The 68,733-nt window shown below is 45.5% G+C and overlaps 1 protein-coding gene across 1 annotated transcript; it reads left to right on the top strand.

Annotated features, from left to right (window-relative positions):
- The first annotated feature begins 34,438 nt into the window (after nt 1-34,438).
- On the top strand, nt 34,439-39,741 carry MEX3B (mex-3 RNA binding family member B). Its single transcript, XM_002825753.5, has 2 exons — nt 34,439-36,076; nt 36,910-39,741. Exons 1-2 carry the CDS (start codon nt 35,812-35,814, stop codon nt 38,358-38,360), a joined length of 1,716 nt encoding a protein of 571 aa, XP_002825799.1. The 5' UTR covers nt 34,439-35,811; the 3' UTR covers nt 38,361-39,741.
- Nucleotides 39,742-68,733: the final 28,992 nt, after the last annotated feature.

The following is a 68,733-nucleotide window of genomic DNA, read 5'->3' as shown; positions in this document are numbered from 1 at the left end:
TTCCAAAATTTATTTTAAAAGACAAAGAGGGAAGAAACATTTACAATGAAATTATTAAAAATTTAATATTTAAAATACATTTACAAACATTCAAAACAAATAAATATAAATCAGTGGAACAGAATAAAATACCCAGACATAAACCCAGCTAAATATAATAATATAATATTTAATATTTTAGAATAAGAAGGCAATGAAGGATTATTTGATAACTACTGCTGGGACACCTAGAAAGGTATGGGGGATCATTCCATGTATACAACACACTAAGCGCTTCCTGGTGCTGCTCGTACAGCATTTTTTAAAGTGCAGATGCGCGCCCCTTCAGCAATTGGCCGTTTTGAAGGAGAGACAGGCACTGAACAGGCAGCCACAGTGGAGGATGACAGGTGCCCCAGTTGAATTACGCATGGTGTGCTCTGGGAACACACAGGAGAACTCATCCCAGATTTGGGGGATTCCAGACTTCTCAGAGGAAGGGAAAGCTAGGCTGGACCTGAAGGGTGCTACGAAGTATCTAGTGGAAGGAGCTGGAAGGAGCTGTTTCAGTGAAGTGGGGCCTGAGGCCAGAATGGCTCTGTGCATTCAGGAGTGAAGAGAGGAGAGGAGGCCGACAGCTCTTTCAAGAATCTTTCTGTGAATGGACAGAGAGGTAGGGCAGGAACAGCGGTAGATGCAGAGTGAAGGGGGGATAATTCTTCACGAAGCAGGAGAGACTGGAGCATGCTGACACTGTAGTGGGGAAAAGAGTGGGAATTTGAAGATACAGGGGAGGGGGAGAGCTTGAGTTTGAGAGAGCTTAAATGATCAAGCAAGATTCCTGCGGAGGAAGAGAGGAAGACAGGCCACAGGCAGAAGGAAGAGACAAGGGAGGGGCTCTACCATCATGACCAGAGGAGGGTGGTCCTGGGAAATGAAGCAATGTGCATGGTTCTCATTGAGGTGAAATTCACATACATAAAATTAACCCTTTAAAATGAACCAGTCAGTGGCATTTAGTACATTCACAATGCCATACAGCCATCACCTGAATCCAGTTTCAAAACATTTTCATCATCCCCCCCAAAAGAAACCCTGTACTAATGAAGCAGTTGCTTCCCATTCTTCCCTCCTCCTCTGTTCCTGCAACACCTCATCTGCATTCTATCTCTATGGGTTTGCCTGTTCTGGGCATTTCATATCAACGGAATCATGCAATCTGTGACCTTTTGTGTCTGGCTTTTCTTTCACTTAGCACAATGTGTTCAAGGTCATTCATGTTATAGCAGGTTTCACTCCTTCACTCCTTCTTCTGGTTGTTATGGACTGAACTGTGTCTTCTCAAAACTCATATTTGAGTCCTAACTCCCAATATCTCAGAATATGACTGAATTTGGAGATAGGGCCTCTAAAGAGGTAATTAAGGTTAAATGAGGTCATGTGGGTGGGCCCTAATTCAACATGACTGGTGTCCTTATAAGAAGAGGAGACTAGGACACAGACACACACACAGGGAAGACCATGTGAAGACACAGGGAGAAGACGGCAACCTACAAGCCAAGGAAAGAGGTCTCAGAACAAACCAAACCTGAAAACACCTTGATCTTCGACTTCCAGCCTCCAGAATCATGAGCAAATAAATTTCTGTGGATTAAGCCACTTAGTATGGGGTATTTTATTTTGGCAGCCCTACAAAAATAACATAATGGTTGAATAATATTCTATTGTATGGATATATTACAATTTGTTTATCCACATATCCACTGTTGGATATTTGGGCTGTTTCTATCTTTTGTGTTGTTTTTTTGAGAAGTGGTCAGTTCTTTCTGACAATTTCTAAATCTCTATAAAGTCCTAGTCAAGGTTATCTTCTCTGAGTGGGGGTGAAGGAGACAGACAAGAAAGCTATGATCCAGAAACCAAAGTAGGCTGAATTTGATGTCAATGGAGCAAGTGTAGACGTCAGAGTGGAGAAATGGTTCTGAAGCCATCTTCAGAGGTTAAAGAAGACATCCTCAAGTTGAATGATGAAGAATCACTAAAAAAGGAAGACATCCACTGACTCCTTACCCTCAGGCACTCAGGGAGAGAGAGAGAGAGAGCGCGCTCCTGAGAGAGTTTCAGGCCAGGTCCTGTGAGAGAGAGAGAGAGAGAGAAAGCTCCTGAGAGAGTTTCAGGCCAGGTTCTGTGAGAGAGAGAGAGAGAGAGAGAAAGCTCCTGAGAGAGTTTCAGACCAGGTCCTGTGAATGAGAGAGAGAGAGAGAGAGAGAGAAGGCTCCTGAGAGAGTTTCAGGCCAGGTCCTGTGAGAGAAAGAGAGAGAGAGAGAGAGAGAGAAGGCTCCTGAGAGAGTTTCAGGCCACGTCCTGTCCTCCAGGGAGGACCAGGTGGCAGTAGGGCTGTAGGCAGAGGGGTAGAGGGTGTGTTTAATGAAGGGGAGGTAGTACATAGGAATCTGACTGCAGAACAAATCGTGTGTTCTAGAGCAGGGGTCCCTGATCCCCAGGCCACGGACCGGTACCAGTCCATGGCCTGTCAGGAACTGGGCTGCACAGCAGGAGGTGAGTGGCAGGTAAGTATTATTGCCTGAGCTCCGCCTCCTGTCAGATCAATGGTGGCATTAGATTCTCATAGGAGCGCAAACCCTATTGTGAGCTGCACATGCGAGGGATCTAGGTGTCGCACTCCTTATGAGAATCGAACTAATGTCTGTTGATCTGAGGTGGAAGAGTTTCATCCCGAAACCATCCCCACTCTGCCCCCAACCCCGTTCATGGAAAAATTGCCTTCCACAAAACCAGTCCCTGGTGCCAAAAAGTTGGGGACCGCTGTTCTAGAGGACACAGAGGGAAGGTTTGAAAAGGAGGAGAGTAAAGGCAGTAAGGTCAGAAAACAGGATGCATTTAACAGCGGATTTGAGGGAGTATATATGACCAGAGAGACTTATTGTTTGGGTACTTATCAAATAAAATATAAAGAACTTATTCAAATTTTTAAGAGTAACATGAAATTCTTAATGTTAAAGGGTAAAGACTATAGTCTATTCACAAAAATCCAAATAAAATCTGTAGTTTAGATAATAATAATATACCACCCCCTTTTTTTTTTTGAGACAGGGTCTCACTTTGTTGCCCAGGCTAGAGTGCAGTGGCACAATTTTGGCAGCCTCAACTACCCAGGTTCAAGCGATCCTCCCACCTCAGCCCCCAAGCAGCTGGGACTACAGGTGCACACCCCCATGCCTGACTAATTTTTTTGGGGAGAAAGAGGGTAGAGACAAGGTTTGCTGTGTTTCCCAGGCTGGTCTCGAAGCCTTGACTCAAGTGATGCACCCACCTTGGCCTCCCAAAGTGCTGAGATTACAGCCATGTGCCACCACACCCAGGCATATTATATCAATAGTAATTTCTTAGTTTTGATAAATGTACCATGATTGTGTAAGATGTTAATAGTAGGCAATGCTGGATAAAGGGTGTATAAGAATTGTATATGCCATCTTTGTAACTCTTCTGTAAATCTAAAATTATTCCAAAACTAAAAGTTTTAAATAATTTTTAAAAAGTCAATCACCAAAAAGTAAGTACATTTAGGACATAGATACATGCAAGACATGTGTAACATAACTGAAAATCACAGATTTTGGAGTCGGAAGTACCTGGTTTCTCATCCTGGCTGCCCCAATTGCTAACTGCAATGTTGGGCAAATTTCTTTATTCCTTCAAGCTCTGTGTTCCAATCTCTAAAATAGGAATCCTAATTATATATACTTCAAGGGGTTCCTGGGAAGAGTAAATGAGAAAATACTGGCAAAGTGCCTTATCATAGTGCCTGATTGCCTGATACATAGTAAGAGCTCAATAAAAGTAGCTTTTATTATTCTTGCAGGTGATCAAAGAAATGCAGAGTCAAACAATGTTGGCAAATGATTTCACACCTACCGAATTGGCAACAACTGTGATCCCCAGTGCCTGAGAGAGTGTGCTGAAACCGGTACATTCATAAACTGTAAACCAGTACAGCTATTTGGAAAAGCAACGTAGCAATATAGACACAGCAAGAGACTGCAGAAACCTTTCACCCAGACCTCTTAATGATTTGCAGGGTTCCAGGCAAGGGTATAAATGGAGCCTCACATACCATATGTATAAGTAGTTTAAAGTTAGAAATCAGGTTACAAACTGTTAAATGAAAATATGTTCTAGCCTCCTGCCTTGGCAAATATACTGTCACCACCACCTGGAAGGGCTCAAGTTAAAAATTCTCAGATGCCTCTGCATCCTGTGTTGGAACATGACAGCATGGGAAGAGCTAGTTGCCAGCCCCCAGACCCACTGTCTTTCCAATTCCTAAGTCTGTCCAGCATTGAGGGGGCCTCATGTGAATGTGTGTGGACAGCCTAGCCCATGCGTCCAAACTCTCTCCACTACCCCCTGCCTGTGGACACTCCTCAGATCCGGGTGTGTCTACTGGTGGTGTGATTGGATCTCGGGAGGAGAGACTCAGGGACCAGGGCTGGGCAGGCCCTGGAGATGAGCATGGGGCCAGTGGGCAGGGACTTCTCAGAGTCCTAGGCACCTAAGGAATGGTCTAAAAGGGAGGATGTGGATTTGCAGTGGGCATGTTCCCTTGGCCTGCAGACTCCTCACCAGGTGGGAGGGACGCAGCCCAAGGAGGGCCAGAGAGACACCCCCTGCCTGATCTCACTGCAGTACTCCTTAGAGTCCATCCAAAGGAAAGAAATAGTTCAGAAGAATAAAAAGGCTACGGGCACAAAGATACTATCACTGTGTTGCATTTGACACTAAAAAAACCCAACCTAATGTTCAACAGTAGGGAAATGTTAAGACAACAATGGTAAAGCTATTCAGAGAAGTAGTGTGCTACCACCAACACCGGCACATGTGACAACCATGTCATAACATGGGATAATGTTTATATGTAGATATAATAGTAAATGTACTCTGGCAACTGTGCAAACATCTGTGCGCCCCAGGTGAGATGCGGAAGTCAACCTGCAGACATGAGAACAGCTGCCTCAAAGAGGGTTGAACTCTTTCAGGCAGCTGAAAGATTTTCCTCCCAAAATTGTCTCTTTCCTGTGGCTGGGGAGAAGCAGGGACTTTTCAGGAACTAATGGGTAAGAGCTGGCTGGGTAGACTGGAGTTTTTTGTGCAACTCTACTCAGGAGTTGGAGATAAGAACCTGCTACCTGCTGCATGGAAGCCAGAAAAGCACTTTAATCACACTCCCTCTCTGCGTGGGCTGAAGATATCCTTGAGTCCTCCCAGCCCTGAGCCCTTCTCCGGGGGCCAGAACACCCAGAAACCACACGTGCAGTGTTTGCTCTGGATGCTCAGGATGGTCTCTGCTGCGCGTGTGAAGCTCTGCCATGGGCTGGGTATGGCATGGGCCATGTCTCACTGAGTCCTTGCAACAACCTGGTGAGATGGCAGCCTCAGCATGGCAAACTTGGACACTGAGGAGCTGGCCCAGCACCACACAGTTGGCAAGCAGAGAAGCCAAACTTTGAAACTCCATGCTCTCATTTGGGCACGTACACTGGGAAATCAAAAGGCAGTGCTCCCCTTCTCCCCACAAACTGCTTCTAGTGTCCCATGGGGCCAGAGGAACTCAATCAGAATGACATTGCATAGATGTGGGATAGTGGTAGCACAAATAAATTAACAATTGCATTTCTGGGCACTTGACTGTCCCCGTGATTCTAAAAATGAAAAGACTCTGGTATTTAATTTATATTTTATAAGAGTGAAAAAGGCCAGGCACAGTAGCTCATGCCTTTAATCCCAGCATTTTGGAAAGCCAAGATGGGAGAATTGCTTGAACTCAGGAGTTCAAGACCAGCCTGGGCAACATGGCAAAACTCTACAAAAAAATTAGCCGGGTGTGGTGGTGCATGCCTATAGTTCCAGCTACTCAGAGACTGAGGTGGCAGGATCACTTGAGCCCAGGAGGTCGAGACTGCAGTGCGCCAAGATAGCGCCACTGCACTCCAGCCTGGGAAACAGAGTGACATTCTGTCTCCAAAAAAAAAAAAAAAAAAAAAAAAAAAAAAAAAAAAAAAAATTGATAATTGCCTTTGGTAAGGAAGAGCTGATTTTAGCATGGAACAGAGGGTGGCAAACAACAGCCCTCAAGCCAAATCTATTCCACTGCTTGTTTTTATATGTCCCATGATCTAAATAACGGGTTTTACATTTTTAAATGGTTGGTGGGGGGAAATGTGAAACTTACATGAAATTCAAGTCTCTATATCTATAAATAAAGTTTTATTGGAACACAGCCACATTCAGTTGTGCATATGTATTGTCTACGGCAGCTTCTGCACTATACCAGCAGAGTTGAGGAGTTGTAACAGGGAGATCATATGGCCTGCAAAGCTGAAAAATTTTACTATCTGGTCTTTTACAGAAAGACTTTGCTGGCCCCTGAAATGGAAGAAGACTACCGGCCTAGTTATTTAGTGATAATTGAACCCAGCTTTCATTGTTTGAGTAGCTTCTGTATGTCCATTGTTAAGCTTTACTTACCTAGATTACTTCAAATCCTACAAAGTACATACCATCAATCCCCTGAGCAAAGCTAGGATATTAGCTGAAGCCTTAAATTCAAGCTCTTACTTTTTAAATTTAATTTAATTTAATTTAAATTTTTTTTTTTTAGAGACAGGGTCTCGAGCTCTGTTGCCCAGGCTGGAGTCAGTGGCATGACACATAACTCACTGCAGCCTCAAATTCCTGGGCTCATGTGATCCTCCTGCCTTGGCCTCCCAGAGCACTGGGATTACAGTGCCTGGTCTCAAATTCTTACTTCTATACCACGGCAGAGGAACAGAGCAAGGCCTCTTCAGAAACATGAGTTCTAACCAAGGCAGGAAAAATATATTTAGAGGTCTCAAATACTGAAAACATTATAGTGTACCTTCCCCAGCCATCCCTCTGTATAATCCAAAATATTAAACATTGTTGAACTCAAAACTGAGTGAAAGCAAGTCCAACAGAGTTCTGATTCCCTCCATGATAACTACATGTTTTTCTAAAATAGTATCCGACTATTTTATGAGAATTTTTTGGTGTCCCTAGGTATATACTTGTTTCATTTGTTGGGTGATTAAACCCCAAAACTGACCAAAATCTGTTGGCCTTGCTAAGTCTGAGCTCAAGGCACAGATGTAGAGTCTCACAGTGTGACAGCCACCTGGCGTGGTGACAGAGTCCTGTTCTTTCCACCAAGAGGGAAGCCGTCCCTAGAGAAGTCTCTCATTTAGGAAAGCAGAACATATTTACTCAAAAAGCCATGGGGCCACCTGAATCAAATGTCTGTCAGACCTTCTCCCTCGCCTCAGGTCTGTGTCTCCCTGAGCCCATGTCATGATCAGAGACGTTCCTTAAAGCAGGGCTCCCCAACCTGTGCGCCATGCACCAGTACAAGTCTGTGGCCTGTTACGAACAGGAGGTGAGTGGCAGGTAAGCAAGCATTACTGATGGTAATGGCAGGTCATCTGGAGTATCTGCTGCCATCATACTGGCTGCAGCAGGAACATGCAAGTGGGGCTGTGTGCTCCATGAAGCCGGTGGGAACCAGGGACAAATGGGAGCTCCACCCCTTCTGAGTTGGGGCTGGAGCTCTCTGGGTGCCACTTCAGCTGCCCGAATGGCAGCTGCAGACCCAGGCTTCTTGCAGATGGGAGCCCCGCCCTTCCAGGCACAGCAGGCAGACAAGTTCCTGGGCAGAAGGAGGTGGGTCCTGGTGAGGCCCCACCTTCAGGCCAGGGAGGGTCTGAAGTCTGTGGGCCCAGCTGCCAATCTGGTGAACCAGAGTGGGGACTTGTGCTGCCTTTTTTGGGCTCATCCATGGCCGCCCATTGGACCAATCAGTACACACTTCCTCCTCTCTGAGGCCCATAAAAGCCGTGGGCTCAGCCAGAGCAGAGGAAAGGATGGAGAGACACTGGGATAGCCAGCTGCAGAGAGAAGATACCCTCTCAGCAGGGAACTGCAGAGGACAGGACAACCAGCCTGCAGAGAGGAGCTACCCTCTCTGCTAGGAGCTAAACACTTGTCAGGACACCCTAGCTACAGAAGAGCTGCCCACTGCAAGTCTTCTTTGAGCTGTTCTATTGCTCAGTAAAGCTCCTCTTCGTCTTGCTCACCCTCCACTTGTCCGCATACCTTATTCTTCCATGTTGCAGGACAAGAACTTGGGACCCACTGAATGGTGAGGCTAAAAGAGCTGCTGTAACACAAACAGGGCTGAAACACGCCCCTTGCTTGCCACATTGTGGGTGAAGAGAAGGAGAGAAGAGCTGCAGCCCTTCAGGGATCCCAGACCTGGGAGCTCCCTGAGCCAGAGCCATGACTCCCTCTTTGGGGTTCTGTGGTTCCTGGTGTCTGCAAGCTTCTGGGTGCCACTGCATTCCCTGCCAGCCAGGGAAGTGGCTTGCAGTGCACCTGGTCCAGCCACAACCTTGCAGAGAGCACTGCTGGCACCTGTCGCTGCCTGCCCCACAGCAGCAGCCAGTATGTCTGACTGAGCAGTGGCTGGACCCCATGCTTGCTCACACACACCTCACTGTTCCACACCTGACTCACCCATGGCAGGCGTGGGACCCAGGCCAGTAGTGTGAACTGAGTACAGCCCGCCAGGCCCAGCAGGCCTGAGCAAAACTTGGGGAAAAACATCACTGGCCACTGAGTTTTCTGGCTAGGAAAATAACACCCCCAAGGATCCTGTAACATTACCACCTGAGCTCCACCTCCCGTTAGATCAGTGGTGGCATTAGATTGTCATACGAGCACAAGCCCTATTGTGAACTGTGCATCTAAGGGATCTAGGTTGCGTGTTCCTTATAAGAATCTAAGATCGCTTAGATTGATGAGATCACTTGAGCCCAGGAGTTTGAGAACAGCCTTGCTAACATGGTGAAACCCCATCTTTACCACAAAAACAAAAATTAGCTGGGTGTGGTGGCGTGTGCCTGCAGTCCCAGCTACAGGGACTGAGGTGGGAGGATCAGTTGAACCCAGGGAGGTTGAGGCTGCAGTGAGCTGAGATTGCACCACTGCACTCCAGCCTGGGTGGCAGAGTAAGACCTTATCTCAAAAAACAAAACAAAACCAAAATGGTTTATTGTAAAAAAAAAAAAAAAAATGAGTATGGTCAATATTTTTTTCTCCTCAGTTCTACTTTAATTTCAAGCACTCAAGCGAGGATCAAGCATCTGATGAGAATGAGAGAGAAAGGCAGAGAGAGCTGGGTCTGTTCAGGAAACCACATCCTTTCACAATTAGGGAAACAACAATTTTTTTTTTGAGGCAGGGTCTTGCTCTGTTGTCCAGGGTGAAGGGCAGTGGCACAAATCATAGCTCACTGCAGCCTTGACCTCCCGGGTTCAAGCAATCCCCTCACCTCAGCCTCTCAAGTGCTGGGACTACACACATGCACCATCACGTCTGGCTAATTTATTTTCATTTTTAATTTTTTAGTAGAAACAGGGTCTCTCTGGAAAAATTACAGATGGATCAGACAATTAAATACTGAACCCTGTGGAACAAATAGAAGAGAAAGTGAAGGCCTGTCTATCCCTAGACACACTCTTTCTGGAACATCCGTCTTCCTCACACTGTCCCCTCTCGACTTCCATGATATCCTAGGCTGCTGGTTTTTCTCCTACGTCTCTGGCCAGTCTTTCTCAGTCTTCTTGGCCAGCTCCCCCTGTCTCTGAGCCCCAATCCCTATATGTTGGGAGTCCTTTTGGGTCTCAATTTTTTTTTTACTCCTTCTCTTTTAGTGTTTTCTTCCTATGAGATCTTTCAGTCTCTAGCCTTTAATGCCACTGAGTGTTGCCGTTTCTACTCCCATGTTCATAATTCCAGCCCTGACGTCTGGCCTGACACTTAGAGACTGTCCACGGAGGGATACAGGAACAAAGGAAGTGACACGAGTGACAAAGGAAAAGATGCGTTTGTGTGTTTCTGCACGTTTCTGTGTCTGTTTGTCTGTGTCTCTGCAGGTTCTGCATGTCCAAAAAAGAATACAGATGAAGAGGCCAACCACAAGGGTGGATATATTGCAGCAAATATGAAAAACAAAGAATTGCTATCTTATATATAAAATGTTCATAATATTAGAAAACAAACACATTAAGACTCCAAGAATAAAACAGGCAAGAAGCAGGGTCAGAAAGTTCTCAGAAGAGAAGATACATTTAGTATACAAGCACAGAAAAACGTCCAGTCTTAGGACTTATATCAATGCAAAAGAAAGCAAGTAGATACATAGTTATATAAGAGGAACAAAGGTTGAGAGGTTGTGAATGCTGCTGTTGTTGAAGCGAGTGAAACAGGTGCTCTCCCACAGCCAGCAAACTTGATAGTCCTGTTGGAAAGCATTTTGCTGCATTTGACCCAGTAGTTATACTTGTGGCATAAATCCTAAAGAAATTATTCCATAAGCTAAAAAGCAAACTTTTAAGAAACCATCTATACAGAAGTAGATTAAGTAAGCCTTGATAAATCACTAGATTTTGGAACATCTCAGATTTTCCTGACAATAGGAATCACCCAAAGTACTTACCATGTATGCAAGTCCCTCTCCCTGGGAAATTCTGATTCTGTACCTCCGGGATGGTGCCCAGGAATCTATATTTTAAAAAGGCACTTTAGGCTATTCTTATCTTCAGACAAATTTGGAAAATGCTGATAGAGGAAATACAATGAAATGCCATCAGGAGGTCATTAAAGCTAATGTTTGCAAAGATCATATAATTCTTTTTTTGTTTGTTTGTTTTTCAGACTAAGTCTCGCTCTTGTCCCCCAGGCTGGAGTGCAATGGCACGATCTCGGCTCACTGCAACCTCCACCTTCCGGGTTCAAGCAATTTTCCTGCCTCAGCCTTCCCAGTAGCTGGGATTACAGGTGCCCGCCACCACACCAGGTTAATTTTTGTATTTTAAGTAGAGACAGGGTTTCACCATGTTGGCCAGGCTGGTCTCGAACTCCTGACCTCAGGTGATCTGCCCGCCTTGGCCTCCCAAAGTGCTGGGATTACAGGTGTGAGCAACCGTGCCTGGCTGCAAAGATCATATAATTCTATGGAAAAATACTTAATGATATTTTGAGTTCCTAGAATGTCAAATGAAATAGCAGGATATAAAAGTCTGTGAAGTATTGGTCTATTCAACAAATAAATATTTACTGAGCACCTACTAAGAGCCAGCCAGGTGGTGGGGAGACAGAAGAGATTCAAAACAGCTGCCATTTATCCTCATGGAGCTTCAAGTCTAATGGGGAGATAAAGAGTAAAGTTAAGAAAAAAAAAACCACACACAAAAAATTCCATACTTACCTAACTGCATGGCGATGATCTCTTTACAAACACATTGTCTCCTTCCATGGGCAGAGAGCTGCTGCAGAACCCAACTGCTTTTGGTGGGATTCTAGCTCCATTACTTAGCAAGTGCTTGCAACTCTGTAGCAGCTTAGGAAAGAAATGGGGTTGGAAGGAAAGAGTGTGGTGCATGGATTTGGTAAAAGAGTAAGAAGAGTGGCCAGGCGCAGTGGCTCACGCCTGTAATCCCAGCACTTTGGGAGGCCGAGGCGGGCAGATCACGAGGTCAGGAGTTCGAGACCAGCCTAACCAACATGGTGAAACCCCGTCTCTACTAAAAATACAAAAATTAGCCAGGCATGGTGGCACACACCTGTAGTCCCAGCTACTCAGGAGGCTGAGGCGGGAGAATTGCTTGAACCTGGGAGGTGAAGGTTGCAGTCAGCGGAGATTGCACCACTGCATTCAAGCCTGGGCGACAGAGTGAGACTCCATCTAGAAAAAAGAAAAGAAAAAAGTAAGAAGAGTAGGAGCAGAAAGAAAGTGAGTTAATAAATGACCAGGGCTGTTTCTGAATTCTGTATGGTGGGGCAGAAAAGATTTTCTTTAAGTGGACTTCTGGGTACCTGTAGACAGAGGTGCTGAAAACCCACTGGCGGAACAGCAGCCCTGGTCTGGAGGGACCATGTGGGTCTCCAGAAGCTAATACCACAGGTCAGAGTTCAGATCACCCACCGCAAATCTGGGATCTGGGATCAGTATGAGTCTAGGACTGGGGCAAAAGCCCGGGGTGGGGATAGAGGGCTGTGTGAATTGACCTGCCATTCAGAAACAGCCTCAAGTTTAGGCTTGGAGTTATCTCCAAATGAGATTATGAATACTGTCACAGAGAGCCACCCATAAGATCAAAAAAAAAAAAAAGTTAACTAGGACTTTTACACTTGTGTGTTATGACTGAGCTGTATCGACTCTGATGCAGTCTGAATATTTTAAAAATAAATCATACGCTTATCTGGGAACCAAAAAAATTATGTTGCATTATAGTTGGTTGAAGTAAATATTTAATATCCTGGATATGATAGTTTTTATAATTCTGGGTTGGCATTTCTTCCTTGTATCAAAAACTATACTAAGGCCAGTTGCAGTGGCTTGTGCCTGTAATCCCAGCACTTTGGGAGCCTGAGGTGGGCGGATCACCTAAGGTCAGGAGTTCAAGACCAGCCTGGCCAACATGGTGAAACCCCATCTCTACTAAAAGTACAAAATTAGCCAGGCATGGTCACGTACACCTGTAATCCCAGCTACACGGGAGGCTGAAGCAGGAGAATCGCTTGAACCTGGGAGGTGGAGGTTGCAGTGAGCTGAGATTATGTCATTGCACTCCAGCCTGAGCAAAAAGAGCAAAACTCCGTCTCAAAAAACAAACAAACAAACAAATAACTATATTAGAATTCTCAAACACTGGAAGTGGTTTAAGCCTGCCCTGACTCTGAGAGGCTATTCCAGGGTAAGAATGCTGCCCAGTACTCTCAAACCCTGCAGAAAAGGGGCTGGTGCTTATTTCCTTAGAGGTATTTCTGTGTAGTTTATCTTTGGTGTTAATGTGGTCCTTTTCAACTTACCGTGTTAAACAGGACATTAGGGTTCTGTTAAGAAGAGATGCACTTTGGGAGGCCGAGGTGGGCGGATCACGAGGTCAGGAGATCAAGACCATGGTGAAACCCCGTCTCTACTAAAAAAAAAATACAAAAAAATTGGTCGGGCATGGTGGCAGGTGCATGTAGTCCCAGCTACTCCGGAGGCTGAGACAGGAGAATGGTGTGAACCCAGGAGGCGGAGCTTGCAGTGAGCCGAGATCGTGCCACTGCACTCTAGCCTGGGCGACAGAGCGAGACTCCGTCTCAAAAAAAAAAAAAAAAAAAAAAAAGAAGAGATGTCGCGGAGTGAGGGAGAACCTCTCCTGGGATATGCCCTACCAGGAAGCATATCTGCAGGATCAGATAACAGGAGGTAACAGAGCTGGGGACTTAGAAACAGCAGCTGTCTAGTTTCCTATTTATTTACTCATTCTGAGCACTGTCCATTGGAATTTTTTTAGGAAGGCAGGCTTATTGGTGTGGGCTAGGTAGTTGAGAACCTGAGACCTGCTGGTCTTGATCTGTAGGGAGCTGACTGGATGCCCTTGGCCCCAGGCCTGCCATAGATGTAACAGGGAAGATGCACTTGGCTATCTCCAAGGGCCATTGCAGCCCAGAACATTCTACATTAATAAGACTTAGAGTGTTTGCCCAATGGCAAAAACAAAAGTCACACCTTCCAACTCAGACCATCCAAACTGTTTATGAACTTCCAAGTTTTATTTGTTGAATCCCACAGGTCTATCATCATTCTAAACTCTTATTCCCCCCAGTAATATATCTGTAATAATCCTGAAGCATGAATATCTTGAAAATAGCTGCAGATGCCTATACTTTCCCAGCAGAGCCAATAAAAGAGACTTTTGTTTACATATTCATCATTCAGAGTGCTTTGAGAAATTAGGAAGTAAATTGAGTTGCAATTCTACAAGCTACTTGGCTCTTAGGACTGTCTTCCGGTGTGTGGTGTGTACCTTGTGCTTATTCAGGATCATTGCTATCAAAATGAATTTGTAATACAAACATGTCTTCAGCCAATGGGACCACAGAATCTCACCTTGTCATAAGAGATGCAATCAGAAGTATTATGCAAACACCTTTCCCTGACAGAATAAGTTCCTGGCAACCCAGTAGCCCCCTGCATAATCAAACAGTAAGCCAGATCCTAAATGTTCTATATAAATGTAGAATATGGAAACTGTAGTCAAACAAAAATAGCAATAATGGGGTAGAAACCAGCACATGGCTTGGAGCCTGCAAACTAAGTTCTCACCACTTGTATGTGACCTGATAAAACTTCAGCCAAATTACATTTAAAGGAGTTTAATTGAGCAGTGAACGATTTGTGAATCGGGCAGCCCCCAGAATCACAGCAGATTCACGGAGACTCCAGTGCAACCACATGGTGGAAGAAGATTTATAGACGAAAAAAGGGAAATGATGTACAGAAATTGGAAGTGAGGTACAAAATGGTCGGATTGGTTACAGCTTGGCTTATGCCTTATTTGGACACAGTTTGAACACTCAGCAGTGTATGAATGGTTGAAGTATGGCTGCTGGGATGGGTCAAGACTTAGCTATTGTTACAGGTGCATACTACTAAGTTAGGTTTTCAATTTTGTCTGCCTATTAAGTTAGGTTACAGTTCATCCACAAGGACTGAAATACAGAAGTACAGAGTCCTTCTCAGGCCACGTTTAGTTTGCTTTAACAGACCTCAGCCTAGAACTGCCCTTAAACCTGGCAACAGGGGCCCTTCTCTGGCCCCATACTTTCAAGGATCTGCTCTCCTGCAGGTGTGGCTCCTTTCTTAGCGGGAAATGCAGGGCTAAGGAATGTATCCCTCAAGGCCTGGGCCTCCCTATTTTAGAACATTCTCTGGATACCCAGGATTCCCTGCTCAGATGTTCTGGGCCTATTTCCAGGACCTGCGGAGGTTCTTTGCTTGGTCCATCCTCCTGAGGGCAGACTATACTGAAGCCTTAGGCTAAAGAAGGGGCAGATCTTTTGTGGGGAGAGGCCAGCAGAACTTGGGCTTGTGGGCTGAGATGTGCACCCAGGTGCATGTGAGGCCTTTCTCAGTGCAAGATGGAGCTGGAGGGAGTGGGATGGGAAAGGAGGTGGTATCATGTGCTGGCAGCTGGCTCTCCCCATGCCAACGTGTTCCGGGAAAAAATTCCAAGGAGCCTGAGAACTCTAAACTTGGATCTGGTCTTCTAGGTCATAAATGAAGGTGTGCATATATATCAAGGTAGAAGGATATGTTATCTTAAAAAGTTTGTTAGTTTCAGCAAGGCATGGTGGCTCACGCCTGTAATTCCAGCACTTTGGGAGGCCAAGGTGGGCAGATTACCTGAGGTCAGGAGTTCGAGACCAGCCTGGCCAAAATGGTAAAACCCCATCTCTACTAAAAAAAAAATACAAAATAATTAGCTAGGTGTGGTGACAGGCACCTGTAATTCCAGCTACTTGGAAGGCTGAGGCAGGAGAATCGCTTGAACCTGGGAGGCGGAGGTTGCAGTAAGCTGAGATCACGTCACTGCACTCCAGCCTGGGTGACAGAGCAAGACTCCATTTCAAAAAAAAAAAAAAGGTTTGTTAGTTTGATTGGTGATGTTTAAATATTTAGACATGGAGTAGGTGGGTCTCCCACTTGTGATCTTGTTCTGAGTGAAAATGCTAGGGGCTGGGCTGTCTTAGGCAAATCTCTTTACCTCTGAGGCTTGGAGCTCCTATGTACCAGGAAGCCTTGAGCTCCTTGAGGGCTACTGGCTGGTCCAGCTCTTTCATTCTTTGAATTTGGCTGATGACGCTGAAACTGATGAAGAAAAATGTAGGCAACTTCTTTCCACGGCTGCTTTAGGTGGGATTCTTTTCAGTGCAAGGGACAACAATCTAACTCAAATCACTTTAAGCAAAAGAGAGATTCTTTCCGTTCACTTGCTTCAGACATGTTCACATTTAGTTACTCAAACACCATGTTGTCCATAATTTATTCCTATCTCTTTTTCTGTTTTTGTTTTTTGAGATGGAGTCTTGCTCTGTCACCCAGGCTGGAGTGCAGTGGCACAATCTCGGCTCACTGCAACCTCTGCCTCTAGGATTCAAGCAATTCTCCTGCCTCAGCCTCCTCCTGAGTAACTGGGACTACAGGCATGCGCCACCAAGCCCAACTAATTTTTGTATTTTCAGTAGAGATAGGGTTTCACCATGTTGGCCAGGCTGGTCTTGAACTCCTAACTAACCTCAAGGGCTCCATCCGCCTCAGCCACCCAAAGTGCTGGGATTACAGGCGTGAGCCACCATGCCCGGCCCCTATTTCTTGACTCAGCTTTTCTTCTCTGTTGGCTTCATTTTGGGGCAAGCCAAGATGGCCACAAGCACCTCTAGGTTTGAATTTGGCAACTTCAGCGAAAGAGAACATTCGTTTCCTAATAGGTTCAGCAAAAATCCTAACTAAGCCTCTCATTGGCCCTGGCTGGGTTACATGCTCATCCTCTAAACAAATCACTGTGACTCAACTGCCAGGAAGATGGGGGAGTGGAAGATGGCGGACTCGCCTGAACCAGAGGACGGTGTGGGGCAAAGGGTATTTCCCACAGGAAAAGAGGGGTTCTGATGCTGGAAGAAGGATGCTACGTAGGCAAAATCAACAGATGTTTCACCAGCAATGCTTACCACATGAACTATGAGGACAAAGGAAACAGAAACATACAAATATTTAAGAAAGAGAGAGATGAAATGGTGCAGTGGAAAATTGTGCTAGAGAAGCCAATCCCGCCCCCTCAATGCAGCCACACTGAGCGAGCTGTGGGTCAGGGGTACCCACCCTACCCTCTCCTTGTCTCCAAAGCAGATGTTCACTACAGTCAACTTAGACATTGTGACTCAGAGACTGAAAGTTCTGTCAGACACTCGGACTGAGGATCTACATGGAGATAAGCAGAGAAAGGTGGTCTGTGAGAGAATAAAGCGGAAATGCAAAGAACACCAGAGACCAGGCAGCCCTAGATAGACCAAGAGCTATGTCTCCTTTTCTCCAGCCAGTGACTCCAGCGCCTTGCAAGGCTCCGCTGTATTTCCTGCCCTTGGTAGAGACTCCTGGGTCCTTCCAACATGTTTTCCTGTGTGTGTGTGTGTGTGAGAAAGCTGGATTTAACAGTTTGCTGTTCCACAAACCACAAATAAAACAAAATACAATAAAAACATAAAGGCGCGGAAATGCTGTTTTTTCTTCTAACATGTAAGAATTGAGTCAGGTGTTTCTCAAGACTGTTCTGATTTTTATCTTAGTTTTTCACAAACATCCAGAGAAAGGATAGGGAAGCGTGCACGCGGAACGACAAGGTGGCTGAGTTCAAGGTCTGGAGCAAGAAGCTCTGCATCCCTGCAGCTCTGATGGGGACGGAGACCCTCTGGGCAGAGCTATGCAGGCAAATGCTCATTACTCTGTACCCCCTACCACAACTCCCCTTTTGCCAAGAGGTGGATTGAACTGGGCTAGCACCAATGTGGAGAGTTTTGGACATCCACGCCATATCTGTAGCAGCTGCGGCTATCTCGATGCATAAGCTACATTCTCAAAGAATTTCACGTCAAATCAGTGGTTATAAACGGAGCCCGATTTTCAGTGCTTGGAGAGAACCTACATGCTTCTGTTAAAATCTCTCTTCTAGAAAAGTGAAACACAACCTGTTAATCAGCATTTATATAAGGCAATATTTTAAAAATCAGAAAAACAAAAGCTTTTTTTTTTAAAGGCAAAGTTGACAAGACAAATAAGCTGGATGAATCAAATTTCTGCTTTGTTCTGCTTTCACTAATTGCTGACAGAGCCAAGTTGAGGCCTGATTATAGAGCTGTGCTTCAGCCCCCTTAGCAAATCTGTTGCTGGAAGAGAAGGAGCGAGCGCTTACTTTTTGAAAGTAAACTGTATTTTATTTTACTTTATTTTTTTATTATACTTTAAGTTTTAGGGTACATGTGCACAACGTGCAGGTTAGTTACATATGTATACATGTGCCATTTTAAAAGCACCGGGGGCTGGTCTATTTAAAAGAACAATGGGGTGAGTGGCGCTCTAATGACGGACTCCAGCTTGGGGGCTTTGACTATCCTAGCTCCTTCTTGGGCCCCTTTTGGCTGAGCGTGAAGCAAATAAACAAACATCCCCTGATGGAGAGGTCCTTAACCAGGGTGTGCGGCAGCATCACCTGGGGAGCTGTAGCCCAGTACACACGCCCAGCCCCACCCACCAGCCTTACTGAGAGGGGAAGGGATCCTGCCTGTGTGAGCTGGAAGGGATCCTGCCTGTGTGAGCTGGAAAAGCTCCCCAGGTGATTCCGCTTCAAGCTTCCGGTTAAGCACCAAGGCTAATGAGCCTTATTTAAAAGCTCAGGTTTTTATTCAGCAAAATCTGTTGCTTTTAAAATGGACCGCCTTTAGAAAAACCAGCAATGTTGCATGCCAGGATGGGACTCTCTCCCCGGAAATGAAATAAGCAACCCCTGAGAAACGGCGCTGGGACAATAGGGCAGCGGTTTCTCCTCACGTTCTGGGAGGGAAAGTCAAAGGGGGAGGCTGCAGGGAGTGAAATGACTTAATATGCAGCTAACTAGCCTTTTAATTAACTTGACACGCCAGATAACAAAGCTGTTGCTAAGTGAGAGTTTCTTAATTGAAAGGGGGAAGAGAGATTTGTTTTATATTTTCAAAATAATCTATAATGAGCGTTACTAATTTGACAATCAGAATTTGTGTGTGTGTGAAAAATGGCTATTTTGAGCTATTAAAAGGGAGGATGAGCAGACCTGCACACGGCAGCTTAGCTTGCTGTGGTTTTGCCTTACCTGGTAGCCGGTGCCTGGTAGTGCATGACTGAAAGATGGTGTGGTTGATTCTATTAGTGTGCAATTGTTCGCAGGCATTTTACCTAGAAATCACTTGTGCCATCGTGGCCATAGTATTTTTCCAGCCTCATCTCTTACTGAACTGTACCTCTAGCTCTGAGTCCAGTCACAATGAACTAATTTGTAGTCTCTCAGTCATCCATGCTTTGCACGTGCAATTTCCTCTCTATGGAATATGAAATACCTCCTCTTCCCTCCTCTTCCTTCCCTTCAGCTTCCAGACTCCTGCCAGCAAGCTTATAAGTCACCTTTCAAATCTCAGTTCAAAAGCCTCCTCTGAGACCATCTCTTACTCCACTTGCAAGACTCGGGGGCTCCATCTATCTCCTGGGATCCCTCGACCAGGCACTCTAGACTGTCATTATAGCAACTCATTCAGTGTATTACGATGGTGTGCTTTTGTGCCTGTCTCCCCACCATTCATATAGTCAACACGCACTTGGTAGATGTCGTCATTTGATCACTGCAGCAATCCTACAGGGTACCTTTTACTGCGACTCCCATTTCCCAGTGGAAGAAACTGAGGCTCAAACATAGTAGCCTGCCCAGCTGTCACTACAAATAGATGGTTTACCTGTGATACAATCCAGGTTCATCTTGCTTCTGAGTTTGTGCTCTTAACTGCCATGTGAGCAAACTTCAATCAGAAAGTGTTTTTTCTTTTCTCTTTTTTTTGTGACAGAGTTGCTCTGTTGCCCAGGCTGGAGTGCAATGGCGCAATCTCTGCTCACTGCACCTCCACCTCCCAGGTTCAAACCATTCTCCTGCCTCAGCCTCCCGAGTAGCTGGGACTACAGGCGCCCACCACCACACCCAGCTAATTTTTGTATTTTTAGTAGAGGTGGGGTTTCACCATGTTGGCCAGGCTGGTCTCGAACTCTTGACCTCAAATGATCCACCCCGGCCTCCCAAAGTGCTGGAATTACAGGCGTGAGCCACTGCACCGTGCCTGAGAGAGACTGTCTTTTCAAATTTGTACCTTCACTGCTCAGCCTACAGGAGGTGCTCGATGGATAATGATGGATGATTATTTGGCAGTTATCCATTGCCAAAAGAATGGATAACATCACTGCTACCGGTTTTGGCAGACCTCACTCCAGGTAAATCATTCCCTGGGGGCATTAATTACCTGCTGGTGTTCCCTGGTTAAAACACCTGTGACACCAGCCTACACATACGCACAGGGCTCTGAGGTGATTTTTTTTTTATGACAATAAAGACATAAAAAGATATAAGGTAAACCTACGTGGGCTGCTTATAGCACTGTCAGTTATGTGTGTGTGTTTTCATTTACTTCAAAAACTGAGGATATTAAAATAAATATGACTCTATTCCATCTAGTTGAGATTGTCATTTTTGTTAATTTGGAAGAGAATTTAAGAAATGATGACCTTATTAACAACATTGGCATAGGACAGTAGCAGACTGGGTTAAAATACTGTATCAATGTTGAATTTACTAAAGTTGATCACCGTAGTACAGTTTTGGAAGAGAATATCTCCATTCTTAGAAAATGCACACTGAAATATTTAGGGGTAACGGGCTATAATGCACACAACTGACTCTCAGATGTCTCAGAAAATAAGTGTGTGTGCATGCGTGTGGTTTGTATGTACGTCTGTGTATGAGGAAGTGAAAGGGACTAATGTTAACAATAGATGAATCTGTGTAAAAAATAAATGCATATTCTGGCTGGGCACGGTGGCTCACACCTGTAATCCCAGCACTTTTGGGAGGTTGAGGCAGGTGGATCACTTGAGGTCAGGAGTTTGAGACCAGCCTGGCCAACACAGTGAAACCCTGTCTCTACTAAAGAAAAAAAAAAAAAAAAAAAAAAAGCTGGGCATGGTGACATGCGCCTGTAGTCCCAGCTACTTGGGAAGCTGAGGCAGAAGAATCACTTGAACCCAGGAAGTGGAGGTTGCAGTGAGCCGAGGTCGCTCCACTGCACTCCAGCCTGGGCAACAAAGACTCCACCTCAAAAACAAAACAAACAAAGAATGGATGCATATTCTTCATATTATTCTTATTTTTGCAAATTTTCTGCAAGTTTGAAATTGTGTCCAAACGACCTTAGAAGAAATGAACATCCCTGAGAGGAAGGTGTAATGAGAGTGTTTCTTTGAAATATAGTGAGCAAGAGCTGGCAGGGCTGGTCAGTGTCTGACAGTGGAATGAGGTTTCTTTCAGGCTGACTTGCAATGGCTGGTTTTCTTTACCTATTGATGTGTCTTGAATATGTTTACAGTTCAGCTGGCCCAATTATCTGAGAGGCAATTGGGTTTCCTTGCAGATGTGCCGCGGGGAGGACAGTGGTGCCTGTGCCTGGAGAAGCCCCTGGCCACGTGCTAGGACAGAGGGACATATGGTGGCACGACTCCAGCCACAGATGCAACTCCCTCAGGAACAGTGGGGCCTGCAGTTGGAAGGGGCCCCTTTTGGCTCACAGCACTGTGTGGACAGTAGCATCTGTGTGACTGCAAACTCGCCCACTGTGAGTGGGAACAGTCAAGGCTATCTGTGGCCTTACATCTGCTGGTCCCATTCACCAGGGCAACACTGTGCATGGCCAATTCTAGACCTCCCGGACGCAGTGCATGCAACTCAGCATTAGAATGTCAGTTTCGAAGTACTAGAATGTCATTTTGCTGCTACAGTCACCCCACAAGCATTTTCTGAGCATCTTCTACTTGGGATTGCATCCTTTTTGCTAGGGACTGTGTCATGTGCGTACACACAGCATTTTATTTTTAGCTCTCAGGCTGACTTTATTGAACATGGTGCAGTTAATGTGCCCCCCATTTTCCAAAAGTAGAAAACTGTGACACAGAGGTTAAGTGGTTTCTGAGGTAACACAGAAATATGTAGCAGAGATTTCCTAAACAAACTTGCAGCCTGGTAGGAGGGGTAAGAAGATCCACAAGGAACACTGGATCAGGCTGGAGGAAAGAGGTGCCAAGAGAGACCCAAGTTCTTGGCTGGTAGGTGAAAAGGAGTGTGGCCACTTTTGATTCTGGGGTAGGAGGCTTTATTGGGGAGGTGGCATTTGTGTGGAGACTATCAGGATGATAAGAATTTTGAAAGGAAAATCATAAAAAAGAGCTTTCCAATGGAGTCAAGAGAACATGGTAAAAAAAACAAAATAGGACTTGAGATCATAACAGCTCTCATTTATTGAGTTTTTCTATATGCTAGGAACGGTGAGAGGCGCTTTAGATAAATCAACTCATTGAAACAGGAGTTTTCTTAAGTGAGCCCTATTAGCATTCTCATTTTAGGGTAAATGGAGGCATCCATGGAAGGTTACATGCATCTAGTGTGGTAACAAAGCCCACGAGCTTAGAAAGTGCTTCATGATAATAGTGAAATGATGATAATAATAGGAAAAAGGAGGGGGAGGAGGAGGGAGAGGGGAAGAGGAAGAGGAGTAGGGCAGGAGAAGAGGAAAAGAAGGAGAAGGGGGAGAGGAGGGGAGGGGGAGGAGGAAGAAGCAGCAGGAGGAAGAGTGGAAGGAGAAGGGGAAGAAGAAAGAGGGGAAAAGGGGGGAGGAGGATGAGAAGAAGGGAGAGGAGAAGGAGGGGGAGGAGAAGGGGGAAGGGGGAGAAAAGAAGAGGGAGGAGGGGGAGGAGGAGAAGGAGGGAGGTAGGAGGAGGAGTGGGGGACAAGGAGGGAAAGGAGAAGGGGAAGACGGAGAGGATGAGAGGGGGAGGTGGAGGAATGAGGAGGAAGAGGAAGGGAGAGGAGAGGAAGGAGAAGGGGGGAAGGGAGAGTAGAGAAAGGAAGAGGAGGGAGGAGAGGGAAGAGGAGGAAAGGAGAAGAGGGGAGAAAAGGAGGGAGGAGTTGGGGAGGAGGAGGGTGAGAAGGGAGAGGAGAGGGAGGAGGAGGAAGGAAAATAGGCAGGGGGAGGAGGAGAAGAGGGAGGATGGGAGAAGAGGTAGGAGGGGGAGGAGAGGGTGGAGTGGGATTAGGGGTTAGTCCTGGAGGCATCAGAGGCTTCTCTAGGGAGCGTGGTTTCTATCCTACTCTGCCTTAGCCTTGACCAAGCAGGCAGATAGCATTAGTATTCACTCCTTGCTTGGGGTCACTTGAAAAGTTTATAAAAAGGTGTAGGCTGTTAGGATAAAAGATGCTCTGGAGACAAGACAGTGCATCTTCCTCAGTCACTTCCTCATTCTTTTCTCGGCTCTGATTCTGGTGTTTGATGTTTTCCCAAACTCGGCAAAGAAAGAAAAAAATCCCTCTACTCACTGTGCGGTTTGTAGGTAACTTAAAGGAAATGCATTCAGGTGGTTCCTTGCCTGGCAGGATGCAGGGATGGAGTGGGATACAACCAACCCCTCAGAGGGCAAGCACAGCTCATTCACAGTGGCCAGGATCCCTAGGGCAGCCTCGGGCATCTGTCCCGCAGCAGAGGACACTCTGGTGAGGCGCTGGAAACTCAGCCCAGGGCGTGCCAGGTCCCAGGGGCGCCTTCCAGCCTGGGACACCTGTGCCAAACCTGAACAGGGAAGGTGCAGAAAAGCATGTGTGTGCGCATGCACGTGTGTGTGCTAAAATATAAATGAACGATTAAGGGTTTCCTCTGCTGGATATTCTCTGCAGTGGGGAGAAGAGGTGGGAGAAAGTAGCTGTTTTTGCCGCTTGGGGAATGTTTGCCCAATTGGTAAAGGTAGAATCGTTCTTTTCCAAAGGAAAGTTGTGTGGGAGTTGCTTCCTTACTGAAAACAAGGAAAAGCGTTAGTGAAAAGATGTAAGATCGACAGGCAATCAGAAATGCATGTTGCCAGTGTTAAGGGCACAAGTGAATTTTCCTTCTAGGATTCTCAATACAAAGCTATTTTGAAATAAAATGCCTCTAGGTCTTCCCTGCCTAAACCCACGTGGGGAACACTAATAGCCGAGTACAAACTTCATTAAACTGGTCACAGCTGAAAGGAGCTGGTGCCAACCCACTGCTTTTTGCTGACCGAAGTATCTGGCTGGGTTTTTGCCCTCATTCTGAAGTGACTGCTGCCCATCCCCCACACCTTGAGCATTGTTTTACTAGACATCTTCTAGTGTAGGGTAATTGGAAGAAAAGTAATGAAATACCAGGTGCCATTCGTCATATCCCTGCCTCTTCTATTTCGTGGTGCAGGGATGCTGAGGGGGAAAATGAGTCTCCTGTAAGTGCTTGGAGATCCTCCCCCACTCCACCTTCTGCATTTCCATAAGCATTTGGCATCAGAGTCTTCTGGTAAACCCCCTAGCTTCTATAATTGGACAATTGGCTTTGTATCACGGCAGGAACTCGTGCCTCTGAAGTTTCTAGGGAAGCTCTACAGAAGCAATAAAGTAGTAGAGTTGTTTGAATAAAATTAGCTTCTATGCTTGTAGGAAGCATACCCAATTCCAGTTAGCTGTATGAAATGCAACCATTTTGGAGGTTTGTGAAAATATGCAAGGCTCCTGGCTTCAGGAGAAAAACAGATTTACATTCCTCCCTGTCTCAGCAGGGAGCTTTCAATCAAAGGCAACCAACAAATCAACACATGATTATCTGTCAGCACATTGGCCCTGGTTTGTAATTATACATTTATTTGTGTGTGATCAATGCTAGTCTCCTCACTGGATTCTAAACTCCCTGAGAGCTTTTCTGTCTTAATTACCCTGAACTCCAGTGCCCACGCAGTACCTGGCACATAGGTCATGCTGTAAATATCTGTGGAAAGAAGGAAGAAATGGAGAAAAGGAAGGGAGGAAGGAACAGAAGGGAGAAAGGAAAAGGGAAAAAAAGAAATGTTCCATGTGGAAGGATTTTTTTTTTTTTTTTTTTTTTACAATCATCCTGCCCAACAGTATATAGGTTTGCCTGTGATCTTTTCTCATACATAAGATGGAGATAATAGTCCTTGTCTCAAAAGTTATTTTACGTTATTTTCTAACTCAAATACTTAAAAGTCATTTGTAGGAGGCCCCTGCTCTGGGCCCATGCTTTGCAGGATCTCACTATCGCTATCCTCAGGCTGTGCCCCTTCCTAGAGTATGAAGTCCTGGTGGGACTTTAAACCTATGCTCCCCTTCCCCTTCCTCAGCATCTGTGGGGACTTCTCCCTGACAGTTCACCCAGGTCTCCACCACAAGTGTGCATGCCCTAGGCCCAAGGGGTGTCCAAGGAGTGACTATTTGTAGGGGATGAGGCATGGATGGAACTGTGGTGCTGCACACGTGTGCCTGAGACCCTCTCCCATTGTGGGATGGAGCCTGCAGTTCAGTAGGGGGAAAGAAGGGAGGTGTGAGTCATGGCTCTTGACCCAGGCCCGCCTCTCTGTGTGTGGCCAGGATTCAGGGCAGAACCTCAGGAGGCTGGAAGTTGTAGCTTCTAACCCGGCCTTTCAGGTCATGATGAAGGTCTATTTGTCAGGGTAAGAGGTTCAAACCTCCTGCAATAGTCCTATTCAGCGGCTGATAGCTTGGTTTATAACTTTTGAATATTTAGATGTATTCCATGTGAGCAAATAGGAACACACACACGTATATATGTATATTTGTGCATTTATATGTGTGGGCGTGTGTGTGTGCATGTGTGTACATATTTAATTCTATAGGTCACCCGTTAGTGTACCTTGATGATGAAAAGTGAGGGAAGACCCTGACTTTGGACAGCATGGATCTGCCTGCCACTTACCAGCTAAACTGTTTCCTTAGGGCAAAAATAGAGACAACAATAGTACCTATTTAGTTGGATTATTGAGATTACTAAAAGAGAGCAACTAACATACTCCTAGAATATAAGTGCTCCATGCATATTATAAACTAACAATTGTTTCCTGCTCCTTTCACTTCATGCATGAAGACATATTCACTCACTCATAAATACTTGCATTATATCTATTATCTATCTATCTATCTATCTATCTATCTATCTATCTATCTATCGACAAAGTCTTGCTCTGTTGCCCAGGCTAGAGTGCAGTGATGTGATCCTAGCTCACTGTAGCCTTGAGCTCCTGTGCTCAAGCAATTCTTCCACTTCAGCCTCCTGAGTAGCTGGGACTACAGATGTGCACCACCATGCCTGGCTAATTTTTGTATTTATTTGTAGAGACGACCTCTCACTATGTTGCCCAGGCTGGTCTCGAACTCCTGGGCTCAAGTGATCCTTCTCCTCGGCCTCCCAAAGTGCTGGGATTAGGAGTGTGAGCCACCATACTTGGCCATTATGTATATTTCTTATTCAATCTGAGAACTAACTATAATATTATTCATTTACTATTTTAGTTCAAGTTGATTTCCTTTTAAAACATACACAACAAGTTTATGTGTATTGATACCAGTGGTTTCCCAGGTGTTTTTTTGTTGTTGTTTTGTTTGTTTGTTTTTCAGATTCTCATTCTGTTGCCAGGCTGGAGTACAGTGGCGCTATCTTGGCTCACTGCAGCCTCTGCCTCCTGGGTTCAAGCAATTCTCCTGCCTCAGCCTCCCGAGTAGCAGGGACTACAGACACGTGCCACCACGCCCAGCTAATTTTTGTATTTGTAGTAGAGACATGGTTTCACCATGTTGGCCAGGATGGTCTCGATCTCTTGACCTCATGATCTGCCCGCCCTGGCCTCCCAAAGTGCTGGGATTACAGATGTCAGCCACCACACCTGGCCTTATATAGGTATTTCACAAAATTATTTCCTCCATTAGGATCATATTCAAAAAGCCCTTCCCCTACTCCACAATTACAGAAACAGTCACATATATTCCATTTGATTCTTCTCTATGATTTCATTTTTGAAACTTAATTCCTTAACCCACCTGGAATTTATTGCGGTGTTGCTGTGAGGCTAAGAAAAAAATTCAATCTAATATAATGTTTCTAAAAAGCCAGTTGTCTCGGCATCATTTTTGGAATAATCTTTCCCCTCATCATTCATTTACATTTCTACCTTTGTCACATAGTAAATACTTTTACTCAATTTGGGTTTCTTTCTAAACCTGTAAGTCCATTTTAATGATCTAGTTAACTTTTGATGCCAGTATATACCGTTTTAATTTTTGCAGTTGCATAACAGTTAATACAGCAGAGTGCAAGGGCTGCTTATTTTTCTTCTTTTTCCCTTTTATTTTGAGTGGATTGGGGGAGAGAACAGGGTCTTGCTCTGTTGCCCAGGCTGGAGTGCAGCGGCGTGATCACAGCTCACCACAGCCTCAACCTCTTGGGCTCAAGCCATCTTCCCACCTCAGCCTCCTGAGTAGCTGTGATTACAGGGGTGTGCCACCATGACCAGCTAATTTTTTTTTTTTTTTTTTGTAAAGACAGTGGTCTTGCTTTGTTGTCCAGGGTGGTCTCGAACTCCTGGGATCAAACCCACCTCAGCCTCCCAGAGTGCTAGAATTACAAACATGAGCCACTGTGCCTGGCCATTTTTCTTCTTTTTCAAAGTTGATCAATTATGTGAGCATCACCACTAGAATCTGCAAATGTTGCTTCCTGTATCGGCAACGAGGAAGGTACCATAAGCACCCTTCTTTTACAGATGTGGAAACTGAGCACAGAAACAAGAGACACTTGCTCAAGGTCACAAAAACAAGGCAGGTCTAGGAACAGTGAAACACAGGCAGTCTAGCTGCAGGGACCATGATCATAACCTTTGCAAAGTGGGGCAGATCCAACCTGAGAATCAGCCTCCTTCAAGTCAGAGCATTTTCTCCTCATATCTATTATTACTGACTTCTTGGTATTTGTTTTATTTATTTGGTTGTTTTATGATTTCATATGTTTCCTTGTGTTTCGTTATATACTTTCTATTTATAACGCTTCTTAAAATTTTCTGGTTACAGACTATTTTCTTTCTTTTTTTCTGAGATGTGGAACTTACCATGGTTCATATTTTAAACTCTTTGGCTAGGTTTACTAATAATTGTGCTTACCCAAAAGCATTCTTTAACTGCTATTTCTTTGGTTTTCAAGGTCAGTGAATCTTTATATGGCTGCATACACATTTTAGTACAATGATAACTGGATAATTTTAATAAATAAAGTTGTATAAGATATAATTTACAAACATAAAAATGATTCTATTATTAGCTAAAATTTCAGCAGCACTCTTGACATAATTTTTATTGTTTTAATTAAATTGCATGGAAAAGAAATAATTTCATCATAAGAATAAAGAGGATGATAGTTCAAAGTTATTTGTGAGAATATCGTGGCTGTATTGCATTAGCATCTTGACTTTTAAGGTGATGTTTAACAGAGACACAACAATTCTTTAGGTCATAAAGGCAATTCTTGCTATTTAAAAAAAATGTTATGAGAACAGGTGTGATCACATAAAGTATTAGAAAAGATGAAAGAATTTTAAATATTTTCCACTCTATATTCTACTGCTTTATAAGAAGGCTGACAAGAAAACCCTCATTTCACTAGATCATATCTACATCTCACTGGCAGGAAAGAAGGGCCCATATGAGTTACTTACCTAAGCAGGAACTATTATTCCTGTTTTACAGATGAGAAAGCCAAAGCTCTGAGGCTAAGTGACTAGTTGAATGTCAACAGACCAATTGAAGAAAACTCAAAATGTCACCACTCACCAAATTCACCTGTCTATCCAGCCAGTGCACACATCCTTGGCAGATGTCTCCTAATTAAGTGGAGAGAGAAAGAGAGAGAGAGAGAGAGAGAGAGAGTGTGTGTGTGCGCGTGCGCGCACGCGCGCACGCAGTGAGGTGGGCCACCCTGCCTGCAGGCAGCTCTAAGTCGTAGTTCCTTTAATTATTTATTTTATATGATGATTTTGAGTCCTTTTGTAGTCCTGGCTTTTTATAAGCATATTTCTATTTGAGAAAGTCAGCAGGAATCTGGATTCTGGAGTCACTGAATTCCAATGCTAGCTCCAACTCTTCCTAGAAACGTGATCTTAGAAACGTTAATTTATATAATAGAAATGATAATACATATCTTACAGGTATGGTGTGAGAATTAAATGAGAAGGTGTCCATGTATTTAGCATTGTGCCTGACTGGTATCACGTGTCAATGCATACTGCTCATTTTATTTTGCTTTATTTCCATGGTATGGACGTCCTTTTAAGAATATTCGCCCACTGTGGCTGGGCACGGTGGCTCACGCCTGTAATCCCAGCACTTTGGGAGGCCGAGGCAGGCGGATCACAAGGTCAGGAGATGGATACCATCCTGGCTAACACAGTGAAACCCCATCTCTACTAAAAAAAAATTACAAAAACTTAGCTGGGCGTGGTGGTGGGCGCCTGTAGTCCCACCTACTCGGGAGGCTGAGGCAGGAGAGTGGCGTGAACCTGGGAAGCGGAGCTTGCAGTGAGACGAGATCGCGCCACTGCACTCCAGCCTGGGCAACAGAGCGAGACTCTGTCTCAAAAAAAAAAAAAAAAAAAAGAATATTCGCCCAGTGGAACAACTTTTGCTGCCGGTCCCTCCTCTGTCTCCCCCAAGCAGGGTTATACAGTTCGTTGAGACATTCGCTTCACCAAAAGGCATTCCTCAGCTCAGGGAAAGGAAAGTGGAGAGGAATGGTGAGTGAGACCGTCTTTAAATATCCTCAACTACTGCCCCCTTCCTGATTGTCTACTATCTGCATTTGGGGAGTGATTCTCTTAGCAACCTCTTAGGTTTGATATCAGCAATACTGACCCATGATACTACCCCAAAGCCAAAGCATGAAACATGGAAGGTGTTCACTAGGGACAATACCAGATTTCCTTAAATCACAAAGCAACAGAGCATATCACACTGGATGTCTCACTCTGGCTTCCTGCCCAGCTCCATATCAACGGGCAATTGATGTTGGCGGGGGGGCATTTCCTACTCTGGCCTTCAGCTTGCGGTCAGCTGAGTGTCTTGGACCACACACTCTCTAGCATCCTACAATTTTAACCTTCTATGGATTTCATCAGTTTTATAGATATGAGTTCAACCTACAACTTTGGGAAACAAAGAATTCAACTGTAAAAAACACTTGAATTCCACTGATCTATTTTATCTCTGCTCAGGAAGAAAAAACGGCACCTTCTTCCTGAAGATTGTGTTTCCAGGCTCCTTGAATTCTGAGAGATTTTAAAATTACTTTCTATTTTTCTTACTCTGTTCTGATATTGCAAAATGGTTATTACCAATTATTAACTAAGTGATGTTTAATTTTAGAAGTCAAGCTACTTGTAAGGGCCCATATAAATGTGTGCTAGGATTAGCTTTAGATTTGTTTTCTGCTTCTATTTACAGCAAGGACAGGATTGGGGAGTGGTTTTATTTTATTAAGCTTTTTAGCATGATTTAATTTTTAAAACTCAGCACGTATTACTTTAAAAAAATTAATTGAATAAAGATGTATGTTCATAACTTGAACCACATAGAAAAGTAAAATACAAATAAAATTGTGATCTCATTACTTAAAGAATAACCATTGTTGGCCATGTGCGGTGACTCACACCCGTAATCTCAGCACTTTGGGAGGCCAAGGCGGGCGCATCACTTGAGGTCAGGAGTTCAAGACCAGCCTGGCCAACATGGTGCAACCTTGTCTCTACTAAAATACAAAAAAATTAGCTGGGCATGGTGGCATGTGCCTGCAATCCCAGCTACTTGGGAGGCTGAGTCAGGAGAATTGCTTAAACTCGGGAGGCCAAGGTTGCAGTGAGCAGAGGTTGCGCCACTGCACTCCAGCCTGGGCGACAGAGCAAGACTCCATCAGAAGGAAAAGAAAAGAAAAAAGAAAAGAACCACTGTTAAAATTTTGATGCAATTCCTTGTAGCCTATTCATTCACTGTTTCTAATGCTTACTAAGTGTTTAGTAACACATACATACACACTGCACACACACACATTCTTTGTCTCCTTTCTTCTTCACTCAACATAAGGACAGCATTTCCTATATTATTAAAATATTTAAAAAAATATGTGTGTGTGTGTTACATGTGTTGTATGTCACACACACTTTAACCACACAAAGACAACAGGAGAACATCAAAAATCAAGATGCTTTCACGTCCCCTCACACATGTGATCCTTATAATCCTGTGTGAGAAGCAGGACTGGAAATATTTCCAACATCCAGCTGAAAATGCATAGCTCAGAGACAGGAAGGAACTTAACGTTGGTTAAGATCACAGGCTCGGGGTACCACATACCAGCTGTGTGACCCTGGGCACAATAATGGATCTATGATTTGTGGGGCGTGAAGCCTGTATCATTTTAGGGGTTCTCCTTAAGGAAAATAATAAAAAATTTACCTGTGAAAATTTTAGTGATTTCATGTGACCTTGTAGGTATATTGCTAGGACCTCTTCCAGGGCCTTGGAAGGGTCTGTGTTAAGTGAGGAGCGCTGTAGCTTCATTTCATCTGCTTGGAGGCAAATCTGCCTTTATTTGGGTAAGTGACTTATTTTCCTCTGTAAAGTGGGAATAAAAGTACTTGCCTCTGAGTAGTTAGAAAGATTAAACAAGATACTGTATTGTAAAGCATTTTGTAAACTTCCTGGCACATAATAAGTGCTTAATAAGGGTCACCTGTGATTACTAATTTTATTCAAAATCATGTCATTGTGGCTGGTGTCATTTGAGCTGCTTCCCAGAGACTGAGCAATTCATGTACATACCTAAAGTTACACCTTCAAGATGCTGCAGCTTGGCTCACTCACTCATTTAATAAGCATTTAGGAGTTCCTGCTAGATGCTATGCACTGTGCTAGGCTCCAGTCTCAATTCATTCTCATACCACATTCATTGGAAGCACAACTCAGGTATCCCCTCCTCTGGGAAGCCCTTCTAGGACCCTAAACTGACTCACTACTATCTGGGCACTTATCTCTCTGTGTGACTGGGTTTGGACATGACTGGTATTCAAGGAAAAGACATTCTCCTGCCTGCCCCTCTGCCACCTTGTTCATTTCAGTTCAGTATAATCGATACTTTTCTCTGTGCCTATAATACCGTATGGAGGTGCTCAAAAATCTTAAATGAGTTGACTGAGAATGTGTTTGTTTTCACAGGAAGATTTCAGTTTCTTTTGCAAGCTATTTAATTTGCAAAAGTAAGCAAGATGTGCACAAAATAGTTTTGAGACATCTGGAAACAAAACAAGGTTGCCTCATCGTTAATCTTGTTTTTGTGTGATAACTTTACTTTTACTCATTTTATGACAACTGAAATTCTCTATTATATTGCCAGACCTCATTCTGCAAGCTTCTCTCCTGTGCTAATAAAAAATATTATGGCCACATCGGGAAGTCCTTAGGGAATGTGTTCTGCATCAGGAAAAGTAGTTAAGCTCTGGGGTCCTAAAGGAGCCTGGGAAAGTCTATCCAGAAACTATGGGGTTAGGATGTATCATCTATTGAAAAACAGAACTGGACTTTGCCAAGTTTTACAACATCTTGGCTTATTAAAGCCACTAACTGAGAATTAAAATTTCTGGATTGTTACTTTTACAATAGCAGTCAAGGGTCGGAAAATATCCTGACCAGTCAGTGAGGTATACAAATAGAGAAGGCAAGGAGTAGCTGTGAGTAAAGCGCCAACTGCATTTGCTGAGTACCTGGGAATTCACGAGTTAACTTTTGCTATCATCCGTCTCGCTAAAGCAACCCTATGAGGTAGGTGGTAAGCTGGATGCCGGCCTCTTTTGACAGACAACACAGAAGAACAGCTGGGGCTGGAAACTAGATGTGTCAGACATTGTAACTGCTTCTATCACTCTCACCACCCTCCCATGCTCTTGAGAGTGCCTTCGATTTTGTGGGTGTCTTCAGAAAAGCATGCGGATCTCTGTATAGGTTTTACTCAAGTGTTCCTCTCTGTGGAGGGTGACCTGGGCTACATGAACATGGGCGCCTCAGGATCGGCAGATTTCCATGAATTCCTATGGTAAGGGGCTCAGCTTATCCTTCATGTGGGTGAAGATGTATGATTTCATTGAACACTGGCAGTTTCAGCCAAGCACAAGTCCTGCCTTCAGGATCCAGCAGTGAAGAATGACATTAAACATGTCACCTTAGCGAAATGTTGCATTCACCTTCCGGGTAATGACCCAGCCACCCCAGGGACTCCTCTGAAATATCCAATCCTCTAAGTTTAAACACATGTCAGAATTAATCCATCTGAATTCTTATCGCTGTAGATGCAAGGAGAAGGAGTTATGGCAGGTCTGAAACTATTGGTGGCCAAGCTCCCTAGCAGAAGCAACCTCTCCCTACACCCCATTATCCGTGCACAGCTCCTTATCAGCGAAGGAACAACTTTACTGTCATATTTTCTACTTGGAAAAAAAAGAAACCTCAGAAGGCCCAATCGGAAGGCTACGAAATTTCAAAGAAACAGAGCTAAGAGGCGAGAAACTAGCCCTTTGTGTTAAAAAGATGGAAATGCTCCAAGCGCCTTTCCAGTCTGCTTTCTGTTTACAGGCCTTGCGTGAACGCGGGAGGCTGGGCCTCATCTCTGGCTCTCCCCAGCCAGGACCCCTTACTCAAAACCCTCCATCTCGGCAAGAACCCTCATTCCCAAGTTAGTTGGATTCCAAGTCCATAAACCGGGTCAAAAGAATACAGGAATTTCCTACTGGAGCTCTAAGTGGTGGTTTTCACGGAGGACTCAGCAGCATCCTCCCACCTGCCTCCTCCCATCGAACATTCCCTTTTAAGAAAAACACACACCAGGCTCCGGGAAGCTGACGTAAACATCCTGAGGAAATAACCACTGTAAGTGGCTTCTAAACCCATTTCCCCAAGAAAATAATCAGCACCTCTTTCCCAAGACAGCTCCAGGTAAGCAAGCGGGGAAGTGAGCTGCACCTCCGCGTTCTCAAAAGTAAAGGCGCTTGCGGAATTGTCTACTGATTTCTAAGCGCGCGACCATCCACTGTCGCATTTAATCCTCCGAACGACCCACGAAGAGGTAAAGGCGGGGATTATTTTCTTCATTTTACGGGTGAGAAACCGAGGCCCACAGCGCTCGTTCCCTCTAGCCGGGGTCACGCAGGGAACACCTAGGGGAGCCCCTGCCTTCGAGCCCCGGGACCGCCCCGCGGCACCACGAGGTCTCCCCAGTCAGCCCGTGTGCGGCTGCGGCCACATGGCCTCATTGTTTTGGGCAGGCGTCCCGCTGTGCGGCTCTGGGGCGACTCTATGAACCGCTGGCCCAGCCGCTCTGCGGAGCGGTCCGCGGCGGGACGCAATGGGCGCGGCGAGCCTGGCAGCTCCCGGAACAAAGGACAAGAGAGCGCGCGGGGCCCGAAGGGGCGTCCGCCCTAGTGGGCGGCGGAGGGGGATGCGCGCGGAGAAGAGCAGCGCGCACCGCCCCGGCCCGCCCCTCAAATCCTCCTTCCTTCTCTCTCGCGCTCGGAGACGGTCCCTGGGAGATCCGGGAGGGGGCGCAGCTCGCCGTCCTCGCCGGCAAGTCCCGTCGCAACCTCCCTCTGCCCCCACCCCCACCCGGAGAAGCGCACAAAGAGCGGCCGGGCAAGGAGCGCTCACCTCCCGTCGGGGCGGGGCCGCGGGCGGGGCCGGCGCGCGCACCGCAGCGCCCGCCTTAAAGGGCCCGCCCGCTCCTCGCGCGCACTGCGCATGCCCGGCCGCGGGGCGAGGAGTGGAGGGACTGGGGAACTGCGGGCGCGCACGCCCGTGCCGCCCGCTGGCGCTGTGGCCTGCGTCCCCGCGGTGGCGGCGCGGCGCTCGTGCGCGTGTCAGAACCCGCAGGGTCTCGGCCTGGGCGCCGGGCGTGTGCTGGACCCTGGTGCCATGCATTCCAGAGGTCGCCAGCGGCAGGGCGGGCAGAGCTCGCGCGGCAGCCAGCTTTTAGCTTTCCCATCCTCAGTTTCGGGGCCAGTTGGGCGAAGTGCTGCCCAAGGGGACAGAAATGCAGGCGCGGGCGCGCGCGCGTTTGCCAGTGTGGGCGGGCGTGTGCTTTTGTGTGTCGTGCGCTCCCGCGCAGGTGGACAGCCCGCGCCGGGAGTTAGTCTGCCCGTGTGCCCCAAGACCTGATGTCCGGTTTTCCGTGTCGGAGGGCTCGGGTCGCCCTTTTGGGCGGACTACAGGCTCTTCTCCCAGAGGAAGCTTTGGCTCCACGGATGGTTTATTTGGAGCCACTAACGGGACTTTCTAAGGACCATTCTTTTAGAGCCGGGCCCCAGGCATCAGAGTTGGGCGCGTTTTCTTAATCAGGCGAGGGAGGAGACTTAGGGACAATGATTGTCCTCGGCTGATAGGTACATCCAAGTGTCCCGAGCCTGCCAGTCCCGCATTAGACAACAAAGAGAGGCGTTAGCGGCGGCGGGGGAGGGGCGCGGCCGGGAGGAGGACGGGGCGGGCTGCGGCGAGCGCGGGGGTGGGGGGTGGCGCTCTCTCTCTGCTCGCTCAACCCGCGGCCTCCTCCCGCCCCCGGCCTGGCGCGCGCCAATCGCCTCCCCCAGCGATAGTGTCAGTAGCATTGTGGTGTCAGCTCCCGCCTGTGACGTTGCGCCTCCCCTCGTCCCCCTCCGGAGTCGTCTGGCTGCAGAGGCTCAGTCAAGAGGCGGGGAGGAGAGGAGGAAAAAGCGCTGAGTGAGGGCGGGCGGGCGGGCGGGAGGGAGGGAGTGAAGAAGCCGGGGAGGGGCTCCTTAAAGAAACGCTTCTGTCGGTCGCCTGCTCGCTTTTCGCTCGGCATTGCGGCCAGCCAGCCGGGCACTCGGGGGGCACGCGCGGCCACCGCTAGAGCTCTGCCCCCACCCCACCCGCCAGCAGGTCTGGGGTGGGGACCCAGGCGGGGGCTCCTGCAGCCACTGCCCGGTGCGGACCGCACGGAGCGACCCACTTCTCCCGGCACCGAGGAAGAAGCAACGGAGCCCTCAGCAGGCGGCCGACCTCCCCGCCCCTGACCACCCGCTTCTCGGCTGCCTTTGTGGCCGCAGCTTCTCGCCGCCGAGCCGAGGGCCGGTGGGGGCGCGGCGCGCACGGCCGAGCGATGCCCAGTTCGCTGTTTGCAGACCTGGAGCGCAACGGCGGCGGCGGCGGCGGCGGCGGCGGCGGCGGCAGCAGCGGAGGGGGAGAGACCCTGGATGACCAAAGAGCCCTGCAGCTCGCGCTCGACCAGCTCTCCCTGCTGGGGCTGGACAGTGACGAGGGCGCCTCTCTGTACGACAGCGAGCCGCGCAAGAAGAGCGTGAACATGACCGAGTGCGTGCCAGTACCCAGTTCTGAGCATGTCGCCGAGATCGTGGGGCGGCAAGGTAGGTCGAGGAGGGATGGGGAGGTGGGGGGCGGTGTAGGGTCTCAGGCCACTGCCTCGAGGGGAAGGCGTGTTCAGTATTTTGATCCGCGACGTGGGGTGCCTTGGGGAGAGAGGAAGAGCCGCGCGCTGGGCCGGCGCCCCAGACAAAGAAAGTGTAGGCAGGCTGTCTCCCGGAGCCGCGCCGCTGCCCTGGCGGGATGCACTTTCTTCTGCTAAAATCACTGTCTTCTCCCCTAACGCCCCCCACCCAGCCCACCTCCAAAAAGACAATTTAAATGTAAGATGCTTGGGGGAGGGGGCCTTTGATCAGTCCTTTGGGAGGAGGGAGGAGGAGGAGTGAGCATAGGATGGGAGGAGGATTCTGCATTTCTGCAAAGCGGAATGGAGCCCAGAGGAGGAACAATGGGTCCCGGGACTCACACCCCACCCCCTACCCCCAGTCCACCAGCGCTGAGGCATCGCGACTGCAGCTGCTTTCCCCGAGCCCCTTCCCCGTGTCTTCAGAGCTGACGGCGCGCCCAGCTGGATCCCAGCGGCATCTCCCCAGATGACTTTTCTGGGATTCTCGGGTTTGGTTCGGGACGACTGCAGTCACTGGGGGAGGGCCAGGCAGCCAATGGGCTGTTCCTCGAGCGCCTCGCGGGTGGGATCCGCTGCCCAGCCCGTGGCGCGGCCCGAGGTCAGTGAGGGAGACGCCCCCTTTCCGCCCATCTCTTGTCCTGCCGTCTCGCTGTCCTGGACGCGGGCTGTCCCCGGTCTCCGCGGTTACCCCAGGATAATGGGCGTGTCTGTCTCTCTCTCCCACTCCCTCCTCCGCACCCTGGTTCCTAGGTTGTAAAATCAAAGCGCTGCGGGCGAAGACCAATACTTACATCAAGACCCCAGTTCGCGGGGAGGAGCCTGTCTTTGTTGTGACGGGCAGAAAGGAGGATGTGGCCATGGCTCGGAGGGAGATCATCTCCGCTGCCGAGCACTTCTCCATGATCCGCGCCTCCCGGAATAAGAACACGGCACTCAACGGCGCGGTGCCTGGGCCGCCCAACCTGCCCGGGCAGACTACCATCCAAGTGCGGGTGCCCTACCGCGTGGTGGGGCTCGTGGTGGGGCCCAAAGGCGCCACGATCAAGCGCATTCAGCAGCAGACGCACACGTACATCGTGACGCCCAGCCGGGATAAGGAGCCGGTGTTCGAGGTGACCGGTATGCCAGAGAACGTGGATCGCGCTCGAGAGGAGATTGAGGCGCACATTGCTCTGCGTACCGGCGGCATCATTGAGCTCACAGACGAGAACGACTTCCACGCCAACGGCACCGATGTGGGCTTCGATCTGCATCACGGGTCCGGCGGGTCCGGCCCAGGCAGCCTCTGGAGCAAGCCCACTCCCAGCATCACGCCCACCCCCGGCCGCAAGCCCTTCTCCAGCTACCGCAACGACAGCTCCAGCTCGCTTGGCAGTGCTTCCACAGACTCTTACTTTGGCGGCGGGACCAGCAGCAGCGCAGCCGCTACCCCGCGCCTGGCGGACTACAGCCCCCCCAGCCCCGCCCTGAGCTTTGCGCACAACGGAAACAACAACAACGGCAATGGGTACACCTACACAGCGGGGGGAGAAGCCTCAGTGCCATCCCCTGACGGCTGCCCCGAGCTGCAGCCCACTTTTGACCCGGCTCCCGCTCCCCCACCTGGGGCACCACTTCTCTGGGCCCAGTTCGAGCGGTCCCCGGGAGGCGGACCTACAGCTCCGGTATCTTCTTCCTGCTCTTCTTCCGCATCTTCGTCTGCTTCTTCCTCCTCCGTGGTCTTCCCCGGGGGTGGCGCCAGTGCGCCCTCCAACGCCAACCTGGGGCTATTGGTGCACCGCCGGCTGCACCCTGGCACCAGCTGCCCACGCCTGTCTCCGCCCTTGCACATGGCCCCGGGGGCGGGAGAGCACCACCTGGCTCGCCGGGTGCGCAGCGACCCGGGCGGAGGAGGCCTGGCCTACGCCGCTTATGCCAACGGGCTGGGGGCACAGCTGCCTGGCTTGCAGCCGTCGGACACGTCGGGCTCCTCCTCTTCCTCCAGCTCCTCCTCCAGTTCTTCATCCTCTTCCTCCGGGCTTCGGCGTAAAGGCAGCCGCGACTGCTCCGTGTGCTTCGAGAGCGAAGTGATTGCCGCGCTGGTGCCCTGTGGCCACAACCTCTTCTGCATGGAGTGCGCCAATCGCATCTGTGAGAAGAGCGAGCCCGAGTGCCCGGTCTGCCACACCGCGGTCACTCAGGCCATCCGCATCTTTTCTTAAAGGCAGCGGGCGCTAGTGCGCACCGTGCTGGGGGAAGGGGGAACCCCTCCCCATCCTCATTCCCCAGCGCTCGCCTGCCTCCCTGGGTGCCCCCCCTTTCCCTTCTCCTTCCCGGCCCCACCAACACTCTGAGATCCGAGAGGAGCTTGGAAAGCTGTAGTATCCGCTCATTTTTAAAATTTAATTTTTAAGTAAAGGAATTTGCCAGGATATCTGCATCAAGAGTACTGTAGCCTGGGAAACCTCTGAACACCTGAAATGCATGCTCTATAAATAATAGGAACGGCGACATTCTAGTAATGATAGTTTTTACACTGTACTTAATAGGAAGCTTCCAAAAGAAGAAAACCCCACAAGTTTTCCATTTTCTTAAAGTAGGAAAAAATGAACAGTAATAATTATGATGAAGATGATAGTAGTGCTAAGGGATGTGTGGACTGTTTAGTGTGTTCCCCTTTGTGGGTGGGTTCCTATGATACTTATTATAGAACACAGTGGATCCTTTTTGAATGTTCGTGGAAGGGCCAGGAGTTCCTGTGAAACCAGGATACTGCAGCTTTATTAAAGTTAAAGAAACTGTAACATATCTCTTATATATTAAAAACGTTTAAAAGTTTTAAAGAGAAATTGCATTAATACAGATTGAAGTATTTTATTCTTTTTTGACTTGAAAAATTATATTTCATATTGCAAAGATGTTTACAAGTATTTTAATTTAAGTTCAGTGAACTTTTTTGTAGCTGGGTTAAATCTTTTTATTTTAGTATGGCCTTATGGCAAAGAACACTGTATTATTTTAATAATCACACAATTGTGGCGGAATTACAACCATAAAATGTGTAATGTTTTGAACAGTATTCTGTTGGGATGGAGATTTTATAGGTTCAGACAAATCTTCTAGATCTGCTTCACCCAGCATATTTTCTATTCAGTGATATAAAGCATATTTTATTCTATATTATTACAAAAACGGAAATGTATAAACATGTCAAAAAGAACTGTTGATGCTTTCTAACATTTGTATAAATAGAATTCAGTGCAAGTTACAAAAATTCTGTTGCACCACTATAGTTTTAGTATTTCTATTTTAATACATTTGTTTACCACTTGTTTATGTATATGTAGGTGATGTTACTTGAGCTTAAATGTACTTTACTGAGCAAAGTTTAAAAAACAAAGTATATTTTATTTTATGATAAAGGGCCTTTAACCTCATGGTCAAATACTAATATTATATTTGCTGAGACAAGATTTGAAATTGTATCAAGAGTTTTATTTTTCTGACATTTAAAGTTCTACATAATAAAGGTAAAACTTAAGTAATGGTGCTACTTCATTTTTTAAGTATTTCTATATAAATAAAATATTGAAGAAAATCTTACCTTGTGTGGTGACCTTTTTTTTTTTAAGCCTCTTGGAATCTAACTGTAAGGGATCACTTTAAATTGACGAGTTGAAATATGGAATTCCCAGGTACATTTTGTGTATTATGAATAGAATGGATTTTCAAAACAGGCCAGGGTTGTGTTTGGTTGGATGGGTGGCCATGGGTAACGGTATTTTTTCGAAAAATTGCAGGTATCTACTGAATTAGGGCCTCCATTAGACACACAAGTCACAGTGCCTAGGGCCCATGATAACTTTTAGGGGTTCAGGAAAGTGTTTATTTTAAAAATTAGAAAAAAAGGAAATTAACATATTCAAAAAACGTTTTACTTTCCAGCCCCACAAACCATTTCATTTTGCCTAAACCATTAAGAAAAATATTGAAATTAATTTAAAGTTATATCAAAAATAAATATTAATATGGATATTATTAGTGAGGAAGGCAAAAAGGGCCAGGGAATGTCATCGTTCCACCCGGCATGGGCCCCTGAGAGGATAGTGGGTCTTAAAGCCCTATGCCTGCTCTGTGGCAGGGAGAAGTTGGTTTCAGCTCTGTTGCGAGTTTCCACTGAAGGTCACTCCCTTGGGGAAGCCGAAGAAGGAAGAAGGGATGACAGTTTCTGCTTGCAGAGGACCTTCCTGGATTTGAGCACTGGTCTTAATAGGCTTCTGCTTGTAGGGCAGACTAATTGGTGTTGACAGGCTGCGGGTGTCAAGTGTTTGTTGTCTTTTGAGGGAAGTTTTTGTTTGCTTTTGGCAGGCTCCACCTGCTCCCTGGCTGAGGGGCTTTGTCAAGGGGAGGAGCCACGTGCTGTCACTTAACCTGAACTCAGTCTTCTAGAGAGTATTTAGGAATGACCAGAGCATGCCGCTGAATTTACAGCAAACTTCCTGGCTGAGTTGCCCCTGGAGAACAGTATCTGACTGGAGTATGGCAGGCATTTATTTTCATCTCAGCAGGTGAATCTGAAGAGTAGACTAGTATAAATTGATCTTGGTAGTCCCTCTTCCCTTTGTGTTAATTTTTACCTGTTTGATAATTTAGTCACTGCCTACATAGCTCCTGATTCAGTTGGTTTACACGATGCTGTGTGAAGGCAGCAGACAGGCCTTCGGATGGGAGGAGTAAAAGGAGTGGCTCTGCTTGGAAAATTTCTGGCATCATCTTCAGCTCTGGAAAGTTCCCAGGCAGTGTTTACCCCCTTTGCTTCTCTCTCAAGGACTGGAGGTTAGCTGAGGCCTGGCAAGTGGAAATGTCACCATATCCAAGTCCCCCTTTCCTTCAGCTGTCTGGAAATGCCTAGAACAGAACCAAGATTCTTTTTGCATGTAACTTTCTTTAGTCATGTTAACTTTGCTTTTCTGCTTTAGCAGAATAATTACAGACAATGCAAGGAAAAAATAAAAAAGCCTTGATTGGTTGATATCTAATGGGACCTTACTCATTCATATAAGATTTTTTTGTGGTTCATGTGCCACTTTGGGAAATGAAAAAAGATCAGATGTTAAGGCTGCCAACATACCTTAGGATGGCCTGTATTTTTTTTTCTTTATAGTGAGAGGTTCCCTTTGTTGACATAAAGTTTGGGGATATATTATTAGTAAAATTAGGCTTCTTGAGAGGAGAGCCTGCTCTCCAACATGGGTCTCCCGTGCTAAGCCCAGGTCCCTGTTACCAGCAGCGGATGTGAACACATGCTAATATTAGATGGCAGTCACTTTTGGTCTGAGTTAAGCCTTTTGTCCCATCCTCCAGCTTCCCCAGGTGACTTCCGTGGACATGACCACTGGCTGTGGAGGTGACAGTCCTCTGGCCAGAAAGATGAGAGGCACCACATTCATGTCCTCCAACTACCAGCAGCTTCCTTTTCTGCTTCTCCACCCCTCTGAAATCTGTCTTTCTGCAGCAACAAAATACCAGCTAACGGACATCTTTTCCCCTAATTACTGTTCCATGTTTTATTTCTTTAGGTAGAATAGCTCTCAGTGGAGGTAGGGGAGGGGATGATTTTGCACCCCTCCATTTTGGCAATCTCTGGAGACATTTTTGCTTATGATAAAAATGGGTAATTGTACTGACATTTAGTGGGTAGAGGCTAGGGATGCTGCTAAACATCCTACATTGCACAGGACAGCCCCCACACACGGAATTATCCAGCTCAGGGATGAGAAACCCTGATGTAGACGAAGCAAATATATCTTCTCTTCCCTTCATTCATTGCCTTGAAATTGGTGGACTTCTTCCAGCATTTACACGCCTAAAGGCGTTCTAGGATTACCCACAACCCAGTGTGGCTCTATATCAGAAACACTGCGGGCAAGGTCAAGGCTGATGTCTGAGCATAGCAGGTCACAACAAAGGGACTCTTTTTATTCACCAGAGTGGTAGATTGTACCCAATGAATGATAATAATGATTACATGGAATGTTCAAAGCACTCTCATTTCCATTCTCTCCTGTGAGTCTTTCTGCAACCATGAGGCAGGCAGCCCTGAGATTTTACTGTGCCTATTTGCAGTAAAACAAATATTACTCAAAACACAGTCCCAGCCCCCTTACCCAGAATCAAACCTCCGTTTCCAGATCTAGCCGGCCTCTTTCTGTTTTGTTCGGTTCCCTGTAACTATGAGATAAAATGTACGGAGAAATTTCCAAATGGGTCTGGGCTAGCATCTCTTCCCCTTTCCCTATTTCATGGGTACTCCTTATACTACCAAAATGGGCTCTTGGGAAAAGTTCTGATATCTTCAGTGAATTACAGTCACTAAGTGATGCAGAGCTCTTATCTCTTAAGTCTTATCTTTCTAAGAAATATGAATAAATTTGGACGGGCGCGGTGGCTCACGCCTGTAATCCCAACACTTTGGGAGGCCGAGGCGGGCGGATCACGAGGTGAGGAGATGGAGACCATCCTGGCTAACATGGTGAAACCCCGTCTCTACTAAAAATACAAAAAATTAACTGGGCGTGTTGGCGGGCGCCTGTAGTCCCAGCTACTCGGGAGGCTGAGGCAGGCGAATGGCGTGAACTCGAGAGGCGGAGCTTGCAGTGAGCCGGGATCGTGCCACTGGACTCCAGCCTGGGGGACAGAGCGAGACTCTCTCAAACAAACAAACAAACAAAATATGAACAAAGTCTTCTCTCAAGTAGGTTTTGATCCTGCTGGCCAATGCAATGGCTGGGAGTAGTAGTCCAGAAGCTTTGTTGGGGCAAGGGAACTCGGGAAGGAAGGGAATTTGCATTGGGCGCATTCACTCTTTTTCGCCGTAAAAGAGTAATTCTCTCCCCGGCTAGGGAACAAGGGTCCTTCTAACACTCAACACTGCCTCTCCTTTGGCTTCCTCCCTTCCCTGACCTAGTCAAACCTGACCTTGCCCACAAGCGATGCTTAAAGTGCGAAAGGATCTCTTCCCCGACTGTTAAGACCAACCAGCTTTCCAGGAAGGGAGAGTGGGAAGAGTTAAGCATCACTTACATTGGCTCAGGGAAGGTCAATGATAATTTCTATAGTTTGCCGAGCCTCTCATTCTGACCCAGGCACTCTACATTGGTCCAACCCTATGGGGTAGGTCTAAGTAAACCCATTTCAGAGACAAGGAAATTTAGGTAGAAGTTAAATTACTTACCTAAGGCCACACAGTCAGTAAGTGTTGGACTGAGGACTCCAACCTTGGGTCTACCTAAATCCAATGCGTCTATCTTTACCACTTCAGAAAAAAATGGCTTTTATAGGAGGTATTTTGAGAAAAAGCAAGCATTCATTTGTCATAAAATAGACAACTATGAGAATGATGTTCCTTTTAGTGATACGTGTAACTGACTTGAAAAATGGAGCCCGGCCGAGTTGCGCTGATGCGGCCAGGCCACGTGAGGAGAACCGAGAACATGAATAGCACCTTATGGGCACAGGGCATTTCTTTGACATTAATTCTAAATAAAGCCTTGACTGTCTTGTGAACAATCAAACATTATTCTGTAATGTATTCTTTTCAGGTGGACAAAGAAAAATTACCATTGGATGAGAAGAAAATGAATACAGAGTTCTCTCTTTAAAAAAAAGCTCAATAAAAATGTCACATAAACTAATTTAGACAGTGACTAAAAGATGCCAGAACCCTGACTGAAAAGTGAAGTGTAGTCAATTGTATGGTCTCCCAAATGCCAAGGTCTTTGTTTGACTGATTATTTTATTTTATTTTATTGACTTCATTTTTCAGGGCATGTATTAGAATTGCAGGATCTGGGCACGGTCTAAAAATGGCATTATGGGTGCTACCCACCCCATGAGTCTTTAGCGCTGGTTCCAACTGTAGCACATGTTTTTATGGAAGGTGTGGGTGAAACAAATGGCAAATTTGTGACTCAGTTTACTCATCTGTGCAAAGTGAGATGGTGTCCTTACTTCTGGAGTTATCAGACATGTTCAGCCCCTTACCTGATACCTATACCCCTTCCACAGTGATATCTTCCAGGCCCTTTCACAATTACTTACTTAATTGTCTTTTCTCCCTCTAGGCTGAGAATGTATTCAGAGCAGGGGTCTTATCCCCCATCTCTGTGCCTCCAACACCATCCAACACAGAGCCTGGTTCACAGCGATGTTCAGTGCACACTCAGCAAATCAGTGAAAGGGGTGTTTTGCTTCAAATAACCTACATGCCCATCGATAGGGGACTTGCTTATGAAGTTATGTAGCTTCTGCACATGGAATTCTAGCTGTACTAGTAAATGAGGGGATCACTTTGACATCTGTAAAGGCAAAATGCAAAGAATATAATTTCTGTAAAAAAAAGTTTTATTTGTACAGAAAAGTTCTAGAGGACTGTCATGGTGCACAGTCTTTAAGATGGCCCCCAATGATCCCTACCTCCTTGTGTGACCCTCTCCCTTTGAGTGTGGTTTGGACTTTGTGACTTGCTTCTAATGACCGAATATGGCAGAAGTGAGGGGATATCACTTTTGAGACTAGGTTCTAAAAATACTGTGGCTTCTGTCTTGGTCTGATCTCTCTCTTTGTCTCTCATCACTGACTCTGGAAGGAGGCAGCCCTGTGGAGAAGTCTATGTGGTGAGAAACTGAAGAGGGCCTCTGCCTCTGGCCACGAGTACTTGAGGCTCTCAGTCCAATAGCCCATGAGGAACTGAGACCTGCCAGCAACCACAGGAATGAACCTAAAGCAGATCCTCCCCAAGACGAATCTTCAGATGAGACTGCCGCCCTGATCAACATCTTAATTGAACCTAATAAGAGATCTTAAGTCAGAGGCACCTGGCTAAGCCACACCCTGATTCCTGATCCATAAAAGCTGTGAGTTAATAGATGCTTATGTTGTTGTTTGTTTGTTTCTGAGACGGAGTCTCACTCTGTTGCCCAGGTTGGAGTGCAGTGGGGTGATCTCAGCTCACTGCAAGCTCCACCTCCCGGGTTCATGCCATTCTCCTGCCTCAGCCTCCCAAGTAGCTGGGACTACAGGCGCCTGCCACCACGCCTGGCTAATTTTTTGTATTCTTCGTAGAGGTTGAGTTTCACCATGTTATCCAGGATGGTCTGGTCTTGATCTCCTGACCTTGTGAACCACCCGTCTCGGCCTCCCAAAGTGCTGGGATTACAGGCGTGAGCCACTGCGCCCGGCCAGATGCTTATTGTTTTAAGCCCTACATTTTAGGGTAATTTGTTGTGCAGAAATAGAAAACTGATACAGATGTGGAATTGACTGTGAAACAGTGGTATCTTTAGAGAATAAGACTAGTATTTGGGGGGTGATGACAGAAAACCAGCTCTGACACTTACTAGCTGTGTAACTTGGGAAAGTTACTAAATTTCTCTGTGCCTCAGTTTGATCATCTATGAAATGCAGATAATAATAGTAACATACCTCAAAGAGTTTCTCTGAGGAGCATTTACCACATGCATGGCATGTGGTAAGTGCTATCTATCTATGTCTATCCAGATCTATGCTATTATTATTATCTTTTCATTTTATATTCTCTTGACCTTTGGATTTCTTTTAACCATGTGATTATATTACATTCATAGGTTAGAAAGAATTTTAAAAATTTAAAGCAAGGTTCATGAATGGTGTTAGTCAATTTGGCCTGGGCCAAATCTTCTCCATCAGAGCATTTTGTTGGATGCATATCTTTAAAAGTGATAAAATGCTATTATTTTATTTTGTATAGGAGATATTATGCTTTTGAAAATCCTTTCATATAAATTGTCTCACAGCAACCCCATGAGGTAGTGGATAATACGGATAGTACTATTATCCTAATTTTATAGCCGAAGAAACTGAGCTTAAATGCTAAAGTAGAGACTAGAGATTTCTGGAAACCAAGATCTTTCTAGAACATTCCCTGTGCAGATATACAGAAAACTTCTGCTTTTATGGAATAGCCAGAAGTGATTTTAATGAGTTATGAATAAGTTTAATATGCTGTTTATTGATAATATGCAAGCCTACCACCCATGGATGTAGGCTTTAAAACACACTTCTCATTAAAGCCATGATGGCATTACCTTACTATCCCTTTGATGACTCAGAAGGCACTTCAGGGTCCTCATCATGAACATCAGCGACTGTACTGCAAGAACACTATCACTTAAAACCTCTTGATAAACGGGACTAGGGTATTTGGGGTTACTTATCCTAGTCACATTTTTATGGTGTATATCCTAGAGGAATTAATTCCTCCACACCTCCTATTCAGGGGGCCCTGTTGTACAGTTAACTCTGCCTCTAACTTGTCTGCTGTGAGACTTTGAGAAAATCGCTTTATATCTTTTAACCCTAGTTTTCTTATTTGGAAAATTAGAAGGATGGGCTATTTTATTGCTTCGTAAACTAGTCTTGTGAGATGCCTACATGAGAGTAACCTAGAGAAGATGTATGAAATACAAATTTCTGGGTTCACCTCTTGAAATTCGTACTCGATAATTTTGGGATGAGATCTGGAAACCTACAGTTTAAAAAGTTCCTTATATCTGTCAATAGGGGATGATGAGCTAAAGATGTAAATATATACTTTAGATGACTTGGCAGAATGCTGTTAAAAAGAATGATGCAGTGTAATTTGTATTGATATTGCACAATCTTCAATATGCATTAAAAAAATTTCCCCTAATTCCTGCACTGATCAACAATATGTATTATTAAGAGGAAAAAATTGGCCGGGCACGATGGCTCACGCCTGTAATCCCGGCACTTTGGGAGGCTGAGGCGGGCAGATCACGAGGTCAAGAGATGGAGACCATCCTGGCTAACATGGTGAAACCCCATCTTTACTTAAAAAAAAAAAAAAAAAAAAAAATTAGCCGGGTGTGGTGGCAGGTGCCTATAGTCTCAGCTACTCGGGAGGCTGAGGCAGGAGAATGGCATGAACCTGGGAGGCGGAGCTTGCAGTGAGCTGAGTGCCACTGCACTCCAGCCTGGACGACAGAGCAAGACTCTGTCTCAAAATAAATAAATAAAAAAATAGGAAAAAATTAAGGTTCATTACAGGTGTATGGCATGCTTCATTTGTATTAAAATTGTAGATGAAGACCTACCTGCAAGTATAATCATATACATAGAATATATCTCAGGGAGGGAGACCGAGGCTTCGGGGATCAGGAGCTGGAGAGAGACTTCCGTTTCCCTGTATATCTTTTTATACTGCTTGGATCCTTTTTTTTAAAAAAAAGTATGTATTGCCTATTCAAAAACATTTTTCTTTGGTTGGTAATGATGTGTCAATGTTGGTTATTGATTGTAACGCCTGCACCCTGATGTGGGATGTTGATGGTAGAGAGGCTGCCTGTATGTATGGGGTAGGGCAATGTGAGAACTCTGTACTTTCTGGTTAATTTTGCTGTAAGCCTAAAACTGCTCTAAAAAGTAAAGTTGGCCGGGCGCAGTAGCTCATGCCTGTAATCCCAGCACTTTGGGAGGTCGAGGAGGGCGGATCATCCTGGCTAACACAGTGAAACCCCATCTCTACTAAAAATACAGAAAATTAGCTGGGCGTGGTGGCGGGCGCCTGTAGTCTCAGCAACTCGGGAGGCTGAGCCAGGAGAATCGCTTGAACCTGGGAGGCAGAGGTTGCAGGGAGGCAGAGGTGGCAGTGAGCTGAGATCGCGCCACTGCATTCTAGCCTGGGGCAACAAAGCAAGACTCCGTCTCAAAAAAAAAAAAAAGGAAAGTCTATTAATTAAAACAGTTTTTAAGTGCTAGGTATGATAAACCCATATATAAATAAATGTATGGCTAGATAGCTAGATAGAATGACTGATAAAGTAAAAGCTCCTTGGGAGATTCTGCTGTGAAGCTGAGTTTGGGAACCATGAGACTAGGTGAGCTCTAGGGTCTCTTCCAGTGAAGATTTCGGGTGAGCTGAACGGTAGAAAATAAGTTTGGAAAAGCAAGTCAGAGGCAGATTGTAGAGAGTCTGTGAGGCTCAGCTGAGAGTTTTGAGATGTCTTGCAGGCATTGGAGAACACTGTTTTATATTGTTTTCTGGTAACTGTGAGCTGGATGGGCTGGGAAAGTGCCAGGAGGCCAGTGAGGAGCCAAGGCCTCGATCCAGGAGGTGGCTGGAGAGGCAAGAGGCAGAAGAGTGTCTGGGATGGTCAGAAGAGAAGAGGAGAGCGTTTTAAGGACCTCGAAAAACTATTAGGTTGAATCATGTGAAATTGCTGATACCAGACCATTTTGACCTTCAGTATTGGCAATTTCATACAGTTCAACCCAATTAAATTGACAATGTTAGGTGGCAGGGGCCACATCTGGGAGCGAACACGGACAGGGAGATTTGGGGATTTAGAGTGTTGGTGGGTTGGGCACTATTATTAAAAATAGAAGAATGAGGATGTTAGAAGCGATGACTAAATGTACTGTTAGACCTAGATGGGAGTCATAGAGCAAATGCTTTTGCTTACGATTTCCTGAATACATCTAGTGTTTTTACATATTTGTGCCTTTGCTTGAAACATTTCCTCTGCCTAGGAAATGTGTTGATTTAAAAAAAAATAAAGATCCCTGTGGAGGACTAGTGAGATGTGGGGGCGAGGGGGTAGGGGACACAGCAAAAAAAGCCAGTCTACTTGGAGCAGAGTTCATGATCTCATGGAGTGGGAAGAGCTTATCAACGATAAATACCAGCATTTACATTGGTGTGGCTGGGAACTGGCCTTTGAACAGAGCAGGCCTTAAGGAAAGTGACATTTTAGGAAGATGAAGTTGCAGGTGGTAGGCAGGACTGATTTCTTGCAAAAGAGATCAGTGACCCAAGATTGAGGTGGTGAGAGCACCAGGCCAGGGAGATAGCAATTGGAGTGGGGATGAAATAGCATGCTTCATGGCCTCACAGAATCTTGGAGCAAGAAGGAAGCTTAAATGTCATTCAGTTCAAACAGCACCTCTATCAATGGGCAGATCGCTTCCTCAATCTACTATTTTCTTGAAGAATTTTGGGGCCATGAAAGTCATCACTCGTGTGCCTTGGTCTACCTATGAGAGAGCTCATCTTTGTCAGGAGTGAAAAGCCAAAACTTTGCCCGGCAACTTTCATTTTTATAGATCAAGTCAAATTTCTTTTCTTTTCTTTTCTTTTTTCTTTTTTTTTTTTTTTTTACCTGACAACCCTTCAGAGATTTGAAGTCACCAACCATGAAATGCTGAATCTTCTTGTTTCTATGCTACCCAGCTCCAGGGCTGTGGTTTTTACATGATTGTTTCCAGCCAATGAATACACAATTAGATGATCTGAAAATTTTCATTGTGAGTTTACAGACATATTGACACTGTTTATTTAGTCTTTTTTTGAAATTAAGTTTAGAAAGCCTACAACGTATAAGGTTAAATATTTGTTATCTCCTTTGAACATACGATGCCAATAGTGGTGTTTTTTTTTAGAAATCTTGTTTCTGAGTATTTATTTACACAGTCAAAGTTTGAAGATTTTAAAGAAGTATAGATTTGTGGCTTCTGAAAATGAGCTTAGAATTTTTATGAAGTGTAACTTGACTGTGGAAGTCAGAGAAGGAGCCACAGTGACCTTTGGGAGGCAGTGCAAATGGAGCAGCAAAGATGGATAAAGGACATTGAGAAATGAGGAGACTCATTGGAAGTAGGAAGAAAAACTGAACATTTAGATGTGCAAGATGCAAAATAATCAGCAGTAGTTATGAGGAAGGGCATAAAATAGGACATGTGCTTCAGCTGTGAGCACTGAAATACAAGATGTTGGGAACAGGGGTTAAAACACATTAGACAAATACTCTAAAAGCTGCATGATGGAGAAGCTTCATTTCAACATCTGTCCAAAATGCTTTATCTATTGTGAGAACTACTCACACGATTTGCACACAGCCAAAACCTGCAAAGAACATATGCAATTCCACGCTAAGCAGTATGAACACATATTGGGGACATATCTGATCCTCAGACTCACTAAGAGTTTTCTCTGAGAATAAAAAAGGATTGCTAATTGTATTTAAATGACATGTAAGAATGAATAAATAAATGTATTATTATTTTAAAAATAACTATTAGGATTTGCTTAGCAGTGTATCTTACACTGGATCCAGCCAGCATTAAGTAAGTATCAAAGACCAACAGTTGTTAGGATGCTTTTAAGATCCATTTATTAGTAGTAGTATTTTAAATCCCTTTGTATGAGCACATACATCAATATGTTATTGTCATAAAAGTTTCATCTCCATAGCTCTGTATCTATTAATACCATTTAGGGCCAAGTGCCAGTCAGATTCTAGCAATTCCACTCCAAAGAAGAAATCAAAATGAATGAAAACCTCCAATCTATATTTCCCATTTAGGAAGAAAAACCTTCTTGAATTTCACTTGAAAATTTATGAGAAGTTTGGGACTGAGTAAATGGTGGAAGGAGTGGAATTTTGAATTTACTGCCTAAATATCTTGCCCTCTGCTTAGTAAGGTTGGGGCTGCCAAGTAGCTCACTATAAGAGAGTGAATAATCCAGGTTCTTGGTGGAACTAGGCCATATATTAAATTTGGAAACCAGTCCAGTGAAGTCCCTTCCAGGGCAACTCAATTAATCCTTCCTTAATGATCAGAACATTGAAACTTTTGCATGCAGACCAATCTCCAAAACGAATCAATCAAACTCAGAAGCTTCTCACAACAGCAAAGTAGGCAGGATTTGGAGCACAGTACAGTACAAAAGCAAAACCACATCATTGTGTGGTGCTATCTTACTGCGTCAAGACCTAGCTAGGACTCTATGGCCACAGGCAGTCTGTACACAAGTTGAAGCAATTAAGGAAGGCATGGGCTCCCTGTGTGAGAGGGAGGAACTCAACCCCTGCCCCTTGCTAAGAACTCTGAGGCAAAGTGCAGAGAATCTCTCCAGCTATTCCGTGTTCTTAATGGCTCATTAAGCTTAAATTTACTGGCTGTCCTTACAAGTCCACTGGACAGTTGTCTAGTCACTGAGATTTTTCCAAATGTTGAATTATATCTTATGATTGTTGAAGTCACATTTAGGGTGGGTGTGGGGTCGGTGGAAGAGCTGGGAGACTGCCTAGCTGTATCACACAGAGATATATCCAGTTTCAAAGAACAGAACACCCTCCTGTATTCATTTGGTAGGGGGGCCAAGTACCACAAACTCAGTGGCTTAAACAACAGAAATTTATCATCTCTCAGTTCTAGAGGCAAGAAGTCTGAGATCAAGGTGTCAGCAGGGTTGGTTTCCTCTGAGGGCTGTGCGGGAAGGATCTGTTCCAGGCCTCTCTGACTTGTATGAGGCTGCCTTCTCCCGCCTTCACTTTGTCTTCTTTGTATATGTATATCCCCAAATTTCGACTTCTTATAAGGACATCAGTCCTATCGAATTAGGACCCACCCCTCATGACCTCATTTTAACTGGACTATCTTCGTAAAAAGATCCTATCTTCAAATAAGATCGCATTCTGAGATACTGGGGTTTATGACTCCAGCATATCTTTTTTCAGTTTAAGGTTCATTTATTATTAGTAGTATTTTAAATCCCTTTGCAGGAGCACATACATCAATGTGTTATTGTCATAAAAGTTTCATTTCAATATCTCAGTATCTACTAATACCATTTAGGGCCAAGTGCCAGCCAGATTCGAAGCAATTCCACTCCATAGAAGAGACCAAATGAATGAAAATCTCCTATAGTGGCTGAAGCAGGGTTTGACTGGCCTTACACACAGGCAGCCCCAAAGTAAGCAGATCAGGGCTGGTCTGGTTTCTCAGAGACACAACCAGGAACCACAGCTCTTTACATCTTTCTGCTCTGTCATTTGTTAAATGCCTCAGGGTCAAAGGACGGCTGCCGCAACCCCAGACCTCTTGTCTATAGTCCAAGCATGAAGGAGGGAAAGCTTAGTGAAATGGCAAGGATGGCCAGTAAAGAGGCACTTTGCTGGTTAGCCTCTGCCTTTTCATTCAGGGACTATCTGTCATTGGCCAGAACTGTTCATATGATTGGGAAATCAAACATTTACAGTTAAGCAATGTCATCCTGAACAAAGTCTGTGTTATTTCTGTAAAGATAAAAGGTAAAGAGGGATAATTATTGGATAAGTAGCAGTAATACTTCCGAAGCTAAGACTGGGAGGGCTAGGAATTTGCCAAAGTAAGGGTCAAGGCTGAAGTCACCAGCCAGGTAGTTTAATAGGATCTGTGAGTGGGTCATGGGCCAGTCTAGGGAAGGGAACGAGACCTGAAACCTAGAGAGAGGTTGGACAGCTGTCTCTTACAAGATGGAGGGGCCCAATACAGGCTGACTTGTCACTCTGTGGCCCTGTGGTCTCCTCCAGGAACAGTGCCATTTCCAAGGCTTAGCTTTGACCTCTGTTGCTAGTAGATTGGACATTCAGAGGTGACAGTGGCTACACTGGTCACAGTCAGTGGGAATGCATGCTGTTGGGCCTATGCATAGCTTCCATCTCTCCATTTATGTGCCCATCATACCACTTCTGGGGTGGCCAATGACAGGCTTGCCACCTGTCCCATAGAACATTACACTGATTCAGCCGGGTGCAGTGGCTCACGCCTGTAATCCCAGCGCTTTGGGAGGCCAAGGTGGGTGGATCATCTGAGGTCAGGAGTTCGAGACCAGCCTGGCCAACATGGAGAAACCCCGTCTCTACTAAAAATACAAAATTAACGAGATGTGGTGGTGTATGCCTGTAATCCCAGCTACTCAGGAAGGCTGAGGCAGGAGAATCGCTTGAACTCAGGAGGCGGAGGTTGCGGTGAGCTGAGATTGTGCCACTGCACTCCAGCCTGGGCAACAAAAGCAAAACTTGGTCTCAAAAAAAAAAAAAAAAAAAAGACCATTACACTGATTCATTACACCGACGACACCATGCTGATCAGACATGACCAGCAAGAGCTGACCAGTACTCCAGAGGTCTTACAAGGTAAGATATTTGCAATCTAGAGGTGGTAGATAAACTCTACAAAAATTTAGATTTTGGCCAAATGGCCAAATCATTTTGTCTACTTGGTTGTCTATTTTCTATTTTCTCTTCCATGATGGATGTTTTCTGGTGGGCATTAACTTATAATTCAAATATCACCAGAGGTTGATCCCACTCTCATATTCATGTTCATCTACATGCCTCTACTGCAGACTTCCTTGTCTCCAATCTTCCAGTCCTTTCGTTTTGGTTCCTAACCAGCTGGTTCAGCCATTGGCCCCTGCTCAGGAATCTGTGTATGTTTTCCTCTTAGCCACTTTTCTTCCTCACAAAGTGTATTAGGAGGATCCAGCTTTTCTACGGGAAAGATTTGTCCCTCTTGCCTGTCTTTCAGTGGCTGTAATACAGCTGCTGCCCATTTTCAGCTCATGGCTACATACCAAGCTGATACAGCAGTAACCAAGCTTAGACATTTTCTCCTCCTTCAGTTGATCATATGGGACCCATATGGCTTCAATGAGCTGAAAAAACTGTTGAGAGTGCCTTGAGCTTCTGGGCTACCTGCTCATGTAGTTTATTCATGGCCGCAGTCCTGCTCAGACCAAGTCTTAGAGGTATAATTTTCATCTTATGATGGACTGCTGCTGAGCCTGTTTCAACGCAGGACTTGGAGAATTCAGCTCATGATGGACAGTGGTGGATGCATTGGTCATTTGCTCCCAAATCAAGTAAGTATTCTATTTCTACCTGGGTCCAGTGATGTACCAGGAACAGTTTCTTGAAAGGTGTATAAATCTTTGCTGTAGATAGTGTGGCATTGGTCCAGTACCCCAGAGACCTGCTTGCAATTTTTCCAGTGGGCCTTGCAATAAACTCCACCACAGCATCTTCTAAGGCACCAGATACCTCCAACATCATACAGTCTGCTAGACTGGACTATGTGGCAGGGCTGCACAGAGCTCTTTCCTGACCTGGGCCCCACTTGAAGCTATCAGTCTTTTGTGTTGACCAGTAGGTGGGCCCAAGCAGTATTCCTAGATGTAGAACCCAAAGAGGCCCATCTTTCTTCTTTAGAGTAGGCAATAAAAGATACATCAATTAGTTTTTTACTTTGGAGGTAATATCCCAGAACATGCCTGACTCTTAACTCCTAAAAAATTATCAAAGTGACCGATTTCTGAATCTCTGTAGTGTTTATCTCCCACCTCTAGATTGCAAATGCCTTACCTTGTAAGATCTCTGGAGCTCTGGAGTACTAGCCATCTCTTGCTGGTCGTGTCTGATCAGCATGATGCCGTTGGTGTAATGAATCAGTGTACTGTTCTACGGGACGTCCAGGTGCCTTAGATTCTTTAGACTATATTATGATAGAGACTGAGAGAGTTAACAGCCTAGAGGCAAAACTGGAAATGAATGCTGTTGTCTGATCTATGGGAATGAAAACTGTTTCTGATACTCTTTTCTGGTGGAATAGAAATGAGTTTGCCAAACCAATGATGGTATATCTTGTACCTGAGGCCTTATTAATCTATTTTAGCAATAATATTGCCTTCTGCAGGGCAGCTGTAATCAAGTCTACTTAGTTGATCTTGTGAGAATCTATAGTCATTCTCCAGGATCCATCTGGTCTCTGCAGGGTCTAGCCTGGTGAATGAAACTGATATATGTTATGGCCTATCACCCCTGCCTCCTTGAAATCCTTAAAGATGGCACTAATATCTGGCATCTCCCTAGATACCACATTGTTTCTGATTAACTATTTTGGCCAGGGCTAGGGGAGGGGTTGCAAATTCAGAGGGTTCCACTTGGCCTTCTCTACTATGATATCTGTTACTCCACAGGCCAAGAACCCCATGTGGGGCTGTGACAGGCAGAAGGATGGCTCCTTGAAGATACTCATGTCCTAATTCCCAGAACCTGTGAATATGCTACTTCAACAGCAAAAGGGACGTTGCAGATGTAAATTATGGACCTCGAGAACGGGAGATTATTGTGGATTGTCTGGTGGACCCATTATAATCACAAGGATTTCATATAAGGGAAATAGGGAAGCAGGAGAGTCAGAGAAGGAGATGGGATGATGGAGGCAGAGGTTGGAGTGATGCAATTGCTAGCTTTGAAGGTAGAGGAAGAGACCTTAAGCCAAGGAATGTGGGTGGCTTCTAGAAGCTAAAAAAGGCAAACAAACAAACAAAAACCCTGCAACAGATTCTTCCCTAGACCCTCCAGAAGGAACACTGCCTTGCTAACACCTTGATTTTAGCCCAGTAAAATTCATTTTGAACTTCTAACCTGCAGAATCATAAGATAATAAATTTGGGTCTTTTGGTGTCAATGTCAACTTAAATCCTGTGTCCAGTAATATCTGAAACACCCGGGCATTCCCCCTTCCCCAGTGTGTAGTCACTAGGGTATTGCTCGTAGGTCCTTTGATGAAGGACTGAGAGATTCATTGCAGTATATACTTGCTGTGGTGTTGCAGGGTCCTTTCTCTAGGGCACCTGGCCAACTCCTCAATCAATGGGTTTTGGATCTGAAATTGAAGATCTTCAGGTCTGGGAACTGAATGGAGGATCATGACTTTTTTATTGGGGTGATCACCATCAGCTTTCTACTCTTTCATTCTTGACTTCTTCTGATTATAGATGTCAAACAGTACCCTTGTTGGTTCCTGTCTATTTTGCCCTTCAGGGCACCATGTTCTATAATCCATCTCCACAGCTCCCTGTGGGTCAAGCCCCCTTGGCTACCCTTCTGACTTTGTAGTAATTGCAGCCCCCCACTTCCAGTAGTGAGGGACTGTTACCAGGCCTCCATTATTTGGGGCCCCATTCTGCAAATAACCATTAACAAGTCCAGCTTTGTGAGTGTCTCACCTACAATTAGCCCTACCTAGCCTGCTGAGGACAGGTATCACTGAATTGATTAGTGTTCTTGGTGAGCCTCTTGCCAGCTCATTCCTGGTGGCCTTGCTGAATGATGGGTTCACTGAGCCTACCCATGGAGCATAATCTTCTAGTGGGTCTTTTGGCCTCATGTAATATATCCATCCCAGCATGTCTTACTTACGAATCTTACTATGAGTCTAAGATAAGACTAAGCATAGATTAATTCCTCCATTGTCATTTAGTTAGTCTATGCACAGTGATAAGTTTCATGTCAATAACTGTCAGGAGGGGGCCACTGCCTGCCATGACTCTCAATTAATCTATGCTGGTTAAATATTCTAAAACCTGCATTTTTATTATCTACTTTCTATTACAGGTGAAAGGGAAAGGAAGATAAATATCTGAAACCAAGGAGTGTGAGATGGGGAAATGTGATCAGAGCTGAGCTCTTAGAGAAGTGGTTGTTGGTTGGATGGGAGTTAAGAGGTAGAGGAGAGGAAGAAGGTAGGGAAGACCTGAGGACTCTGGTGCCCAGGAGGAAGGAAGCCTCTCGGCTGATTAGACTGCCTGGGGCCTGCTGCAGGAGTCTGTTTTTAGGAGTTTACTTTGCCATGAATCCTGTTCCAAGTGAAGAATCCTCAAAAGGTGGGTTGTGAAGAAGAATCAGAAACTGGCCGGGTGTGGTGGCTCACACCTGTAATCCCAGCACTTTGGGAGGCCAAGGCAGGTGGATCACGAGGTCAGAAGATCAAGACCATCCTGGCTAACACGGTGAAACCCCGTCACTACTAAAAATACAAAAAAAATTAGCTGGGTGTGGTGGCGCACACCTGTAGTCCCAGCTACTCTGGAGGCTGAGGCAGGAGAATGGCGTGAACCTGGGAGGCGGAGGTTGCAGTGAGCTGAGATGGCACCACTGCACTCCAGCCTGGGCAACAGAGTGAGACTCTGTCTCAAAAAAAAAAAAAAAAAAGAATCAGAAATTTATGGGTAAGGTGCATGTGGGACCCTATCCCCTGCCACTCCAAGAGGGAGAGGGAGCCTTGGGGTCATCACTGGTGCTTCACAAGGCAGGGATGGGGTGTCTCAGAGAAAATGCCCAGGATAAATAAGAAGGGAAGAAGATGCTGCGAGTCAGGGTATATGTTGTGGGGTGGACAAGGTGGGAGTGCTGAAGTCCCCAATTAAGTTGGTTGGTGGGTCAGCATAAAATGGATAGAAGATAGAGAAAAGTTACTGTTCGGATAATTTTTTTTTTTTAAGACAGAGAGAGAAAAAGTTAAGAAAGAAAAATTAAAAAATAATTTTATGGCTGTTTTGTCTATATGTACAAAGAATTACTGATACAGATGTTTCTAAAGATAAAATCAAAAGGATCACAAAAATATTTACAAAACATAAGACATTTAGCCTATCTTAATATTTATCATGTGTATGAATGAGCTACAACTTACTTCATACTTGGTGATCCTTCCTATTCCTTTCCCCACTTGCAAGGAGAGCACTTTTCTAAAGCTAATGCGCTCTGAGCTATAGAAGTCTACACTATGCTCGCATCTCTCAAAGGTAAGGTCTTGTTTATCTTTACGCCCCTAATGCTTACTGCCGTGCTAGCACATTGTAAGTAAACAATAAAATCTTGTTAACTCATCCCAAACGTCAACTGGTGAATAAACAAATGAAATGTGGCATGTGATATATTGTGGAATGTTATTTGGCAATTAAAAAAAATGAAGTCCTAATACATGCTACAACATGGATGGATCTTGAAAAAATGCTCAGTGAAAGAAGCCAGCCACAAAAGGCCGGAAACTGTATGATGTCATTTGTATGTAATGTCCAGAATAGGCAAATCTATAAGACAGAAAGTAGATGAGTGGTTTCAGGAGGCTGGGGTGACGGGGGAGAATGGGGAGTGATTGCTGATGGGTACAGGGCTTCTTTTGGCAGGGGGTGATAAAAACATTCTAAAATTGATTGTGGGGATGGTTGTACAACTCTGTGAATATACTAAAAACCATTGAATTGTTCATTGCTAATGGGTGGATTATATGATATGTCAATTACATCTCAATAAAACTGTTATACAAAAAGAAGAAGAAGAAGAAAAAAAAGAAATGCTTTAGGGCTAAATGGACTTGACCTCAGTATAAGCTCAGAGAAAACTGAAGTTCAAGGGAGTAGGATGGGGCAAGAGCACACAGTACCTCAACAAAACCTAGAGCTCCGATGTTGCTGTAATTGGAAGACAAGAGTCCTAACACTGCAGAGGCAAGGATGGACTCAGGTCAAAGATTGTGGCTGGGAAGGCCCTTCAGCCTTGGCTCCCAGTCTCCCTACCCTTCTCTGTCTCTCCCATCCATCCAGCACTCAGGGATCAAGAAACTCTCAAGGGAAAATCTTCATCTTTTTCCAATTAAAAAAAATCCGGGCCGGGTGCGATGGCTGACGCTTGTAATCCCAGCACTTTGGGAGGCCGAGCTGGGAGGACCACTTGAGGCCAGCAGTTGAAGACAGGCCTAGCCAACATGGCGAAACCCCATTTCTACTAAAAATACAAAAAATTAGCTGGGCGTGGTGGCGGGCATCTGTGATCCCAGCTACTGGGGAGGCTGAGGCAGGAGAATCACTTGAACTCATGAGGCGGAGGTTGCAGTGAGCCAAGATCGAGCCATTGCACTCCAGCCTGGGCAACAAGAACGAAACTGCATCTCAAAACAAACAAACAAACAAACAAAACACAAAACTGCTTTGCATAACTGGAGAATGGAATTTCTAATTCTGATTTCTAATTCCACATTGAGTATGCTGCCATGTTTTGTTCCTTGTGCATCTCTCCTGTTCTCTCATCCCTGTGACCCTCTGCTATCCCCTTTCCTTGCTCCGTCTCCTGGTTTGTTTGTCCTTATGTCCCATATCTTTTCTGGAACTCTCCTCTTTGACCATCACCATTCTCTGGCCATTTCATTCTTCATGCTGCCTTCCTTTCGCCTCTTTTCCTCTCCTGATAGACACCCTCTCTCCTTTCAGAGGCCCTGCTCTCCTAACACACCCGAGCACCTGCTCAAGGCCACTGCAATCACGCATGCCACTCTCATGCACTCTTCTTCCCTTTGCATTTTCTGGGCCTTGCTTTTGACTGAGCAATTGGCTTCTGACGTCAAAGTTTTCAGATACAATAGATGTCAGTTATTTAACATCACTCTAGAGGCTAATCTGAATTCAAGAACTTTGACTTGAGAGGAAATGTTTGGAGAAAGGCAATTTCACTACTTTTCAGTCTATAGATAACCTCTTCTACCATTGTCAAGGGGAAAGGAGAACACCTCTACATCTTGTCAAAAGCCTTTACAGAAAGATAAGATTCATTCTCATTCTTTAAACACTGTTGCTGACTGTTGCTGATGTAAAACACCTTACCTTCAAAGAGATCAGTATTTCTTCTACTTCACTACAAAATTACTAAGGAAAATCACATATTCCTTCATTGAGATAAAACTGCATCACAAAATTTTAGTAAAACAATTTTTTCGCCAAGTCTCAAAGGACGGCTTCATCCAACATTCAGCAAATGAGTAGAAATGTTAAAAAATTTAAACTCACATGTACTCTACGAATGGAAAATGTACAAAATATGGCAACCTACATATAAGCAAGGTTTGTTTTCTTTAAGGTGAATCAAATTTTGTCATTAGGTTATTAGTATTACTGGTCTATTTGAAATCAAACACTATAATTGGATATTTCTCTGAAGTTCAAATCTTCAGGGGAGGGGAAGACTCTGGGGTCAGGGTTGGAGGAAATTGATGGGATTTCATAGACTGCCAGGTTGGCGATAACCTCATGGATTCTTTAAGACCAAAACCCTTAGGGCATGGTTTCTCAACCTCTCCACTATTGAGATTCGGGGAAGGGTTTTCTTTGTTGTCAGGGGCTTTCCTGTGTGTTCTGGGATGCCTAGCAGCATGCTTGGCCTCTGCCTCCTAGATGCCAGCAGCATCCCTCTTCCTCCATATGACAACTAAGAATGTCTCCAGACATTGCCAAATGTTCCCAAGGGGTGTGGTGTGGGTGTAAATCGCCAATGGTACAGAATCTCCCTTAGATTATAAACGAGGAAGGGGATCCAGAGACCTCATGGGGATTTCCATTAGTGGAAAAGGAAAGACATTCTTGGCTAGATCCTCTAGATCCTCCAAACCAAGAATCCCACGAGGCCCAGGAAAGCCCAGTGGGTAGCTGTGGAGGGGTCTCCCTCAAAGCCAACAAGCTGTACCTGTGGGGCATTAGAGAAGCAGGTGGGGGCAATTGAATGGGAAGCAGGGATCATGTTTATGCTCATTGAGGAACCCTTTCCCTCATACCAAATCTTTGAGCTTGCAGGAGACAGCAGCATTTGTTCTCCAACAGGCAAAACTAACACAAGATCCCTGGTCAGTTCTAATGGGACCTCTGAAGATGAGACAGAATCTGAAATAGCAGAGCTTGTCCCTGAGGGGGAGTAGGAGGAAAGCCCAGGCAGTGACCCTGGCTGGAGTAGCTGGTTACTATTGGTGTCTTCTTTTACTGGGCCTGCTGCCAAGATAGGAGAGGAGGCAAAGGAAGAAACATGTTGAGACCTGCAAGAGCAGTCGGGTGAGCAGAGACAGCAGCTGCTCAGGCTGGAAAAACAGCTGGACAGGCTGCAAAAAAGAAAAAAAAAAACAACAAAAAACAGAGGCTTGGAATGAAGAAAAGGAATCCCCTGCTCTCAAGACGAGAAGAACTATTGCCTAAAGACTGAGGATAAGATTCTTCAGCTTTGAAAGAGATTTCAATAGTGGGGCATTTCATCCTCTTTTTCAAAAATCTCTACCAGAGGAACTTGAATCTAGCACATATCCACTCTCCGGATTGCAGGGCAAGACTGAGCCCAGGCGCAGGTGTTCTCAGAGGAGGCTTGGAAGAGCTGACTTTAAAGGGACATCTATGCCCAGGAGAACTGGTGGAACCAGGGCCTCCTATGGAAGGCAAAGCCTTCAGCATCTGAGCATGAGCCTCACTGTCTTGTGCGAGGGAGATTTTGATGAGAAACAAGTGGATAGTAGAGGCCCTCAGAACATAAGCAGTGTGTGTGTGTGTGTGTGTGTGTGTGTGTGTGTCTGGTGTTTATGTTTGTGTAGAGGACTCATCTTTGACCCAATTCTCTGCATTGTAAAGAGCCAGAACAGTCACCAGGCCATGTGGATATCTTACTGGGTGGGAAAAATGGGTCTATATCCCTTTATCCAAATTCCATCGAGTTCCCATTTCTTCCCAGCAATCTCCATTCAGGGAGCAGAATCTGTCTCCTGAGACCCATGCAAGGAGTTGAGGAGAGCCCATGATTCAGGAAAATATTCAAGTTCACAGAGTCAAGGCTATTTGGCTTGAAGAGGATTGTTTTTATTTAAGTCTCTTACCCATATCCCCAGGGGCGAAAATCCATTAAAATTTTTATCTCTAACTGATGTCCAGTGTCCTGTGAAGGGGTCCTACAGAACACTTCATAAAAAGAATTGTGCTAGAATGGACCAAGAGACTCCTGGTAGGAAAATTCCCTGGGATGAGGTGTTGGAGGAGAAACTGTGTGAGTCATCCTGTCTCCATTGCCCAGCACAGGGACTGGCAGAGAGAAAGCATCAGCATATGTTTGTGGATTGATCAGATGAATTAGTTAATTAATTAGAGGGTGAATGCTTCTTTGCACAGTGGAGCCCTGCTGGGCTCTGTCAGCACACTCTCCACTGGCTTCTGGAGGCTGCCTGATTCCTCTTGCAGGGAAACATGGGGCTGGAGGAGGAAGCCCATGTGATGGTCATTTGCTTCCATCTCCAATTCTGATTGCTGTCTGGCCACTGAGGCAAAGATTGCTCAGAGTGGGGAGGAGCTTAAAGGCTAAAACAAAATCCAGGGGTGCCTGGATGAGCTCAGCCTGTCACAGAAAAGGCTCAGAGACAGCATGTGGAGCAGTAACAAAGGAGGAATCTCTTCATATGGATATTGGCTTTATGACATCATAGTCTCTCTGGGCACTGCTTTGATTTGGTGCTCCCTGGAATCCCCAAGGAGCTTCTGGGATGAGAAGGCTTATCAATGACTTAGAACATTTTACGGGTTTGGCTGGCTTTGGACAGGAACGTGATCGTATCTGAGGTTTCCTTTTTCATTTGGGATGGCTTGATTCGTTCTGAGATGTGAGGTCTAGAATGAAACAAGCTGTGCCTGAAGGGACAGGAGAGAAGGGAGGCTGGTTGGATATTGGAGCAAAGAGACCATTTAGATCCTAGAAGGAGGGATAGGGACATGCATCCCTTTCAGTTGGCTCCAGCCTAGTGGGTGGGCAAAAAATTCCCAGGTTATATTTGCCAGATGCGCTAGGAAGCCCTAGAGCTTTCAGTATTAACGACCCAGGCCTCGGGAACAGAATCTGAAGTGTGGCTCAGGGAAGCCATCTTGGAAGGCATTGGGTTTCTAATGAGAGAGAGAGGAGTGGGCGCAGGGAAACGCGTCAGTGCCAGTCATCTGCTGACTGCCATGTTTGAACTTCCTGGTATGACAGAGAGAAGAGGAGAGGCAGGGAGATATCTGCCTATCCCTGAAAATCAGGAAGGAAAGTCCTGACGCCCGGAAGTTCAGAGAGGGAGATGACGTTTCTGGGGTGGGCAGTGCTCCCTTGGAAATGGGAATTATTTTAGGACCATTTAGCCAGACCACTCCTTTTTTCCCCCACTAAAAGGGGGCTTCAGTCAAAACAACTGCTTTCATTTTCCATTCTAAAATAAGGCCCAGGGCACACAGTGTGTGTCTTTTCTTCCTGCTTTTGGAAAGAAGGCAGTAAAAATAAAACAAGGGTTCTCACAGAGAATCTTCCATGCACATACATTGTTCCAGATTTCATACCCTGTCTAGCCTATTTATTTGCATATAGTATATGCTCAATAAATGTTTGAAGCAAAATTGCTTTAAATAGTCCTTAATTATTTTGGCTTTTTGTATATTTAGAAACCAGAAGAGAATGCTAAATTAGAATTTGGGAACTGGATGTATATGGCAGAGCTAGCTAATTACCACATACATTTTCTCTTCTTCCTGGAAATACAGCTAGATGAACTTCCCAGCTTCCTTTGCAATGAACGGGGCCATGCAATCAAGTTCTAGCCAGTGGAATGTGAGCGAAAGGGATTTGCTTTATGTTCTGGGCTCCCTTACATTCTTGACCTTCTGTATTAACCTTGGAGAACCAGATAGAACTACAAGATGGAGGGATTCTGGGTCCCTGACTCACCACTGGAGGAGTTACTTGCTGATCACAAACACCTATTTTGGATTCATATGAGCCAGAAATAAACTAATATTATATGATGCCATTGAGATTTTGTGCTTTACCTGCTACATTACATCTAATGTTACCTAGTTGAGAAACTGGTACTTGGTACCTTGAAGTGAGGTGTTTCTGTAACAAAACTCAAAATATGTGGTGTTGGCTTACCCTCTAGTCATGGAGTGAGAAAATTGCTATCAGGTGATGGAAAAATGGAGCTCTGTGTCATGCAGTGCCAAAACATTTAGTAAAACTATTACCTTTGATCATTTTAAAGGCAGGCTACATATTGAATAAAACTGTGGCTCTAGAAAAAAAATGTATTGGCTTTTACTTTTTACTTTTTGTATTCTACTATGAGATACAAACACACTCAGGAAACGTTTGGCCAATTAACAACCATAAAAGAAAAAGAATATAGAGAAAAGCCAATGCTTTTAGACAATACATATTAAAAAATAAGGCCAATATTAGTGAAACACAGTGATTGAGTCCTGTGGTGAATATCAGATGAAAGGTGTGGCCTTATTACCTATTGTTTGCGATGGCCTCAAGGTAGCAGCGTTAGGTAGAGAGATGGAATGGAGGCGAAGAGGCAATAAAGACATCAGACTTGAAAATTACGTCTAAGAAAGAATGTGGGGTATGATTCCTGGCACATGGAACTACCTGGAAGAAAATACATCAGAAACCTGCCAAGTTTTTGAGATCACTGGATTGCCAAGGAAACCGGTAGCCTACATTTAAAAAGGTTTTGACTGAGACTTGAAACAGTCCCCACTATGCAAGCCTTGCACAAGTGGAGGTGGGCTGCTGTGAATGCAGGACCTCATACTCACCCGTACCCACTTCAACAGTGACCCCGGAGGGTAATGGGTTAGTGGGAGAGGACAACCCTCCCAGAAGGCTGAGCCAGTGGCCATGAGAACAAGGGACATAGAGTATTTCCCTGAGGCAGAATCAGGGTTAGAAAAGAAACTTCCCCTAGGGCCAGGGGAAGGGGCCAGGCAGGATTGCATCAATGCTTTGGACCTGTGTCGCTGTGGGTCTCCCATTCTTCCCATATCTGGCTGGGACTTATTGTGGTTTTCCGGTTCCTATTCCATTATGGTTTGACTGGCATATATGTGGAGGGGAGACAGTCTGTCCTCTGGCTCTTCGGTTGTTGCACCACAAAGAGCCTCATCTGGACCCAGAGATCCTGGACTGTGAGCTGGTTGTTGTGGCTGGTGTGAGCATGAGTCTGTTTTCTGCATCCTGAGAAGGGAGAAACAGATATTCCATGCCCAGAGGGGTGGCCTGTGGCAGACACTGCTGGTTGTTCACAAAGCCCACTTCTCCCTGGACACACAGCTACACCACATTGCCCAGCATCCCTTGCCACAGGCATGTCTGAGTTTTAAGCCACTGGAATATGGGTGAAGGTGACAGATCTACTCCCAGGCCCAGCCCATAAAACCTTCCCACCCATCCTTTCTTCTCCCAGTCGTGGCAACCGTGGAAACCATGTGTTGAAGTTGGCAGAGACACAGGATAGAAGGAGCCTGGACCCCGGAACCGCCACTTGGAAGAAAGCTCCCTGATGGCTGAGAGCACCTCTTTTGCACTTCACATGAAAAAGAATCCCCTGGTTGTTACTCTGCTGCGATTTGGGGGTTTATCTGTTTCAGCAGAAGAGTGACCTCAACTCACATAACTGTAAAGGAACAATGTTTGCTTTCCCTCATTCGCTGGGGATTCTCTGCTCCTTTCAGAACCATGCTCACTTCCATGGATGAGTCGATCTCCCCTCTTTCCTGTCAACTTGAAGAAGTGTGGAAAATAATTTATCAGGGAATTGGGAGATTTGGCCATAGCCACAGCTCTGTCACTTTCTCCTGGCTGCGTGACTTGCACCCCTGTTTATTCACTTGTCCAATGAGAGTATTAATAAGTAATCTGACTATTTTACTAGGTAAATGTTTAAAGCAAATGTAATAAGACTCATCAAGCTGTTGTCAGACTTTGAAAGCACTGTGTGATTCTTTAGGTCTTGTTCTATTTAGACACACACATCACTTAATGTTTGACCATGAAGAAAAATATTTAATCTCCTTCAGAATTATTTTTCCCATCTGTAACAGAGGAATAGAAAAACCTCCCTTTCACAGGCTAGTTATGAGGATTCAATGAAATAACCTGTGCATCGTGCCTGGTGGAAGGCATGGCCTATCATGATGTCTCAATAAATGCTAGTTTTAGAATTATTAGTCTTACTTTGTTCTGTCCTATGTTAGGCATTTATTATGCCTGCTTACATGGATGAAAGTGTATATAACACTGTCCCCGCCTCAAGAAAAATTTGGAACTGGAGGAAGAGGACTTACTGTCCATTTCTCTCCCCACAAGCCTTCTCTTCCATCTTCCTGTTGCTCTGACCCAGGCGTAAAGGGTGACTCCTGCCTCAGCATCCCCTTGGCCCAGAAAACATCCCCTTGTTTTCTGTGTCCTAAGAAGGGAGAAAAAGATATTCTGTGCCCAGAGGGGTGGCTTGTGGCAGACACTGCTGGTTGTTCACCAGGCCCACTTCTTCTCTCTGGACACACAGTCATGCGACATTGTCCAGCATCCCCTGCCACAGGCATATCTTCTCTCTTAGGTTTTCGGTTGGCTTTCTGTTGTTGTTTCTCACTCTTGCTTCCCTTTCTCTTTTTCCAAGCTGCATCCTCCACTTTCAGAAGGCTCTCCTTTTCCTTACTTTGTTCCCTTTTTCCCTTGGCCCTTTACTCTGTCCTCCCGGCTTCCCTCTTCCTTGCTCCTCCTCCTCGGTGCTTCCCTGCCGCCCAGGCCATGCCACAGAGGCATTCTTACCCTCTGCACTATGGACGTCCTCCTTGTGACTGTGTGCACTCGCTTCTGGTTTTCCCAACAAAGCATTCATTTGCCTCGATGCAGGAGGTCAATCTGCAATAGGAGCAGGTGAATGTGCTTAGAGAGACGAAGTTTTATTTTTCATGGATCAATAGTGTGATGTTCAGGTGATCAAGGAGGAGAAAGAGCTTTTTTAAATGATGAATTCTTATAAGAGCCTTCACACAAACATTATTCCTAGTGCTTAAATAGAAACACTGCTATATAAAGCTATCCCTTGAAAAGCGGTACATGGGCTGGGCACGGTGGCTCATGCCTGTAATCCCAGCACTTTGGGAGGCCAAGGCGGGTGGATCACAAGGTCAGGAATTCGAGGCCAGCCTGGCCGATATGGTGAAACCCCGTCTCTACTAAAAATACAAAAATTATCTGGGCATGGTGGCACACGCCTGTAGTCCCAGCTGCTGGGGAGGCCAAGGCAGGAGAATCGCTTGAACCTGGGAGGCGGAGGTTGCAGTGAGCCAAGACCGCACCACTGCACTCCAGCCTGGGCAACAGAGCGAGACTCCATCTCAAAACACAACAAAACAAAAAAACAAAGAAAAGCAGTACATGTTCTTTTTGTTCAGCCGCGATTTAGCATATAAAAGTCTAATATTTATCAATGAAAGTAAAATCCTTTTCTGTGCATCCTCTGAGGCAATGATTTCTATATTCTATTACACATAATAACTAGATAACAACATCAACAGCAGTGACAATAGCTAGCATTTACTTGAAGACGAAGGTGAGTAAGACAGAGTCCTTGTCCTCAACAGCTCACAGTCTGTTTTATAAATCTGGTTCCAATTAAATTTAATTACCAGAGCCTCTTAATGTCACCCTTTATTCTGCATAGAGAAAATACTAAGTTTTATCTTGTTTATTTTGTAATTCAGGGAGGACTGATAATAAGTAAAGCAAGCCATTCTCAGTTCCTTATTCTGCTATTAAGTAGCAATTAACTTCCAATTTTCTTTCTTTCTCTCCTTAATCTCTCAGCTCATCCTGATTCCAGGTAAAATGGCAGCTTTATCATATGCATCGAATTACTTTCTCCATTTCACTTTGCTTTCATTGCATTTTGATTGAAAATCAAAAGAACATAAAATCGGGGAGCATCTGCCTCAGGGAAGAGGTCATCCACAGGCCATACTTTGGAGGAATTTTTGCCAAGTTGAGTACAGTGGGACCAGCCTGAAGGAGGACACTGATCACTAACTGGTGGCTTTCCTTCTAAGAAGCAGTGGGCTGGTGAAGGATGAGAGGAAACACTATCCTGGCTTGGAAGGCAGAAGGATGGGCCATGGGTCAGAAGGGGAATGCCATCCCTGGAATCCTTATTCCCACTGAACAGCCAGCAGCTGAGAGCAGCTGAGTCACATATGGCTTCACCAAGATGCCAAGGAACTGCAGTCCTGGGACGGAGCCAGAGAACAGCCAGGCTGTGTATCTGGAAGGTCACAGCTGGGACCTACCACTGAGAGTGTCCTCTGGGCTAGACTGTAAGCTTCATGAGAACAGGGACAGTCTGTCTCTCTCATCACCATATCCTCTGTGCCTTGCTGGCTGAATAACAGGTGTGTAATAGATATTTGTGGACATAAGGTGAGATCATTGAATTTATAATGTAAATTTACTTCAATCAGTCTGTTGCAATTTGCAGTGTTTTTTTCTCCAGGCCTGCTGCATTAGTGTCATAATGGGACATCCCTTTATGGCTGGGCTGGGTTGGAGCTATTGTTTCCTGGATCTCATTTCTTCTGACTAATCAGTTATCTAAACTTTTAAAGAAACTGTTCCATCAGGGGAGCAGGGTGTTCTATTGTCAACAAGTATTACTGATGGGAATCTTATATTCAATTCTTCTTTCTTTTTTTTTTTTTTTTTTTGGAGGTGGAGGCCCCTTTACCTCCTGGGGGCCAGGTGCAGTGGCTCATGCCTGTAATCCCAGCACTTTGGGAGGCCGAGGTGGGCAGATCACGAGGTCAAGAGATCGAGACCATCCTGGTCAACATGGTGAAACCCCGTCTCTACTAAAAATACAAAAATTAGCTGGCCATGGTGGCGCGTGCCTGTAGTTCCAGCTGCTAGGGAGGCTGAGGCAGGACGATCGCTTGAACCTGGGAGGCGAAGGTTACAGTGAGCCGAGATCACACGCCATTGCACTCTAGCCTGGGCGACAGAGCAAGACTCCATCTCAAAAACAAAAACAAAAACAAACAAACAAACAAAAAATCCCTCTACCTCCTGGGTTCCAGCGATTCTCGTGCCTCAGTCTCCTGAGTAGCTGGAACTACAGGCGCCTGCCACCATGCCCGGCTAAGTTTTGTATTTTTCATAGAGACAGGGTTTTGCCATCTTGGCCAGGCTGGTCTCGAACTCCTGACCTCAGGTGATCTACCCGTCTCAGCCTTCCAAATTGCTGGGATTACAGGAGTGAGCCACTGCACCCGAC

Source organism: Pongo abelii, chromosome 16 (assembly GCF_028885655.2).
Source record: "Pongo abelii isolate AG06213 chromosome 16, NHGRI_mPonAbe1-v2.0_pri, whole genome shotgun sequence".
Taxonomy (NCBI): Eukaryota; Metazoa; Chordata; class Mammalia; order Primates; family Hominidae; genus Pongo; species Pongo abelii.
The sequence above is the reverse complement of the archived record's forward strand: the minus strand, read 5'-3'. Positions and strand labels throughout refer to the sequence as shown.

Coding starts and splice junctions, on each gene's coding strand:
- MEX3B (XM_002825753.5), top strand. CDS start 35,812: ATGCCCAGTTCGCTGTTTGCAGACCTGGAGCGCAACGGCGGCGGCGGC. Junction 36,077..36,909: donor CGAGATCGTGGGGCGGCAAG/GTAGGTCGAGGA, acceptor CCTGGTTCCTAG/GTTGTAAAATCAAAGCGCTG.